Source organism: Castanea sativa, chromosome 10 (genome assembly GCF_040712315.1).
Source record: "Castanea sativa cultivar Marrone di Chiusa Pesio chromosome 10, ASM4071231v1".
NCBI classification, from domain to species: domain Eukaryota; kingdom Viridiplantae; phylum Streptophyta; class Magnoliopsida; order Fagales; family Fagaceae; genus Castanea; species Castanea sativa.
The window spans coordinates 32,990,537-33,061,587 of NC_134022.1; the positions used below are offsets into that span (position 1 = coordinate 32,990,537).

The window sequence follows — 71,051 nt, forward strand, 5'->3', positions numbered from 1 at the left end:
GTTCTAATAATGTTCAAACATCAAACGTAACAATAATTGATAATAAAAATTATAAAAAAGCCCATTTAAAATTTTCGCTTAAGGCCCCAAAAATAGTTCAACTGGCCCTGGGTGTGTACAGTGTTTTTCTCTTTCTTCTTCTATCCCCCCCTCCCATCGAATGCCTTTCTTTTCTTTTTTTATATCATCCTCCTTCTTCCCTCCATCTTCCACGTATAGATCAAATTACTGGTCCAGATACTTGTCTCATCCACCGCCCTCTTGAAGTCTTCAAACAATAGCTGTAAGGCTGATCACCACTATTCAAATGTCGTTTCTCCATTAATGTGGCCAAAGAGGTGGGTGCAGAGCCTTTAATGTGGTGGTAGCAGCTTTCTATAAGATATTTCTCATTCATTCTTCCTTTCTGTGCCATTGTGGAATACATCTTCATCTACCAGACCTTCTAGAATATCATTCTTATCACCATGCTGCATCATTTGACCTATACTTCATTTAGCCGAGGAGTTACCTCTCCTCGAACTATTTCCATCAGCCTCTTTCGCAGCAGTTTACTTATGGACTTTTAAGTTCGGTATTGTTATTTCCACTAAACCCTCCTCGGACAAGTCAATATCCTTGGATCAGGCCCAAGACCCAAGAACAAGTCCTGGACCTTTTGCCCTCACAGTAACTCATTCAATCCATTATATAAAAATAATCTATAATTTCATTTTTCTTTTTAAAAAAAGTACAAAAGATATTGTGGTCATGAATTCTCCTTAATGACCACTAACCACCTTGAAAACAATTCCTAAAACCATCACTACCATGTGAATCTATGATTTTACTATTCACAAGTCATCACGTAACAAAATTGTGAAAAAATTTGTGGCACTATACTTTTTCTTTATAGAAACCTAAAAAGGCTAAGAAATTATGTAGAAGAACAACGACTTCAAAGGAAGTAAAAATATTGTAAACTTCAAATAAGCACCATGCAGTCCAAGTATAGAAATGTTTATGAACCTAACATAACATAAAGCCCACAAACAAAACATAAAATTCAGGCATTAGATCGAACACAGATAGTTGAAATTGACCACCCACGAATGCTAGTGGCTTTTAATTCGCTCGCAGCCCCCATCGGGGAGATGGCTATCATGTTTTGTCATTAGTGGAGACAAGTAGATAACCCAGTTGCACTAGTTTAAAATAAAGGTTAAGATAAACCTCACGTGACAATTGCGCAAATTAAAAAAAGGAATTCTTGATTGAGAATGACTAGACAAATCTACTTATCATTCTACTATTCATATTGATTCATTGAAAGACCTTGAAAAAAAAAAACAGATGATTGTAATTGCCTATCCAAAAAATTGTCTTATTTGAATCTATTGGTTTAATCAAAACGAGGGGATTCCACTAGGAAGCAATACTAAAACCTCTTTGAATTTTGAATAGCCTTTGGAGATTGAAAGAGTCTTTTATTTTATTTATTTTTAAATAATAAATAAGATAAAGGATGACTAGTCCTTGAAAAACCTATATTAAGGCTGCGTTTAGTTGGGTGTAAAATATTTTTCGGGTGTAAAATATTTTCAGGTGAAAATATTTTCAAGAAAGGAAAATAATTTCTAGTGTTTGGTTGTAATTTTAAAATTATATTGGAAAATAATTTGAAGTGTTTGGTAACATTCAGAAAATGCAAATTTTCTATTAATTTCTCACATTTTCTCAGTCATTTTCTCAGCTTCCAAACTAGTTTTATATCAAAAAATTTACCAACACGCACACAACACCCACAGAAAAGTCCACCACCACCCACACACCAGCACCACACAACACAAAAGCCATCAAAAAACACCAAAACGCTACTACCCACGCCACCACAACAACAACTTTTAAAATTAGAGATCAAAGAGAGAAAGATTGAGAGATTGAGGGAAAGAGATCGGTAACGGCGGCCAGATTGGTAACGACGGTGGGTTTGGGCTTGGGACGATGGTCTCGCGGCTCAATCTCGCCGGCGCGAGCTCGTTGGCACCTCTCTCTCTCTCTCTCTCTCTTCGTTCTCTGTCTCCCTCTCTTCGTTCTCTCTCTCACTCTCTATTTTCAATCGAAAATGTGATTTGAAGGTAAAATAGGAACAAATTTGATTTTCCGTCGTATAAGGGCTATTTTACGGTCAAACAGTAAAATAATTTCAGTTGACCAAATTTTCTATGTCTACCAAACACACGCAAATGCGAAAAATAATTTTAGAAATTGATTTACCGTTGAACCAAACGCAGCCTAAGTTATTAGCACCTGCCATGTGAGGGCATCGAGAGTGAGTTCTTTGTTTGGCTAGAGCTTTAGCCCAACCTAATAGCTAGATCGGATTATTTTTTTAGATAGATAAACTGATAAAGTCTACAAACACAAGATAAGATAAAATAAAAATAGACAAAAAATTTGACACTATTACTGGTGGTAGGTAAAAAAAAAAAACAATAGTATAATCAGATAAGGCGAAAACCAGTAAAAGCGTGTAAACTCAATTGTTTTTTTTTTTTTTGCTAAACGTGTTAACTCAATTGTTATCAGACGTATTGTAAAAACTTTTATATATGTGGCATTGTTTGGAAAAACTTTCTCTTGACTTTACTTTTTGCCTCAAATTAACACTTTGAAGACCTTGGAAATATTTATGAGTTGAATACTCGTTTGACATAGAATCAAATGATGTACCGAAATCCTTTTTTCTTTTTTAATTTTTGGTCCCTTTGCCTCACAATTGACTTGGTGCAAACTGCAAAGGTCGTAGATTGGCAAAAAACTAAGACTGAACTAGAAGAGTTGAATAGCAGTCCACAATGACCTTATGACAATTGACTATAGGCAAGCATCTAGCAATCAATCACGCGAAGCATTTACAGATTTAAAGACTTATATTATTCGGTGATGAGCTGGTGCATGTGCTAGGCGGTGAATTAAGGGCCGGCTGAACTATTTTTAAACTAGTTGTCTAAGCAAAGAAGATCAATCAATATCAAATTAAAAATTGTTAACAAGTGGGGAAGAGAGATTTAATTATTTAAACCTAATTCTTTTGACCAAGAAGATCAATCAACGTCAATGAGTTACAAAGCTCACGAGTCTTGACCATGTTAGTCAATTTTCAAAGCTCATTTATGTTACATTTCACGCTTAGTCTGAGCAATATTTTAACTACAGCTAGAAGATCTGTGTTCATACCATCTTATTTATTTTTTAGGGTAAAATACTATTTTGATCCCTAAACTTTACTAAAAGATTGTTTTTCATTTTTAAACTTTAAGAAATTCATTTTTCGTCCCTAAACTATTGAAAAGTTCATCTTTCCTCTCTAAACTATTAAAAATATTTTATTTATGTCTTTAAACTTTACTAAAAGTTTGTTTTTCATCCCTAAACTATTTTAAAAAGTTCTTTTTTATTCCTATATTTGTCTCTAAACTATTAAAAAAAACTCTTAATTAACAAAGTTTAGAGATGAAAAAAAAATTTAAAGTTTAAGGACGAAAACTAAATTTTTATTAAAGTTTAGGGACCAAAATAATATTTTATCCTATTTTTTAATTATCCACATAGCATTATGGGCCTTGTGGTTGCTTTATCCTGATTGAATGGGGCAGGGAGCTGACGGGCTTGTGGTCAAGCTGGTCGTCAAGTCTATATTGTAAAAACCAATGGTTGGGGAGGGTCCAACTCTTGATTGGGCCAAGCTCCATTAAGGTAAACTCAGCAGTCAGCAGCCCATTGCACTAATTTGTTTTTAAAACCCCTAGGGGAGGTCGTACTGTTGTTAAGCTACACTCTTGCAATACTGGTTATATATAAGCGGTTTTCATACTTATTTTTGGGGTGGATAAGAAATATATTTTGTGGTTAATAAAGAATATTACTTTTTTAATAAAGAAGAAAAATTTTCTTTCATATATATATATATATGAAAGAAAAATTTCGGACCAACTGATACCGCCCGAACCGAGTTCAAATTTTTAGTTTTTTCGGTTCGGTTCGGTTTTAATTTAAATTTTAAAAAACCGAAATTGATTGGTTTGGTCTCGGTTTTAGTGAAAATAATACCGAACCAACCTAAACCAACTAATATATATTATTATAGGTAAAGCATGTTTAATACATATATATGTTGCCTTAGTGGTTAATACATGTGTTTTCCAAATTCCTGTCCCAAGTTCAAATCTACTAAATTCCTAACCCAACTTCAAATCTTTTGATCAGCTTTTTATCAATCTTTTTTACAGATACTCTCTTCTCTTCCCGACCACTCACTCTCACTCACACACACACTCTCTCTCTCTCTCATCCCTTACCTAGTTCGTTAGCCACCATCTTTTTCTCTTAGATGATAGGCCATTGGAGATCAGAAGACTCTCCATTGCTACCACTCTCTTGGCTTGAATTTAGTTTGTTTGGGTTTATATTTCGAGTTTGTTGTTTGTTTCTTTGATATGGTTTATTGGGTTTGTTGTTTGGTTCTTTTATCTGTTTTTTTTTTTTTTTAATCTTTCTTTGTTTACTTTCTTAGAAAATAAATGAGGTAAGGAAACCGAATGCACCAACCATTGTTTTCACAGTTCGGTGTCTTGCAGTTTTCTTTTTGTCTCGGTCAATATCGGTTTTGAAGTTGGCAAAACCAAGGGTATTGGTTTGGGGCAAAATGTGGCCTTCACACCAACCAATTAAAGCCCTATATGACAAGACCTCTCAACTTTCAAGGACATCCACTCATCACATAACTCTCTATTTTCAAGGACATTCACTATGGAAAAAGAAAACTCTCCTACACTTTTGAGAAAATTTTCAACATTACAAATAAGAGGTAAAGCCTTGAAAACAGTCAAACCCAATGACAAAGCCAGTTTTTAGATAAGAAAAACTTAGAGCTTTCTCCTATAAACTTGTATCTATCCTACTAAAACCCATCTCATAAAACAAGTATTTCAAGTGTAACCAGTCCACTACATTTGTAAGCACTTTCAGTTTTTTTTTTTTTTTTTTCAATAAAATCTTTTAGTTCGGTCAAGATATTTGCATTTTACTTTAAGTATACATATTTTTACAATTTACTTGAATATTTCATATTCTTATTTCACTATTTATATCCACGTTATACTTCGATTTCCCTTATAGTGTGTGTATATATATATATAATTCAAATAATTAACTAAGTTAAGAGTAGGAAATCTCAAAATTATTCCCCTTATACTGGCATTTGAAATCACACATGTAATTTAGTATATAATAATGTATATATATCATATAATGCCTAATGGATGAATTCGAAGATAGCTATTACCTTTTGCATGATATTTTTCTTATTTTGCTCCATTCAATTAATCAATAGAGCCAACATCTGTGTTAAAACCACCTTATTTATTTTTCCATATAGCATTATGGGCCTTGTGACTTGTGAGTGCTTATCTTATTTGAATGGAACAGGGAGCTAAAGGGCCTCTTTTTGGCTCGGGCTGGTCGTGAAGTTTATATTCTAAAACCCAATGCTTGGGTTTGGGTCCAACTCTTGATTGGGCTAAGCTCCCTTAAATAAACTCAGTAGCCATTGCACTTTTTTTTTTTTTTTTGAGGAAACCATTGCACTTTCAAAAGTATAATTGTAATTTTATTTCCCCCACATTTTTGTTGCTACATGGTTTTTTTTTTTGAGAAGGTGCTACATGGTATTTTGGTTGTTGCTACTTGGTAGGCGCTAGCAAGATGATCTAAACTTGTTTTTGAAACCAGCGGGGAGGTAGCATTGTTGTTAAATTTAGATATAGATAAGGAACTCAATAATGATAAAATCTAGTAAGGGAGGAAATGTATAATGACAGAATCTACTACTAATTAATAAAGGAAGTACAGTCCTCTTACCAAAAAAGAAAAATTTATATTTTATCCAATTACTAATTAATAATTTTCACATCATTAAAAACCTTAGTTAGTGTGCGTCTGGCATTAATGAAATTTACCAACTTATTTTTACTACTATTTATAGGCCTCATTACACTTTTTGATACTATTTATGAATTCACTGTATTATTTCAATTAACTTTACCTTTATTTATAGTATTTTTAGTAGAAAGTTTTCAGTTTCAGTAAAAAATTTTCAATTTCAGCAAAATAAAATAAACGAACCCCAAATAGACAGTTACTAAATAGACATTACTGCCTTAAACAGAAATTTGAATATGTTAATACTTATCAATTTATACTCAATAGACATTACTACCTTAAACAGAAATTTGAAAATACCAATACTTATCAATTTATACTCAATAGACATTACTACCTTAAACAGAAATTTGAAAATACCATTACTTATCAATTTAATGTTGCCGCGTAGCGTAGCCAATTTTTTGACGCGGCTAAAATCTAAATCATAAATTTAGGCAGTAATTGATACAGCTAATGATCACATTGCTTTATCTTGCGTAACAGACAATCGGTGTCTCCCATGTGACTACCGACGCTGCCAGCTGCATACTATCATGACCCGTGTTCTCTCCTCTACGCTCCACGTTCCATTACAACCGCCACGTGTCCTCACTCATCACATTTGATCATCACAATACCCCACATAAAATGACGTGGCACCTCGTGATGAAGATGTACATTTTTCCTTATCCTGCATGCGTACACAGAGGAACACCGCTCACGCGCTTTGATTGCCACCCAAAAAATTATCAGCGCTTTCCTTTACTTCACACTAGAGGCCTGTCCTCCTCTTTATCACTCATTACTCATTTCTTCTCTCAACGCACACTTCTCACTACTCACAAACCCACTTTCCCCTTTCATAAACTCTTTCTCTCTGTGAAATCTGAGAAAACCAAAAATGGCGAAAACAGCGTTGCTCTTTGTGCTGTGTGTGCTTCCAGCTTTGGCTCTCGGCAGCCGACCGATGAGCAACCCATTCAACGTGCAAGGGCGCGTGTACTGTGACACCTGCCGTGCCGGTTTCGAAACCTCCGCCACAACCTACATTCCCGGTACTTACGTTGTTTTCTCATCTTATGTTCTAGTTTTATATGTGTTGCGTTAGTTGTCGTTTTTAATTATGTGTTACTGATGTTGCTGATTTCAATTTTCAAGTGGGGTATAAAGGGATCTAGTAGTAACTGTTTCTAGGTCTGTGACTTTTATTTAGCGGATCTATGAAACTAACTAGCATTATGTGACTCTGACTCTGTGATGTTTTGTTTTGTCTTGTTTGGATCTAATTCTGAATGATGTTGATTTAAGGTATTGTTTGGATTAGGGGTAGAGGATTGGACACCGTATATTGTTTAAATTAGGCATAGAATGAAAATCCTGCCTAGTATTTTTAATTTTTTTTATTAAAAAAAAAAAATACTAGTTCAGTTGTCTAAAAACTAAAATTTGGTCAATATAATTACTTAATCAAAACCAATGAAAGTGATAAAAATAATAAATAAATTGTAACGCTGCGTCAAAGTAAACTTTGGTCCTCAAGAAATGATTGATCTTTGTCAACTAATTCATATGGAGGTAGCGGACCGACTCCGTAACATCTAGATTATGTTCCTTTTTTTTTAATTTTTAAATTAAGTTATTATATTTTCTTGAACAATGGATCATTCTTGATTGAAGAATAGAAATTCTCGTTTTCTCTAAAAGCTAGGAAGTACAGGAACGATTGAAAAATTATAACATGAAACGATTGAATTGGTCCATTCTTTTATTTATGTAGTAGTATAGCGCATTTAATTGTTGATCTGATCCATAGGTGCCAAGGTTAGAGTGGAATGCAAAAACAGGAGCACAATGGAACTCGTATACAGCAAGGAGGCAACAACCGACTCGACTGGAACCTACAATATCGAGGTTGATGAGGACCACCAGGACCAGCTTTGTGATGCTATGCTTGTTAGCAGCCCCCAGAGTGACTGTGCAACAGTTTCCCCAGGGCGTGACCGTGCCCGTGTCATTCTCACCGGTCTCAATGGGATTGCATCACAAAAACGTTTTGCTAATGCAATGGGCTTCATGAAGGAGAAGGCATTGTCTGGCTGTGCTCAGGTTCTCAAGCAGTACCAGGAGTACGACGAGTAGATATGATTTAGTGGTTTGAGTTCTCCTTTTATGTGTCTAGTTCTTAAGCTATTATATATGCTTGGTTTATTCTAGTATCAATTTACTTATGTCTTTATGGATTGTTACCTCCACATTTAGAGGAAGATGATTTCTTTGTGAATTGGACCTTACTAATTAAATTAAACTTGGGTCTTTTTCATCTCTAGAAACTGTAGTGTTTCGCTGCTGGTTTCAATAAACTAATATTCCTTATTATGGTTCTGTTTACATGCTACTGCATTGCATAGACAAGTAATTCGACCGCATTTTACTAGCAATGTTACTTCCTCCCACGTGATAGTGTAGGCTTCATCGACTAAGTTCATCCATCATTTATGTGAGAAGAATGCTATATCCTGTTTAGCCAAAAAAAGAAAAGAAAAGAATGCTCTTTTCCTTGAATAAACTCCTTTTCTGGAGGGAACCTCAATGAACTATATTTAAGAACCACCTTTTCTGGAAGGAACCTTGACGAACAATATTTAAGAACCGTGCTCCCTGGCGGTGGGGGATCCCTAAGTGATATTTGTGAGGCTGACAAACGTATCGGCCTGATGAGATCAAGCCACTACTGAGTATTTTTTGGGTTTGCTATGAATTAAGTTGGTCGTGATGTGTTCATCAGCTTCTTTTCTTTTTTGGTAATATGTTCTTTGGTATCAGCTTCAAACATCCAAATTAGTACAAAAAAATTTATAACTATTTGGAGTTGCAAACAAGTCGCCAAGCCTTATTATCTCTTTTATAATATTATCTAATATTGTACAAGTTGTCATTTTAAATATTTGCAATATTTAATTTTGCTAAAGAAATTAATCGATTTGAAATTAAGAGGAGGATTCTACGAAATCGAATAGTGAAACTCGTGCATGCATTAGGAATTTAGGTTCATGATTCAATGGAAGCAGCAAACAAACCAAGTTGATGATGCTCTGGGAGAGAACTTTCCGAATTCACGTAGCTAAATAGTTGCTCACTGCGGGCGGATTGCTCATCCGGATTTCATATTTCCCTTAATGACAGACACAGTGAATTGCAAATTGCAATGTGATGCAGCCTTTTCTGCTCCGTCTCCCCCCCAAGATGATTGCCACTAATAAGGAGAGTATAAAAATAGCAATGGACAGGGAAGGTTTATTTATTAATTTTTTGGGGTTTTGTGGGGGTGGCTGGGTTTATGGATCTGATGCTTCTAGGGTTCTCAAGTTTGTGAGGGACCGCTCCATGGAATGAGCGTATAAGGTAATTCTTGAAGGAGGGGTGTTAAAGTTGAGTAAATCCTTACAAATGCCATAGCAACAATGGAAGTATAGACCTCTCAATCTTTTGTGAAACATCAATCGTTCCCCCTAACCCTTACTACATCTCCTCTTCCAACCACTCATTCATATTCTTCTTTACTATTATAAGTCTATATGGATTATCATTTGGAGTGTCAGGCAGCTACTTCTTTTAGATAAACTTGTGTATGTGGTTCCAATAACACAAATAGAGAGAGAAGCACGCGGAGAGCAACTAACTGAAAAAAAAAAAAATAGTGCTTAAAGAAAATGTGAATTTTCCTTTGTTCAAGATAAATTGAGGGTTTTTCTTAAGAAGATTCTTGTTCCAGACACAAGATAAATTGTAGGCTTTTTATAAGAAGATTCTTTAGGTGTAGAACCACAAAAAGTTGAAGATTTTCTATCAGGCTATGTGGTGAGGTTGTATCTGTTCCTAGAGGTATTATTGTGTTTTTCTAATTTATTATGAACTCAAGTTTTGGGTATAATTTGAGTGTTGTAATTTTCATTTTTTATTATAGCGGATTAATCAATTTTTCCTCGTGATTTTTCCATCTCCACTTGAGGATTTTCCAAGTAATTCTTAGCGTGTTCTTGTTGGTTAATTTTATTGACACTTTCGTAGATTTCTAGTTTCTCTGTTGCTTAAGTTATATTAATTTAATTCACAGGAATTTATCCCAACTAGTGAATATGGATTATCATATATCTTTTGATTCGCATTGAGTTTATAAACATGGTTTGTTATATCTTGAAGTTGCAACAACATGTTTTTAAAACCTGGACCAGATCGTACGATTCAACCGGGTTAATCAGGAACTGCTCCTAGAAACGGTTCTTTAAACTCCAAAATCCGTTCTACACAACAAAAGCCAATGGACCGTGCAAACCGCGGTGGAACCGCCCGAATTTGAAAACTGTGGTCGGTTCTCACGATTCCAGTCAAAGCTGGGAAAAAAAAATTTTATCTACAGGCTTACAGAAGTAGATCTCCATAGTTGTAGCTTCAAAAACCGTAAGATGCTGTTAGACATTGAGACTTGAGATCACATCATAGTTTCTTCTCATTCTTTTTCTCTATACCGCTCTCTCTTGCTCTTTCTTTGTCTCAGTAATCTTCTCTTTCTCCTCTCTTGTTATTTCTGCGTTTTTGCCTTCTCTTTCTTCCTCTCTTCTCTTGTTATTTCTGTATTTTTGCCATCTCATTTACTCAACCTGACAGTCAGCCATAGCCTATATTCTTGGGCTTCAATTTTAAACCGGTGGACAAAACAATATTTTCCTTTCTCACTCTTCTAGGCTTCTAGCTTTATGGCCTGTTTGGGAGTTTAGAGAGAGAGAAGAGTAGAGGGGAGTAGAGGGGAGGGGAGTAGTGGAGAGGAGAGTAGAGGAGAATGATTACCCTCCACCTTGTTTGGATGTTTTTATAATTAATAAGGGGGAAGGGAGTAATTAGCCCTTCCCCTTGTTTTTAACATTGTAATTTTATAAATATAATAAGGGTAAATTATGTAATTTACTTTATCAATAATTTTATGTGCTCTACTCTCCCTCCAAATCTCTCCAATTTGGGGGAATTAAAAATGAGGGGGTTGGAGGTAGTTGAAACCCCTTCAAACCCCTCCAAACCCCTCCCCCTCCTTCCTTAAAAAACTCCCAAACAAGGTAATTGAATTACTCCCCTTCCCTCTACTCTACTCCCCCTCCTTTTTTAAACATCCAAACAAGCCATAGTTTATATTTTATTTTTAAAATTTCAAGGGGGGATGGGTAAAGTACCAGAGCCTTGGATCTCTCTCTCAACAAAAGTTTAGTGGGAGACAAACCAGTAACCACTGCTGCCACTGTTCTTTTTTTTTTTTTCTTTTTTTTTTTAGAGAAACCGGAAATGTCTATTTACTTTTTTTTTTCAATTAATTTCATGGGAAATGTCTATCAATTTTTATATTGGATTTCATAAAAATAAAATAAAAAATTGATTAGATTGAATAGTCAAATATTTGAAACTATTTTAGGTAATTTTTCAATTTTTATTAATTTAATATATTTATTTATATTTTAATTAACTATAATTTCATCATGGTTCTATCTTAATTCGACCTCGGTCTAATCTAAAAAATCTAGAACCTTTTTTCTTTTACGATTCATTAAAGGATCCAAGTCTAAAAACCATGTGCAGCAATAATGAGCCACAATTCCATCATAAGTCACTAAATGATGTACACTTATGAGCTCGAAAGCATGAGAGGTGCTACGTCCACAACATTTTTACAACATTTTTACAACAAATCATAAGTGGTTAGTTGTTATTGGTTCAAATTTGAACTTAACACTAAGATTACTTTTTTTACCCCAACAATAACAACCAGTAACATCCTGCCACTTAGGATTTGTTGTAAAAATGTTGTGAAAATGTTGTGGACATATCATTTCTCCGAAAGCATTGTTCCTCCAAAGACAGCTAAGGACGAGGAGTGAGCCATAAATGCCACCATTATTAGTCAAGCCGTTACGGGTTGGACGAAGTAAAGAGACAGCTAAGAGGCCTTTGTGTCCATGCATTAAGTGTCAGAGGATTCCATATCTCCACATTGAATGCCAAACTCTCTCTCTCTCTCTCTCTTTCTCATTGGAGGTTCGCCGACAAGTACCACACTGGTGACCTATTTGTTACCACCCCTCTTGCAGGTTAATACTGGAGCTATTTGGACGACTTCAACAACTGATGATCTTGGCAGCATCATACACTAAGGGTCTGTTTGGTTGGAAGATTGGAAAGTGGAAAGATAGAAAATATTTAATTTTCCCTCTTGTGTGTTTGGTTGGAGGGGTGGAAAAGTGGGAGGGTGGAAAACTCTTTTGTTTGGTTGGAGAGAAAAATGGAATGATGAAAAATGTAATTTATATAAATTAACTATTATACATTTGTTACATAATATGTGTGAGGAACCGAGGACCTAAGAACCCTAGGACCCGAAGAAAGGAGGGCCAACATTTAGTATGCAAGATGAGGTCTCTCCGGGTGTGCCCGAAGATGAAGTGGCGTGGACGATAACTACATAAAGGACGTGTTACAAATATCTAGATGTAGTAGGCTGAGTTGGAAGGTTGCATTAAATGCTCGGCAACAACCATTCTGGCCGCATTAATTAGCAAGCATCACCTCTATCCGTCGCATTAATGTGGACATGACTTGAACAGTGTGGAACGCAAAGTAGAATCTTGCGCCATTGCCGACGGACAAGTGTCATGGGGAAGGGACCGCAGATTGCAAGGTGTAAGGCTACGATGAAAGCAGAAAACAATATAAATAGGAATGAAGAAACTACGAAAAGGGGCTTTTTTGGTTGTTGAACCCTCTCTACCAAATTTATTGTATAAGGATCTTTGATCAATAAACGAAGAAGAGGAAGTTAAACAAGTTTGTGAATTCTCAGGTCCTTAAAATTGGCGCCGTCTGTGGGAACAACAACGTAGTATAGGAATAGATGGCTGAAACGTACCTAGAAGGGGAGGAATCAGTAAGTTCACGAAGCAGGGATGTAGCGGTAAGTCTTCAGCGCGACAAAGGGAAGGGACATACCTCAGAGGTAGTGAGAGCACATGATGGCGGTGGGCCGAGCGACAATCACTGACTGAGGAACACATGTCTCATGACGAGGTATTGCAACAGATGCAATCTGAAATAGCTTATCTACGCAAGTACATGGATAGTAGGAAGCGGATGCGTAAAAGTACTGCTAGCTCTTCCAGTGACAGTTCGGGAGTAGACCTCAGAGGAAGGGTTCCTCCAGTACTCGAACCTACTCGGAGTGGTACCCGTGGCGGTGTGTCTTCGGACGTTAGGGCAAAACAGCAGAAGGAGATTAGAATGCCTGATACAGATGGGATATATCGTGATGACGGGAGTGATGCAATGGGTAAAGCCCTGAGGCAAATTTCCAAATCCTCTTTTGCGGCAAGGATAAATAGGGCAAAGCTACCTCGTAGGTTTTCACAGCCCATCTTTACTATGTATAACGGGAGGACTGACCCTGTAGAGCATGTTAGTCATTTTAGTCAGAAGATGGCCGTTTATTCGAATAATGAGGCATTGATGTGCAGAGTTTTTCCCTCCAGTTTGGGGGCCGTGGCTATGAGGTGGTTTGATGCCTTAGCAGAAGGTTCTCTGAGATCTTTTAAGGAGTTGACTAGGGCATTTGGAGCAAGGTTCATAACTTGTACTAGGATTCCAAAACCCTTGGATGCTCTATTGTCTATGACTATGAGGGAAGGGAAAACACTTAAAACTTATTTTGACCGATATTGGGAAACGTATAATGAAATTGATGGGGATGTGGAAGATGTAGCCGTGAGGACTTTCAAGGTGGGTCTTCCCGCGGAGCATGGGTTAAGGAGGTCTTTAACAATGAAGGCCGCGATAGATATGCGTCAGCTCATGGACCGGATAGATAAGTATAAACGGGTGGAAGAAGATCAAATGCAGAGCAAAGCAAAAATGAAGGGGTACCTGGAGAAAAAGGATCTTCGGGTAGGAGGGTTTCAAGGTAGTCGGCCTAGACGAGACTTTCCAAGCTATCTGAGGACCGCCGAGTCTCCTCTAGTTAACTCATTATTTAAGGAACCCATGCATCACATACTGGAGAAAATTCGGCATGAGCCATATTTTAGGCCACCTAACAAGATGAATGGAGATGCATCTACGAGAAATCAAAACCTCCACTGCCATTACCACTAGGATAAGGGACACACTACGGAGGATTGCCGGACGTTGCGCGATCATCTGAATCACTTGATTAAGGCTGGAAAGATCAATCACTTATTGGTTAATCCAGATGAGAAAAGGGGCCAGCAAGGCACTCGGAAATATTGGGGTCAGGCCCCTCAACCATCTCTAGGTACTATTAACGTCATCTTGGCCCAGCCGAGAGGAGAATTGGGGCAACCTTCTCGGGTCATGACCGCTCAAAACAAGTGTGGGAATGAGGGCATAGAGGAGAGTCATCAAGCAAGTAAAAGAATGAGGTCCTCGGCGACGCCCACATTGGGATTTTCTGATAAGGATAAAGAAGGCACGTTTCAACCTCACGATGACGCCCTGGTCGTTACTGTGCGTATTGGGGGATACGATGTGAAACGGGTCTTGGTGGACGATGGAAGTGGTGCTGAGATTATGTATCCGGACCTATTCAATGGGTTAAAGTTGAAACAAGAAGATTTGGAAAAGTACGACCATCCGTTGGTCGGTTTTGATGGAAACCAGGTGATACCGCGGGGAATGATTAGGCTGCCTGTGCAGGTGGAGGGTTCTGAAGTGCAGGTAAACTTCATAGTTGTTATGGCATACTCTCCTTACACGGCCATTTTGGCTAGACCTTGGTTGCATGCAATGGAGGCGGTTTCATCTACTTTACATGTAATGGTGAAGTACCCTGTGCGAGGAAGCGTGGGAATATTACATGGCAGTCAAATGGTAGCCAGGCAATGTTTAACATCTGCCACTATCCGAATAGGCCGAGGATCGTTGGAAGGGGAATATCTTGAGACATCATAGCAATTAAAGGAGACTGTTCCGGAAGTCGGCCTAGATGAGGATGAAGGCTCTGCTGAGCAGCTAACCAAGATAGTTATTGGGGTAGATGAAGAAAAATATTTTCAGGTCGGATCTAAGCTGCCGGTACGGGAAAGAGAAGAATTGGTCCAATTCTTGCGGGATAATATTGACGTTTTTGCATGGACGACTTATGACGTACCAGGAGTTAATCCAGAAGTTATCTGCCATCATTTGAATATTAACCCCCATGCGACGCCTAGACAACAGCCTCATCGGCGAGCATCTCAAGAGCACGCCGAAGCAGTTAAGGAGGAAGTTAGTAAGCTAAAGCAAGCCGGGGCGATCAAGGAGATCTTCTATCCTGAGTGGCTGGCCAATACTGTCGTGGTAAAAAAGAAGAATGGAAAATGGAAAGTTTGTGTTGACTTTACAGATTTGAATAAGGCATGCCCCAAGAATCCTTTCCCTATACCCAGAATTGATCAACTGGTGGATGCAACTGTGGGGCACCCCCGAATGAGCTTCTTGGACGCACTCCAAGGGTATCATCAAATCCCTTTGTCATTGAATGATCAAGAGAAAACAGCTTTTCGTGCCCCTAATGGCAACTACCATTACCGAGTGATGCCATTTGGCTTAAAGAATGCAGGGTCCACTTATCAACGAATGGTGACCAGAATATTTGATGCGCAATTGGGGCGTAATATGGAAGCGTATATCGATGACATGGTTATTAAAAGTAAGAGAACAAAAGACCATTTGACAGATTTGCAGGAGACCTTCTCGGTGTTAAGGAAGTATAAATTACGCTTGAATGCATCAAAGTGTTCCTTTGGAGTGGGATCGGGAAAGTTTTTAGGGTACATGATTACTCATCGGGGAATTGAAGTTAATCCTGATCAAATTAAGGCTGTCTTAGGCTTGCATCCCCCTCAGGATCTGAAAGAGGTGCAGAAGTTAGCGGATATGATTGTAGCCTTGAATAGGTTTATATCCCGGTCCGCAGACAGGTGCCGCCCATTTTATCGCCTTTTGCACAAATGGAAAGATTTCCAGTGGACTAGTGAATGCGACTTGGCCTTTGAAGACTTAAAGCAATACCTGTCCAGACCACCGATATTATCAACGCCCGAGAAGGAAGAAGTGTTATATGCTTACCTAGCTGTCACGAATTACTTTGTAAGTCTTGTCTTAGTACGGAATGGTGATGGGGTCCAGAAACCGATATATTATGTCAGCAAGTCTTTACAGGAAGTAGAACAGCGGTATCTACTTTTGGAAAAGGCGCTTCTAGCCGTGGTGCATGCGACAAGGAAATTGCCACATTACTTCCGAGCTCACACCGTAGTAATACTCACACAACTGCCTTTGCAGGCTATCGTGAGGAAGTCGGATTACACGGGTCGGGTAGCAAAGTGGGGAACCAAACTGGGAGCTTATGACATCAAGTATATGCCTCGGACAGCTATCAAAGGGCAAATCCTTGCCGACTTCGTGGCCGAGTTCACGGAATGTCAGGGTAACCACGGAGGTACCATGATGACAATAATGTCCATTGGGCTGGAAAAAGTCACTCCCTAGGAAGTCTACACGGATGGGGCGTCAAATCGAAAAGGAGCCGGGATTGGAGTCGTGCTAATATCTCCTGAAAAGCTAGTCATTGAAAAGTCATTGAGGTTGGGATTCTCAGCCACTAATAATGAGGCCGAGTACGAGGCTCTCTTAGTGGGCGCCCAGATGGTTAAACACTTGGGAGGAAAGGTAGTGAGATTGTATTGTGATTCCCGATTGGTAGTAGGGCAAGTAAATGGGGAGTTTGAGGCAAAAGATGAGCGAATGAAAAGCTATCTCAGACGAGTTCAAGGGGTGTTGGGTTTGTTTGAAAGTTTCAAGGTACAACAAGTTCCAAGGGGACATAATTCTCATGCTGACTCATTAGCAATGCTAGCCACTTCACTGGGTTCAAAGTTACCACGTATGGTCATGGTAGAGGATTTGCTGTCCTCTAGCTTGACCAACATCTCGGCAGTATGGATTCACAGCGTTAATGTTGGTCCAAGTTGGATGGACCCAATTGTAACTTTCTTGCAGCACGGAACACTACCTGAAGATAGAACAGTGGCCAAGAAGGTACGAAGAAGCGCTCCCCATTACTGGCTATTAGAGGAGCAAAAACTCTATAGACGTTCCTACACAGGGCCGTACCTGCTTTGCGTACATCCTGAAGCCGTGGAACCGTTGCTGGAGGAATTGCATGAAGGTGTGTGTGGGAGTCATACTGGAGGAAGATCAGTAGCTCATAGAGCCATGACCCAAGGGTATTGGTGGCCGAGCATGCAGAGAACCTCTCAAGATTACGCCAAGAAATGTGATCAATGTCAAAGGTTTGCGCCTAGCATACATCAACCTGGAGGTAACTTAAACCCGTTATCCAGCCCATGGCCCTTCGCTAAGTGGGGTTTAGATATCGTCGGACCTTTTCCTAGGGCACCAGGTAATAGGAGATGGCTCATTGTCGGCACAGATTACTTCACGAAATGGGTGGAGGCCGAGCCATTAGCCAATATTAGGGATGTGGATGTGAAGAGGTTTATCTGGAAAAATATTATAATTCGCTTCGGAGTCCCTCATACTTTGATTTCTGATAATGGGCTTCAATTTGATAGTAAGGCTTTCCGGTGATACTGCGCAGAAATGGGAATAAGAAATGGATATTCAACACCGTCCTATCCTCAAGGGAATGGTCAGGCCGAAGCGACAAATAAAGTTATCTTGGCAGGATTGAAGAAACGGTTGGATGATGCTAAAGGAGGCTGGGTAGAAGAATTGCCTCATGTATTATGGGCTTATCGCACTACGCCCCGAAGATCAACAGGCGAGACTCCCTTTTCAATGACGTACGGAATGGAAGTTATAATACCATTAGAATCGGGCTTTCCCACCCTGAAGTCTGACCAGTACGATGAAGCTAGCAATCATGAGAGGATGTATGATTGTTTGAATACTATTGAGGAAAGGAGAGAGGTAGCCAACGTGAAAATGGGCAGTTATCAGCAAAAGCTCAAGCAGACGTACGACAAGGGAGTTAGATCCAGACCTCTAGTACCAGGTGATTTGGTGCTAAGAAAGGTGGTGGGGGTAACAAAAAATCCTGCTTGGGGAAAGTTGGGTCCTAATTGGGAGGGGCCGTATAAAATTACCTCATTAGCAGGAATAGGGGCTTATCGTCTAGAAGATTTGGATGGAAGGGTGATTCCTCGCCCTTGGAATGTAAATAACTTAAGACGTTATTATTATTAAGAAAAGAATTTCCTTTTGTGCGTGGTTTCCATTCGTCTCAATTCTGCATCATTTGCAAACATTCAAGTGTTAAACTGACCTTAGTTCTTGTTCGGCTCCTCGGGCCACAAGTCTAAGAGAAATTAGTCACTTGCAAACATTCAAGTGTTAAACTGACCTTAGTTCTTGTTCGGTTCCTCGAGCCACAAGTCTAAGAGAAATTAATCACTTGCAAACATTCAAGTGTTAAACTGACCTTAGTTCTTGTTCGGCTCCTCGGGCCACAAGTCTAAGAGAAATTAATCACTTGCAAACATTCAAGTGTTAAACTGACCTTAGTTCTTGTTCGGCTCCTCGGGCCACAAGTCTAAGAGAAATTAGTCACTTGCAAACATTCAAGTGTTAAACTGACCTTAGTTCTTGTTCGGCTCCTCGCGCCACAAGTCTAAAAGAAATTAATCACTTGCAAACATTCAAGAGAAATTAGTCACTTGCAAACATTCAAGTGTTAAACTGACCTTAGTTCTTGCTCGGCTCCTCGAGCCACAAGTCTAAGAGACATTCAAGTGTTAAAAGGACCTTAGTTCTTGTTAGGCTTCTCGGGCCACAAATCTAAGAGCAACTAATCACTAGCAAAAACACAATCATTAGGCTGACCCTAGTTCTTACTCGGCTCCATGGGCCACCAGTCTAGGAGAAGTTAACCACTGGCAAAATGTAAGTGCTAAACTGATTTCTGTTCTTCTTTGGTTCCTCGGACCATAACCCAAGAGTTGTAAATCTAACAAGATCATGGCTAAGGAATCTCAAATATCTAAAGCACTAACATAAAACAAATCATCAAGCCTTGTCGCTCAGTAGCATATTGAATCTCAAACCTTCCTTTTCAAACGTCAAAAAAGGTCAAGTGGTGAAATTATGGTGCTCAGGTTAAACTTTTTGTGTTTCTTAAAATCACAAGTATAATGAACAACTTTGTAGTGAGGTTATGATTGTTAGTCTAAGTGAGCTTCTATCTGGATAAGCCTTTTGTGTTTCTTAAGGACACAAGTATAACGAACCACTTCGTAGTAATATTGTGATTGTTAATTCAAGTAGGCTTTTATCTGGATGCATACAAAATGACAAATAAATGGCAGCGCATTGTAATAAGACTTGTATATGAAACATAAGAAAAGAGCTAAATATTAATTTTTTAACAAATATTTGTTACAAAACTGGGGCAATCATATGGCCCTTTACATCCGTAAAAAGAAAAAATAAGGCAAAAAACTACGAAAGGACTAAGCAACAGGTTGCTTGTCTTTTCTTTTCTCTGGGTCTTTTTCTTTTTTCTTCTTTTTTGGCTCTTCAGCCAATTCACCCTCCGTTACTTCGTCCACGGGCTTAGCTGGGGGAGAAGGGTCCTTTGTGACTGGGGCATCAGAAGGGACAGAAGCAGGGGTGGGCACTTCAGGATCATTTGTCGGCGTTGGAGGAGTAGGGGCTAAGCGCAACGCTGGGGGGTAATAAATGTTGTCGGGAATACGAAGTTCTGCGTCAGCATCTACTCCCGTAGCATCCAAAGCGTGGCCTCACACCTCCGAACGGAACGCTCTGGCGACCCCTCTAAGTTGGTCAGTTAAGCTGTCAGAGGCTTTTTTCATCCCAGCATCATATGCCGCCTATAACTCGCGCGGCGCACACTCGCTTCCCGCTCCTTCTTGTCCAGCAGTTCTTTCGTTTGTTTGAGCTCAACAACAGTGAGGGCGAGCCTGCTTTGAGCCTGTTTCTGGGCCTCAAGAGCAAGATTTGCTTGCGACTCATAGCTTTTCAAGGCCGACTCAGCATTCTTGTGAGCTTTTTCTACCTCAGACAAGCGAGTGAGGGTCTCTTTTAAGTTCAGTTCGGCTTCTTTTTGTGCCTTCATTGCCGCCTCAGCATTCTGATCAGCTTTTCAGGCAAGATCCAGTGAATGATCTACCCACTCCTCAGCCATGAATGAAGCCTGGACCGCCTATGATATATTTAAGTTAATAAGGTTAGTCATAATAGGTAGTTAAACTCATATATGGAATGCGCAAAAACTTCGAAAGTACCTTGGCTAAATCCTGCTTCAAAGACAAGAAAACTTTCCTCTTACGGAAGGACCGCAATTCTGCCATGTCTTCGGGAAGGCATAGAGCCTTCTCTAGACACTCGGCCACCAGGCTCGAGCTTCCCTTCTTCGGATCCCGCAGATTGGCGTCATCCAAAACAGGGTTGCCCGAGCTGAGGGTGAAGTTGGGCCGCCAGGTTGATGCTTTCCTTGTAGATTCACCACTGGGGTCTTTCAAAGAAGCAGTGGGAGCAATTTTCTTGGAAAGGGCCTTTGCAGCCCTGGTATCTTTAACAGAGGGGTCGAGGTTTTCCCCTTCTTCGATGTCTATAACATGTTTGCTACTCTGACCCCTCTTGCGTTTTTTATATGTCGCCTCCGAGGGAGGTGCCTGAGTAACAGCTGGAGTAACGGGACGAGGAGGAACCGGCACCGCTGGTGAAGAGCCGCCTGCATGTGCCTGTAATAGGGCCAGCAGGTCGGGCTCTTTTTCTTGAAAACCCATCTGGCTGCTTGACGGTTGGGAGCTGGAGGGAGCGTCTGGGCAGTAGAACACCTCAAAGTCTTTCTCTGTCACCTCGGGAGGAGGGAGCTCGGGCGTGGCAGCTCTTTCCTCAGCGACAGGAGCAGCAGCTTGCTCCAAAGGAGGATAGATCAGTTGGGCGGCAAGTGGGGCAGGAAGCTGTGCGTCCTGAATTCCTGCAGGGGGAGGTACGGCTAATAAGAATCCCAGAGCAGCAACGTCAATTTGAGCTAGCCTTAGATCTCTTGCTCTTATTACGTTCTTCGGACTTTGAAAACGTTTAGTAGAAGGAGTGTATCCGAGAATAATGTGGGCTGCTCGGAGCTGTCCGTCCCTATGTACGAATACCTCCGACTGAAGAATCCTGTTCAAATCGGCACGGTTCATGGCAGACAAATTCGGGGCGGTATGGTAATCGTCTGCAGTAATAAATGAAGGCATTAGAAAAAATATGTAGTGTGGTGTAAAACACAGAAAAGAATATGGTTAGTCCTAAGTGCTAGGTTAGTCCTCGGGAACCCTACCTGGTACCCCTTCTCGGGTAGGGCAATGCAATCCGTCATGCCAATTGCCCGAGATGACGAGATAATCTTCATCCATCCCTTTGCTTGAATCGGGTAAACAGGAAATCAGCCTAACAGAAGGGATCCTACACTTCATATAGTATTTAGTCCTATCCCCCTTTTGGCAGTTATATACCCAATTTACATCCTGCCAAGTCAGATTGGTTCCCAGTTTTCGATTAAGGGCATCCGTGCATCCTAAGATTCTAAGGACATTTGGGGAGCATTGCGAAGGGGTAAGCCTATAATTTATTAGAAAATCCCTAGTTACTCTACCCATAGGAATTTCCATACCCCCCTCGATAAATGCAATCATCGGAATCAAAATGGATTCAGGTGGCCGAGACACCAAGGGGATATCTTCTTCCTCACAATACGTAATATCTACGTCATTGGGGATCCGATATCGGTCCTTAAAAGCGGCCTTCGCCTCATCTGTATTCACTAACTTAGCGTATCTACCCATTAGCCCCCGCTACAAGAGGAGAAAAGCAAGCAAGAAGAGAAAAACGAAAGAAAAATGAACACACCTCTGAAGATCGCTTAAGGATGGTCCTCGGGAGCTCACTTTTCTTTCAATCCTTCGAAATGTCAAAATGAGCTTTATCCAGCGTAAGAAGTTGCTTTTATAGGGGTGGGGGAAGTGGAAGTAATGAGGTAAAAGAATAAGAGCGGTAACTTTCCCGCTCATAATTAAGAACAAAATCTGAGCCGTACATTTCTCATCCAACCGTAGAACGTGCGCGGGAAAAGAAGCGTTAGACGCCATAAATGCCTCATCGTGGGATACGAGGCGCCAGACGCGGATCATGGGGCAGTGAAGAGACGTCTATACGTGTGAAAACATAAGAAGGGTAAGAAGCGTGTATGAGAAGTTAAAACTTGGTTATTAATTCATGATTAATAACTCAAGTATTAAAGGGGCTGTTGTGAGGACCCGAGGACCTAAGAACCCTAGGACCCGAAGAAAGGAGGGCCAACATTTAGTATGCAAGATGAGGTCTCTCCGGGTGTGCCCGAAGATGAAGAGGCGTGGACAATAACTACATAAAGGATGTGTTACAAATATCTGGATGTAGTAGGCTGAGTTGAAAGGTTGCATTAAATGCTCGGCAACAACCATTCTGGCCGCATTAATTAGCAAGCATCACCTCTATCCGTCGCATTAATGTGGACATGACCTGAACAGTGTGGAACGCAAAGTAGAATCTTGCGCCATTGCCGACGGACAAGTGTCATGGGGAAGGGACCGCAGATTGCAAGGTGTAAGGCTACGATGAAAGCAGAAAACAATATAAATAGGAATGAAGAGACTACGAAAAGGGGCTTTTTTGGTTGTTGAACCCTCTCTACCAAATTTATTGTATAAGGATCTTTGATCAATAAACGAAGAAGAGGAAGTTAAACAAGTTTGTGAATTCTCAGGTCCTTACAATATGTAAGGGGTAGGTGAGAGGGTATTTGTGTAAAATAGATTTCTTATCACTTTTCCCTCCTCAATTTCCTCCCAATTTGGGAGGATAAAAAAGTGGGCCTAGGAGGGAAAACTTTCTCCCCTATTTTCTGTCTCTCCTATTTTTCTTCTTCAACCAAATAGTAGAAAACAACATTTTCCACCTTATTTTTCATTCTCCCTGTTTTTACCCTAACCAAACACACCCTAAACATTTACGTCACACAAACAATGCATTAGTAGCACTAGCGCCAAATTGCACCTAAGCAGCTGAGACTCTCAAGCATCCTCTTTGTCAATTTATGCAAATTACTTCCCTTATATTATTGCTCTTCCTATATTATTAATTTTCATATAACATTTAAACCTTATGAATTTGTCACTAGCAATTTACTATAAGTCATTTATGTAAATTTTCGTCTATTGTTTAGCTATGATTATCTTTTACTTATACAAGTTCTAATTTTACTAAGGGAAAAAATGTATCCTTCTTGGAGCACCATACAATGAAGGAAATCTAGACCTGAATCCCTTTGACGAACTCGGGTCCAAAAACTCCTTAATCAAAGCTCGACATGTGGCAAAACGACAAAAAAGGCCCAAAACATGCAACATTGTTAACAACAGAGTTATGGTCAATGTTGATGACGATAATTAAAGTAATCACAATAGCAATGATGCAATTTTCTATTGTGTAATTTTTTTCAATGGCCATTTCTCGTAGTCGTAGGTGCTCAGCAGCTCATGGATTTTTGAAATTTCATTTAATCTTAGCCTAAATAATGACAATTGATATTATGGATTTACATAATTTATTCACAAAACAAAATTCTTGTGTCAAATTACATAATTGATTATACTTTTTTTTATTCATAAAAAGTAAAAAAGAGTGGAGTAGATGAATTTTTTTTTTTGGCATAATTAATCCTCTATCTCACACTCCAAAGAGAAAATTTAAGTGATATTTTAACTTATAAGCTGGTGTATCATATACCAGGCGCATGAGATCATCCTCTCATAAGTAGATGGTCCCCACACGTGTGAGACCCACTTGCCTATGAGAGGCAGGTCTCATGCGCTTAGCGCATGATAAATTTTTTCTCTAACTTCTATATAACTTATTAACTTTCAAATGAAAAGGTAACTCCATTGATTTTTTTTTTTTTGGGAGGGGGGGGGGGGTATGCACGAGCAATGAGATAGAATGTACAAGACAACCCAATAGTCTTGTAATTCAATTGGTAGCACTTTTTATGGTGTTCATAATATTTTAGGTTCAAACCTCCCATCTCCCCAGGATCCCATCACATTATGAAATCTCTACCACTGATCTAAGTGGATTTTTTTCTTTAAAAAAAAATTATGAAGAAACCATGACTTTCTTTTAAGGTCATAACATGCGTGATTCTACTCATAAAAGTATGATTCATTGGTTCTTAAAACGTTTAAATTTAATTACATCAAGAGTCTTGTAATTGGACATCATTGCTTCATAAAGTAGTCACCTTTATAAAACTAATATTCAAATCTCTCTCTATTATTGTAACTATCGATTAAAAATTAAAACCCATATAATTATAGTTCATTCAACCATCATCTTTCATTCTCTCTCACTCTCACTCTCTATCACTCTCTCTCACTCTCTCTCTCTTTTAAAAAAAATCAGATCATCTTTCATTCTTATTTTTAACAAAATTCAAGTTAATGAATCATTCTCTAAAAATGCTGCGAAATTTTGGCATAACCCTCACGCCAATTTTGTATTAGCAAATGCAAACCCCATAGTTCTCAAGAAAGAACATTTTGAGAGGCTGAGAGCATATTCTAAACAAAAGAATCGGGCACAAAATGATACCATCTGTGCCACGTGATAATAGAAAGAATACATCTGTACTTAGATGTCACAGTGACATATAGTTCAAAGGCCTCATTTTTTTGAAGCAGAGGAGTTAGGTGGGCGTTGTGGGCGTTTGCTTTGGTCTAAGAATTTGTATGTCAAATTGTCATTACCACGTGTTATAACTCATATCAAACCCCACAAACAAAACAAAGGTTGGGTTAGGTGGTGTTTATTGGAGACTTTGAAGGGTTGCTTTGTTAGGTGTGTATACAGGGAAAAAAAAAAGAAAGTGTGTGTGGGTCGTATGGCAATGGCTTTGGAGGGTTTGGTTTGGTCCCTATAACTTCGTGAATGGTTAGTTAGATTTTTTTTTTTTTAAACTTACTGTAGCAAGTGCCATTAGTGAGTATTTAAAGTTTGACCAACCATGCCAGTGTTTCACAAGAATAATTGTGATTTGATTGTGACCCAGGACGCAAAAAATAGACTTCATCCTCAATAAAATAAACATTTAAAGTTATTAAGTCTTTTGAAATCATAAAAGAAAGAGCTCTAAATTTCACTAAATAAGAAGAAACTCAAAAGTGTTTTTTTTTTTTTTGAAAAGCAAAAGTGTTATTTTTTGAAATAAGAGTTGTTGTATGAATTATTTTTCCGTTTTATACATTGTATGTCTATTGGTTTTTTTTTTTTGTTCAGAGAGTATGTCTATTGGTATTGATATACTTCAAGAAACTCTTTACCATTTTTTTTAAAGAATCCTTTTTACTAAGTAAGAATATATTTTTCTAAAAAAAAAAATACTAAGTAAGAATATTCCAAAATATACCATAAGAATATACTATAAATAAGGACCCGATTCTGACTAATTTTTTGTTTAAGAACAATTAAAATAAGGAAATAAAATCCAAAAACATTGCATGCATATATATATGTGTGTGTTTTACAAAACCTTTTTACCTAGTAAGAATATTCCATGAGATCAAGGAAAATAAAGTAAGAATATTCCAAAATATATCCTAGGAATAAACTAAGGAAACAATTTTGACTAAGAAAACTAGAAGGTGCTCTTGTTTTGAAGAGATCTATAATCTATTCAATCCAATTATAACGCTTATTGAAGTAGTGATTTTTAACTAGTAGTGAAAAAACCACCGCACACGTTTGGTTTTGGTGTGATAATCACACTACAAATATAAATGTTTGTGGAGTATGGGGGGCGAGGAATGAGGTTCAAGTCTTTATAAGGAAATTTTACACACATATACACTTAGATTAGGTTAGAAAGAATTTTTATCTTGTATAAAAAAAAAATAAAGATATTAAACTCAGTGTAAAAAATAAGAACATTTTTTTATTAAACCATAAAATCTAAGTTTTCAAAAAGTAGAGGAAATCTCTAAAAATGACTAAGAATAGGAAAATAAAACTCCAAAATCTAAAATCTAGAATATTTATAATTTATAGTAATATATTATATAATTTAAGAAGTTTGACTTTTAGTTTAACTCATAATATTATACCACATGAGCTAGCTTATGAAATTTCACAATTTTATACGTCACTAAAGGAGGGTTTAAACTTTTCATGGGTTACCACTAGTTTGTGTCTATATATATATATATATATATATATATATATATATACTCCTATTTTGTTAGAGGAAAGTCAAGCCCACGTCAAAGGAGGTGCCAATGGGTCATATATAAACTCAACCCTTGAGGTGTATTAAGAGGCGCCACAAGGCCAAGAGACATTTGGCCATAAAATTTCAATAAATAATAAATAACAAAAACTAACTTTCATATTTTATCGCATCAATAATTATCTTATATATTGATTATATATGATTTCTTCCTTTTATAGTTTGTAAGTCTCATAGTTGTGTGAAACTCACACCCTAAAAATGCATGTATCCAATGTATGAGATACACGATCCGTACGTTAATTCATAATTCAAAAGAATATAATAGTACAAATAGGGCAAGTTGAACATAAAACAATGCCTTTAAAGATGCAAATGTCTAAGAATTAAGGTTTTGTGGATGGAAAGTTATGAGATTATGATTTTTACTATGTTTGACTTATTAACTTTTCTCATAATCTTACAAATTAGAATATCATTAATCACAAAAAAGCATTTTTAAGTTTTATTTATTAAGTTGCTAAAATGATGTGATAACGTTTCATTTATATTTGATTTTGCAACATTTTTACAAACTAATGATGTGACTAATTATTACTAGTTTTCATTTAAACTCACTACTAACATCATATTTTTAATTATCAATAATCACTCTGCATCAACAGTTTGAAAAATATATATATTTTTAAATATTTGTAATAGTTTATAACTCTTAACATTTTTCTAAAATTAAGAGTAGATTAAATATTTTCCAAATTAGGTATCATTTTTAAAACCTCACAAACTAACCTTATTTGTTAAAAATGGGCTCCATATTGACATCACTATTAAAAATAAGTCAATTTAAATTGTAAACCACACACACTAAACATACATTCAATCAAGATCAAGCAAAAAAAGTCTACATATATTCATTAAAAAAAAAAAGCAAATAAAAACAAAATTACCTTTAAAAATAAATAATAAATGTCAAAATCAGGCAACCTAGTACTGTAGTAAGCTCCATGAAACGCCTCCAAAAGTTGGTGACTGTTAACAACAAAGTGGTGTGGCGTGCGTGCGTGTGTGTTAGCCAACTTGTCATCATACTGTTCCTCCTATGCTATCATCTGACCAGAAGGACAACAAAAGAGCAACGATTTCTTCTATATAAATATAAATTGGTTAAAGCCACCACGTTTATAACTATCTTTCCCTCTCAATATTTTTTTTTGGTTTTGTTTTTACTTGCATAGCTGGTCGTCTTTTTCTTCTTCTCCATCAGTGTTTCTTTTCTTGTAATAAACTCTCAAACTCTCAACCCCTTATTTGCACTTATTCTCTTCCTCGGTTTCTTCGCTCACTCCTTTATATATATAATCAGGTAATACCCATTTTATAATCAAACTCTCTGATTTTCCATCTTCCATTTCTTTCTTGCTCCTTGGCATTTTTGGTTTCTGGGTCTGTTTTTTTCTACATACTTGTGGAAGGTGCGTTTCTGGGTCTCTGTGATGTTTTTGGCTTATGATGTGGGTCTGTGTTTCTGGAAGATTTTCAATGTTTGGTTGTTGGTTTTATTTAATTTAGGATTTTTTTTTGGAAATCCCGTGTGGGATATTGTTGATTCATGCTTGAGAGTATTTGGGTTTGCTTGTTGCTTCTGTTATTATGCAGAACTTTTAGTATAGATCCGTTGTTTTTCTTTTTCAAATAATATAGCATTGGATTGGATTTTATATGGGTTTTGATCCTCAATTGGTGAAACAAGTTTATTGAGCTTGTTGCCTCCTTTTATGAGTTCAAACATTATGGGCCCCTTTTCAAATCTTTGTTCTGTTATTCTATTAAGTTTAATCTGATTTAGGTCCATAAGGGCCATAACTAAATGATTTAGAATGCATAGAATCCCTTGATTATGTCATGTGATTGGGATCATGTTCAATGCATTTCTTTAACTTCCTTTTGGTTCTTTTTCCCCTTCTTTTTGACCATGGTAAAACATACATAACATTCTCTTTATTCCTTGAGCAAAATTAGATTTCTATTAATGCTATTCCCTTTGAGTTTTTGGTAGGGCTGAAGTATGTGCTGCCAACTTTATGTTTTATTATTTTCCAAAATGGACAGAACCCATATTTATAATTTGTATCCTTACATTGTTAATTCTGATATTTTGATTTTCAGAATGGCTGCTGCAGTATTTCACCAAGCTATTGGGACTCCTCACTCCAGTCTTCATCACGAGTTTAGGGAAAATTCATTGCGATTGAATTCGAACAGTTACTGGCTCGAAATTGGAGTGTCAAGAAGAGGATGTCATCGCTCCAACCAGAGGAATTTTTGTGTAGTTCAAGCCTCAACATCTCAAACTTCAATGTTTGATCCAGTTTCATCCCCCTCAACTAACACCAATAACTCCAAGAAGAAATCAAGTAAGCCTGTTATATTGAATCTAAATTGGACAAATAATCTGAAGAGCAGACAAGCATTGATAGATGTATTTTCTTGATCATAAGTCATATTTTCTCAATAAGCCTTACTCCTCTTTTTATGGGTTTAGTTACAGATATCATTTCTGCAAAAAAATGTCTGAGGCTAAACATTTACAACCGAGTTGTTTCCAATTATTGATATCTTATTTAATGCAATCTTGTAACTTAGAACCCAAAGTTGTCTCTATTGTGGAATTGTCTAACTGCTGTTCTGTTATTTTCATTCAGATGAAGCGGCTTTGATTCTGATGCGGCATGGTGAGTCATTATGGAATGAAAAGAACTTGTTCACAGGTTGTGTTGATGTGCCACTAACCAAGAAGGGTGTGGAAGAAGCAATTGAAGCTGGAAAGAGAATCAGCAATATACCTATCGACATGATCTATACATCTGCACTGATTCGTGCTCAGATGACTGCCATGCTTGCCATGACCCAGCACCGTCGCAGGAAGGTAAATTCAGGAAATATTTTTAGGTGTTCAAACTTTGAAGACAACCATTTTTTTCGTGGGTGCTAAATCTGAGAATTCAGTGACATTTCAGCTAGTGTTACTCAGCAGCCAATGTCCATGTAGAGTTGATTGGCAATTTGTTACTGGTCATCCAGCCAGCAATAAATTTTAGGTTGAGAAAATTTTGAATCTATTTCTAACAACCCCCCCCCCCCCCGGCGCCCTCTTTCCCCCCTTTTTTTTGGTCCAGGAAAAAATTCAAAAAAAGAAAAAGAAGAATGCATTACCAAGTTGTATCATGTTCCTTGCGCTTGATCCAGATATAAATATAATTAACTCCATTATGATTCACGGTTTTACATTTTCGTGGAAATATGTTCATCTTGATGCTGTAGAAGATTTGTGTTCAATCTCCTTTTATATGCCAACTTGTTAACTATCAGCCTGCTTACAGGTGCCAATAATCATTCATAATGAGAGTGAACAGGCAAGGACATGGAGTGAAATTTTCAGTGAAGATACCAAAAAGCAATCCATTCCAGTCATAGCAGCTTGGCAATTAAATGAAAGAATGTAATTTTTCTGTCTCTGCTTTAGTTATTGCTTTTCTTGCCTGTGATTTCTGCTTTAGACTTTCCTGCATCTAATGTGGTTCTTCCTTTCAGGTATGGAGAATTACAGGGCCTCAATAAGCAGGAGACGGCAGATAGATATGGGAAGGAACAAGTTCATGAGTGGCGTCGCAGTTACGATATTCCTCCTCCTAATGGCGAGAGTTTGGAAATGTGTGCTGAAAGAGCTGTTGCATATTTCAAAGATCTAGTATGGATGACTATGTGCTTGCCTATATATAGTTCTCTTTTCTGTTTCTTTTCCATATGATGTTTTGTGTCCAAAATCAAATAGATAAGCATCATAGGTTCAAGTGATCATATAATATTTCAGTAGTGCCTGACTACAGCAACGTTGTGCTGCAGATTGAACCCCAGCTTCTGTCGGGAAAAAATGTAATGATTGCCGCCCATGGGAATTCATTGAGGTCCATCATTATGTATCTTGACAAATTAACTTCGCAAGAGGTAATATACATTGTCTGCTATCGGGATTTCCTGCATTTCTGTGGCACTCTTGTTTTTTACAACAATAAAACAAATATCATGGTCACTGTTCCCCCCTAACCCCCCTTTTCTCTTTTTCCTGGCAGGTTATCAGTTTAGAACTATCAACTGGAATACCCATGCTTTACATTTTCAAAGGGGGAAAATTCATTAGGAGAGGAAGTCCTGTAGCACCTACTGAGGCAGGAGTTTATGCTTATACTAGGGTATGCAACTTCTGCTTCTTGTTCTTCTTTTTATTTTATTTTTAAAAAATCTTTTCTGCACCACTATATTTTTATTTTATATTTTAGCTCGTACTCATATATTCATTAGCATTGTGTAAATGGTGCCACTGAATGCGTCCATGAACCCAGCTTAGTAGCATCTCCTTACCTTGTAAGAGCAAGGTGGAGGATAAAGCATGTGGGTACAAAACTCTCTGGGCGGGTCTAAGTAGTAAATACCAATAAAAAAAATGGTTCCATTTAATGATATCACAGTACTTAGGGTAAAAAAAGGGGGAGGGGGGTGTGGAAGAAGGAAAGAATCCACTCAAACTATTTGTTATTGACAAGAAAGGGTGGATAGATGAGCCTTAAATTAGGCCAATCTTTCTTGAAATTTTTGGAGAATTCTAGATGTTCTTTGAAGAGTCATTACCTTGGAAATCTTTTCTTTTTCACTTGTTTCTCAACCTTCATTTTAGGCCATGATACTTGTTGCAGACATGGACCTGCTGCCATCTCCAATTTAACTGTCTTTTGTCTTCGATGTTGATGGAGAAATATCACTAAATAATTTATTTTTTTAAACTAGAAGTATAAATGGTGGTCAAATGGTACGATTCCATTCAGTGATGTCTGTGTTCTTCTCAGACAGGAAAATGGCATCATCTGGCCAATGATGCTTAGCACCCTTCACAGACTTGAAACTGCTTGTTGAATGTATCAACTGACTAAAACAGGCTTTGTGGTGGTTGTTGTTGTTGGTGGTGACTCTTTAATTATATTCTCTAGAATAATCAATCATTAGTAAAATACTGACATTTGAATTTTGTTGCAGGGTTTAGCTCAATACAGGCAGAAGTTAGATGAGATGTTTCATTAATTTGCCTTGAAGTATAGGTAACCTCAATTACACTGGCTTTCTTCGGCTTTTAACTTCTTCAGTATGCTGACATTTTGCTTAATGGCTTTGTGCGGTGGCTTTACCGGTTGTTTGTTGATGACATAATTAGAGTACAAAGGCAAGAATTGTTCTTGATACTGTTATACATGTAAGAGCCAGCTGCATTGCATGAAGTATGTATCCGTACAGTTTACAATTAATAAGAAAGCGGGCTGCTATTCCTGTGTACTTTTTGGATGTGTGATCTAACCTAGATTTACGTTCCTGTGGTAGATGTGTGGAGACATGTAGATCTTATATTTATTTTTTACTTCTTAAACCCAATGTTTAAATTGTAATTGGCAGACCTGAAATAAGAATATCATTTTGGCACTACTACTATTTTTTTGTTTTTTGTTTTTTTTTTTTTTTACTTCTAATGTTTGTGTTTTGTTCCTTGATCTCTCTCTCTTCCCCCCCCCCCCCCCCCATTTTAATTATTATTATTTACCATTAAGGAATAAAACAATAGAAACTTTATATATTTGTTAGACTGACCTTATCAAAGTAAGACACTTTTGACTGACCTTATACTAGAAATTTAGTATAAAAAATAAGAACTTATTTAGTGTTGATTATTTTATCCACAAAAAAAATAAAAAAAGGACATAATCTCTATTTATATAAAAAAAATTAAAAAAATTAGAAGAAAGACATATAAGCTCTAATTAGTTTAAACTAATGGTAAAATACAAAAACCACGTCTAACTCCGGTTTTTGACTAATGTTGTTTCCTCCGTTAATGATTTCTTCTGTAGTTTTATACAGTCAATGACATAGCCTTCTTTCTAAAAAGAATTAAGGGCACATTAACATTTTTCCCTTGCATTAAGTTTTGCCTCACACAAACCATATAATTATTACATGGAGGAATCTGCTGAGAGTAATCCTAAAATATTGGTTAAGAGTTTTGAACCTAAGATCTCGGGGATTTTATAAGGTTTCAAGAACCACTAGATTAACATCTTGGAGTTTTCTTGCCATTTCTACCTCATTGAAAATGGTCACATTAGATAAGATTACATTGTCTTCTAAAATTACATTGTATCAATGCGTGACTCATTATAAATGTATATATAATATATAAATATTTACATTACAGTCCTAGTGTAATTAAATAATATTTGTATATATCATATATAAACTATTTGCATTACACTCCCGGTGTAATTAAATAATATTCTTCTTATAATTTAAATGTCATGTTTGTTTGAAAGAAATCATGTTATATTATATGTCTAGTCAATTAAACTTATGGTCTATATAAAACTACAATAGCTTAGCAAAATTTTAGCTGAATATTACTTCTATTTAATTTTTTTGTCTATATAATTATGTATCTTTTACAAAATTCCTATAGTTGATTTTTAAGAATTATCACTGTTTTTATAGATTAAAAAAAAAATTATCATTGTTTAGAGATTAATCTTTATTGACTAGTTATTTAGTATTGTGCTTTCAACCCATGAATCCAACCCAATCCAATCAAATGCAACCCATGTTACAGATTGGATTTTGGTGGTTTAGTTAGATCGATTGATTTTTTCTTTTCTTTTTTGAAGTTTAAGTTGGGCTAGTAGGTAAAATTATATATATATATATATATATATATATATTGGGACTTGGGTTGGACGCGAGATGAAAATAAAGTGGCCCATAAGTTGGCTAGATATGCACAATATGTATCCAGTCCATTGTACTGATTGGAGGAAGATCCACCTTGTGTGAAAGCTCAACACCTCTCTGATGTATCAAAAAAAAAAAAAAAAGGTATCAAGTTAACTTTATTTAATGAATTCTACGTGATTTCCCTCCCGCCAAAAAAGAAAGAAGCTTAGGTTGGACCAGTTTACAAGAATCTTTTTCAACCCACTCCATATCAATTCGCAAAATCATCCAAGTCTTTTTATCCTCGTAAAAGACTTTAAATTGATCATGTAACTACTAAATACGAATTGTAATAGATGACATTTCAAGTTTTGTATAATGGGTTTGGGGATTTTTCCTCCACAACCGAAGTATTAAAAAAAAAAAAAAAAACTTCACTACATTTTTTTTATATATAAAAAAGGGCAACTTTATCAACGATTATATATATATATATTTTTTTTTAAACACAAAACTTAAAATAGTTATTATTAAAAATAGATAACAATACTTACAGCAATAGTAGTTACAAGATTTCAACAGTACAAAGCTTAAAATTAGTTCTAGTTACAAGATTTGTAGGGAAATAATATAGTAGTGAAATTCTAGAGAGAAAATTCTAAAGGAGAGAAGTAGGCATAAAGAACGTTTTGGCTCTAGAGAATTCTGTCTAACTTTAAGGGATATCTCCCCTTAAATAGGCAGAAAAGGCGTAATGAACAGTAATAGTGAACAGTAGTAGTAAACAGTAACCATAAATAGTAAAAAGTGAACAAACTTTTCACTTTTTTTACTCAAGTAAGCATGAGCAGGAGTAGAGTGGAACTTCACTTCAATATTCACCATTTGACATTTTATGCCGAAAGCAACCAAGTGACATTATGAGAAATCTATTTTATCAAAAGTAACATCATTTGTGGGGAGTAAGCAGTACAATAATTGAAACTTTTACCAGGGGTAAATATTGTAGCAGTTTTGGCCTTTGTGCAGTCTAGACAATCAGTAGAGCATCAATCAGAGCCTTTGTGCAAGCTAGATAAACAGTGGGATCATCATTTTGGCCAGTAATCAGTATCAGGGGCATCAGATGGATAGCCATCATAAGGATTCCATGGAGGCTCATCATTGCATTCATGTTCATGGTAAATGGCATACTAGTTGCAAAATCCATAGTATAGCAATGGTTCATATATAGGACTCTTTCCTGGTGTGAGAAACATTCTTGGGTCATCGTGGCTTGTTCTTTGCAATTGGCGGACAGCGGAAACATAAGGTTTCATCCCGAAAATATAGATTCTATTTGTGCATCCTATGAAATGGTAATCTTTCCATAAGTCTTGGAGGACATCTAGAATTTGATTATTGAAATAATTTCTCTAGCATTTTGCAAGAGCATAAGGATATTTTTATGATAGGTAAGTATCTCCTTCATACCATTGACCTTGGTGGGTAAAGCCATTAATGAGAACAAGATGTTTTGAAGGCTGGATATCCATCCAGTTATCTTTATCCCATTTTGGTAAAGTACTCCAGCATCTGATAGAAACAAAAGGATTACTGATTTGTGTAATAGCATTTTGGATAATCATTAGGAATTGGCTGACTTGGTCATAACTCGTCAGTTTTATGAGTCTGATGAAGCCAGATTCAAACATCTGGGAGAGCCAATAAGGATCTTTGTCCTCATCATCTGAACCATCTTCATAATTGATCAAAAGGCCAGGAAACAGGTGATTCTTTTCATACACTCTGAGACTACTCCCAAAGTGTTCTTCCCAAATCGACTGCATGTAGATGTCATTAATATCATCTGAATCAACAGGGTCAGGAATAATAGTTGTAACAAGTGTCTTAAAATGGTTGAACCGTAGATCAAGAGATCTGGACATAGTCTTGCTTTCTAGAATACATGATTGTATTTCTATCGACAAGTTGACAACGGCACTTCTTAACGAAGATTGGGTCTTAAGACTCAATCTAGCATAATCAGTACCCATTATAGTCTTTTTATCCTTTGAATGGATATACTCTTTGCCCAAGAGTTGACTAAGATAGGTTTCATTTGTAGCATTTGGGTTAACAAAATGAGCTTCATCTTTTGGAACTAGGTTAACAGAGTGGTATGTATAAGCCTCATTTTGGACAGTAAGGTTAACAAGGTGGATTTCAAGAGCTTGGAGGGTTTTGTGGAAAAGAGTGTGGTGGTTCATAGCAAAAGCAACTTGAAGGTTATTAAGAATGAATTTGATAGGGTTTGGTAATTCTGTGTAAACTCCGCTGTGGAATTGTAAAGTTTTAGACAAAACTTCCTGCAAAGCAATTACTATGTCACCACTAGAATATGTCACCTCTGCCGGGACAAATTCCTAAAGGGATATTGATCTACTGGGTTTTACCCCAAAATATGCACCTTTATGCATTACAAAAGGTTGTCCCGCTGGGAGCCTTTTGTCTTGAGAATAGCCCTGTGCAGGTGTTTTCCCCTTGTTCATCTTCTCTGCCGAAAAAGTCATAATATTCCACCTACTGGTGGTATAAATAACTTTAATCCATTTATTAGTGGAACTTATACCAGCAATATACTTTTCAACAATACGCTTCATGTCCTGCCAAGAGACATTGAAAATATTAGAACAAACGGTAATGATAAACATCTTAGTATTATTAGCATTACCTGTAAAAACATTTGTGAAATGTTTGAAAGAACCCATTAGTGGTTCTTGAAAAAGCACATTAGTATCAAATCATGTAACATAAGGCAGGGTAACAATATGTTTTTTCTTATGCCAAAAAGTATTAGGAGAATCAAAGTAAATATCATCAATCAATTTTTTTTGAAAATTATCAATTTTTGACTGCAACAATTTATCAGAAAGTTGTTCAGCAATTTTTTTGTATCTAACTTCTTGCTAAAGGAAGTTTAGATGTTTGGTTTTAGCATGAATCAGATTTAAAACATCAGTATCAATTTCAAACTTTGAAGCAAATTTAAATTTTACTTTCTGTCCAAAATGATCAGTAGTAATTCCATCATATTCAACAAGAAAGGGATACAAAGCATTTATAAATGGAAGTCCAAGAATCACTTTATCAATCATGTTTTTAACAAGAACAGAGAGAATCTTGAAGCAGACATTATCATGACAAACATGAGCATCATTCAGTTCATATTTAATCTTCATTTGAGTACCATTAGCAGAAACCAATCTTTCAATTGGTTTTTCAAAATATTCAGAAGGGATCAATCCTTCATGGATACAGTTCATATCCGCACCAGAATCAATCATAGCAATAACATTGAAATGATAATAATTGGAAATAACAATTTTAACTTTTGTAAACCATTTTGGGGGAAGCAATTTGTTAACAAGATTAAGTTGGGAATCAGTGAAAATATCAACAATACCTTTATCAGAAAGAAGAGCCTATTGACTGGATTCATTTCCATCTTTGTGCTCATCTTGGTCATTGTTAGATTGATTTTATCAAGGTTTTTATCAATTTTTAAAAATAACAACTCTTGTTTAAGATTATTGTTACCACTTTTAACAATTTTTAATTCAATTGTCTCTTGTTTGACAACATTGATTTCATGTTGGAGATCATTAACATATATATATATACACACACACACACACACACCATTGTTGTTGAAAGGCCTATTGAAATAACTACTCTCGGCTACTTTTGATGAATGTGAAATAAATAGTAAAAGTTTGACTCATACTTTTCTGATTTTTTTCTACAATAATGTCAAGATGCTCTTGTGCTTTCAACCACTTTTGCATGACAATTGAATAGTAAAAACCGATTCTTGCTATTACTTCTCCCTAAATGTTTATTGCTACTCCCCACGAGTTTTGATTCCAATTGCTTCCCACTATGCAAATAGTGCTTATTTTACCAATAAAAGGGCCAATCCCTTTCAAGTTGTATTCAGATATTATTTTTTTTACTAGCTTTAAAATTGCCCTTTAGTCTTTAAGCTACCTTCCGAAAGTCCTAAACTTGTTACCTTTCCCCAATTCCTGCTCAAGAAAATTTTGTATCAACTATTACTTCCTGTAATGTTTTACTTTGAAGCTTGTATTATAATCTTTTAATATATATATATATATATATATATAAAAGAGTCCACAATGGACTTCAACTTTATGAAATATGAAATTATGAATAACCCTTTCTGCTCAGTCCCAAGAACAAACAATGAGGCTGCTCATAGGCTTGCAACGACGGCTAGCTCTGAATTGGTTTGGCTCAAAGAGACTCCTCCTGGTTTAGGGAGTATTCTGGAGGCAGATGCATCTTCCTAGATTATTTCGATAAAATTTTAAACCTCTTATCTCACGCACACACAAAAATAGTTGGTGATAACAAAAGGCTAATTTCTTGAAAAACATGGGTCGCAATCTCAATTTATTGATGGTTCATTTGCACTGCATTCCCTCCTACAATTGCACGCATCTTACTCTTAAACTATAAATACAAGTGTTGGGCCGCCTACTATGAAATGCAATGGTAAAGAAAGGGACACAGCATGCAATAAGCATTCATTGCCAAATTGAAGGGGACACCAACTTCTTACATTTATAAATGGGGGAAGTAGTGGTTACAAGTGTTGTAACCTAATAAGCAGTTCTCCCTTTTAAGGAAGAAATCTGGGGTTTAACTACGTTGGAGACACAGGAAAGAATGCTGAAGACAGAAACATCAATACAATGCCTGTTGTAATCTCCATTGGCTTTAGTCCACAAGGGAAAATCACCCATGGAATCTTCACAATGCTAACAACATAGGTCTCACAGAAACTGTCTTCATGTCAAGTTTCTAATGAAAAAGTAAAACGGTCAGCAAGGTACATTTGTATGGTTGAGTCACCATACCTTAATCAAGATAGGGTTCAAGTTTTGTTATTCTTCATTCTAATATACATCTTAGACGGCATGTTTGCTTCCATTAGTCGCCACCATATTCTCGCCTGGGGAGACAGCTTCCGATTCCACCTGGAGAGAGGGTGAACAATCTGTTTTCTCATTGTCAGAAGCATCAGAAATAGAACCAGAACCAGAATTTATGTTGATTGAATCTAAAGCACATGACAGAGATGGTTGTAGTGCTGTTGAGGCAGGATGTTCTCTTGTCCAAAAAGCGGGTATCTTTTTGTCATCTTCTCTCATCCTTTCAGAATAAGTATTTATGTCAAACCCCATGCTATCATTTCCACCAAATGCAAACTCAAGGTGTTCCATATCAAATAAATCCTCCATTATTTTCTTGGAGTTGAGGTCATCAGAGTAAACAAACTTGACTTTATTTGCAGTTTTGGGCTCTAGAAAGGGCTTCACCACCTGCACTAACACGTTCTTCCGAAGTCAAAACCAGGTAGTATATAAAGCTATGCACAAACCTACTAACAACTAACAGATAAAATAGCAGATCAAAAATGTGCTAGATTGGTAATCTACCGTTCCCAAAAAAGAACCATCGATGAACAAAATACACCAGAATACGGCCCTAGCACAATGTTCGGTAATCACCTAGGAAATACCCCAAATGAGAAGCAAAAAACATTAAACTGATAGTAACAATTAACCTTTTTGGCTATACAGTAATTTTCTAAATCAAGTATTTAAAGTTGAATTTTGAATTTAGTTTTGTGAGGTTTAAATCAATATTCGAGACTAAAATTTTATCAGACCTATTAGAAATTTGGGTCCAATGGCTGAAAATATCCAGTATTTAATAGTGCTAAAACTTCATAGTAACTCAAAATCTGAAGGAGACATGAAAACCTAAATCCTGTCAAAGACAGAAAGGTGCTATTAATATATAGCTCTACCAACTTAGAGTCCAAATATAGGTCACTCAATATAAAGTCCACAATCAAACCCGTATACTCCCAGAAGGCATAGTAACAACTTTTTACGAATGATAATGAACAACATTGAAAAACAAATTTAATTTGGGTAATACCATCCAGAATGGCTCAAAAAACTTAGGAGGGTTGTATAATATTGCCACACCAAGGCGTTCAGGATAACGTTCTTGCAAAACATGGGCAGTTTCTCGTGTCACCTTCACGGAAATATTCGACAAATTGAAACCCTCAAAATCAATTAGCCAGACCATCTGTTCTCGGTCTGGTGCCAGGTTTAAAATAGCATTCTCCATGCAATACACCAAGTACTTGATTTGTCCTTTTATCGACTTTGAGTTCTGCAATCAAAATAAATATGCAAATGTCGTTAAGTAAACAAGCAACAGAAGGCAAAGTACTTTTATTCTATAACTTGAACTTCCAGGGCATTGTATGTCTGCTTTTAGTTTGACATATACCAATAGATCCTATACGCCTAATATTATTTTGAATAACCATATCATAATTGCACAATAAGGGGAACAACAATTAATTTCAGACTCACATAATGGGTTATATGCTCGGTTTCCAGATTATTAATGTATTAACCCTCCTTGCAATAAGAATCTTTTTAATTTAGTAAATATTTTGGCTCAAAATTGAAAAAGAAAGTTTACATTGTACACAAGAAAACATTGCTTTTCTCCATTTTATTGCTTAAAACATATAGGCACAAAAACAAATTTTCTTCCATTATTAGGTGATAACTGGTACATAAAAGCAGAGAGATAGGGAGGCATTGTCAGATGAAACCTGGCGACTAGGTCTCATGACAAGGACTGTTCTCCCATGCTTGTCAATAGAAGTTGATCTGTAGATTTTCCCTGTCTCTGCTTCATTCGCAATGTCCTCCTACATTACAGGCAAAATCAATGGCATTTAGAAAAACCAGTTCTCAAGAAATTATATTACAAAGCTAACAAAATTTGACCAAAGCCTACAACAATAGGCTAAAAGAGTTCAGGTTGATCTTGCTTATTAACTGTCCAAATAATTTAAATAATTTAATAAGCTTTAATCAAGCAGATCTTCCATGCCTAATTAACTAATTTCGAACTTTTCTATAAATTTTTAATTTATACGTAGCTGTAGGATTTAGATTTTTTTTTTTTTTTGGTAATTTACAAAACCCTCCAAGGATTTTGAATCCATGACCTCACCATCTACTAATTCTTGTGGGGGAAAGAGATGCAATTTGAGCCAGAGCTCATTGGCAGTTTGATTTGGAAAATTGGGTAGACTTCCAATCAGGTCTGGGTCTAACCAACATTGAGGCAACTGACCTTAGATTGAGAACTTTGAACCAGACCCAAGGAACAGAGCAAGGAAAAATATCAAAATATACAACTAAAAAGTTCAAGAAAATGAGAGAGGGAAATGAGAACTATTCAAACAAAAAGATGCACCAGTGGGACAAGATCATCAGGCCTCCTATTATCACTAACTATTTGCATAAACCTTCTAATAAAAAGACTCTACCAAAAAGTTTTTTTTTTTTTTTTTTAAGGTGTACTCAAGCACACTTTCTATCCATGGATTCTAACTTCAAATTGCAGATGAATATAATGGAGATTAATGGAAGCATACTGTTATGTGTCTAGCTTATTTAATTAATATTTGGTAAATAATGATAGGGATTTGTTGTGTTAATTCAAATAACTTAATTTGGATTAGGAATTAGGATGAGTTATGATCTGTTTTGTTAAAAAAATCTAAGAAGTTGAAGTTTATTTTTACCTAATTGAAAATTATAAATAAATTCAGATGTAAACAATAAATAAGATAGTCTTGACTTGCCAAGTTACAAATTGTTAGCTAGTCTAACTTGAAGATATAGGTTTCCTCGAAGCAAATCTTACTCTTTCATTTCTCATAACCAAAATAGAGAAGATTAAGAAAGAGACTAGTTAAGAAAATTAACCCACCACTAGCAAACCAATCCATTACTACTTATCAAAAAAAAAAAAAAAAAAACAAAAGCAACCCAATCCATTACTTTTTTATTTTTATTTTATAAGAGCGTTAGCAAACCAATCCATTACTCGATCTATTACGTAAGCTCATAACACTTACCCAGCGTATCTCTTCTGGTTTGTACTCTAATCTCCACTTTAAGGACTCTTTCAGCATTTTAGTTGCTTTCTTGACATGCCAGTTACGTGCTTGTAGATATCTTGCGATGCATGTATCAGAACAATAAATAGACAGCTTATCAGGCAATTGCCCTATCAACCTTCTCACCTCCTTAATCTGCAAACATAGAAAAAAAAAAAAACCTTAACAAGCTTTTCTTCCGACAATAACAGTAGCATTTTCAAGACCCAAATGAAAGAAGCATACAAGTGGTAGATACCTTAGTCTGCTCCTCTTCAGATGTCAGAGCCTTCTCAAAGCCATTTGAAGGGGATTTCTTTGACCCCGAACTCATATTTTTCAAAGAAAATGCCTGTAGTTCAAAAGTAAGAACTTCAGAACTTAAAGTCTATTAGGTTTGTCTCTATCTAAGCACAAACTCATCTTCATCTGCTTAGTGAGTAGAATGAATGTGCAAGCAAGTGTAACAAAAAGCAAACTCTTTGTCCCATCTAAACAATAAAGAAACTTATTAGATTAATAAGAAGACATGCCAAAAAGCTTTGTCTCTTCCTTTTTCCAAGGCAGTCAGAAAGGAAGTTCTTGCCATGCACCTTTTGGAAAAAAGTTTCAAAATTCTATCAAATATGCACAAAATTGAATTACAATAAAGTCATGTTTAGTTACTAAGAAAAATATAGAACAAAACAAAATTTGAGAATTAAATTTGCTTTATACTAATCAAGGGGGGTGGGGGGGTAATCAAATAAGAACTCCAATGACCACATGGTAATAAGCTCTAAATAGCATGAAAGTGAGATTAAAACTAAAGGAAATGGCATTTTGTCATTGTGAAAAATCTTGAGCATAAGCATAGCCATCCAGACAGGAACTCCTTGTATGTGACAAAACTAATTTAAACTACCTTTAAATTGCATCCTGTAGATGTATGACCAACATCATTTAGTTACTCCTTTCTAGAGAGGTAAGAAACTACCAAGCCTAGTACTAGGGGAAAAGGAAGACAAAATGAAGATTAAATGATTTTGGGAATATCTTCCAAATGTACATATATCTTAATTTTAAATTGGGAAAAAAAGAAACAGATATTTTAGCCTCTGACTAGCAGACAGAAATTTTGAGGATGTGATTTTTTAAAATAATTTTTGGCCCCAAGGGGAGGGGGAAAGGGAGATTCAAACTAGTGACCTCTGATGAATAAGGCGGAGAATGAGAATAGTTACAATAGACCCTTCAAAAGATCTGAATTGTTACAAGATCAAATTATTCTGCAAACAAAAAAATCAGATACTTTGGCCTACACCCAGTTTTAGAACAACTGAGACTTTACTATTGACAGGACCTGAAGACCCTTAAATTGCTTCCTTGATTCTCACAAGATGCTTCTTGAGATTCCCACATTTAAAAGATTTAACGGGATTCTTTTAGTGAGATTAAGACACGCTTCCCTTAAGTTCGGTAGCAATTTCATTCCACACATCAGTTAGAAAAATAATGACTTGCACCTAGATATCAAAAGCCCAGACATGCCAAGTGTAACACATACATAAGCATGATACAATCCAAATAGCCTCAAAACACATTATGACACCATCCATGATTTTTCCCACCAGGTACTCCGTAAAAAAGGACTCAAAACCATTTTGGCAGCCAACTTGAGTGTGTCCAAACCTATAAAACTGGGCTGAGATAACATGCATCGTAAAACTGTGATGAACACGAATTATGAGGATTGGATTGGAGATGACTATGTGTTGTGCAAGCATGTATCGGATGTTTACTAGGTCGATTGGGTTACACAAACGATTACAATGAGCAAATTTACTAGTACTTGTTTTGGTATAGTGCAGACATGGCTCGCTCGGGTCATGATAAATGGTATCATAACCAACATAATAATGCCCTGTGGCTCGGGTGTATTGTGGCGCAATGTGGAGCCTAATGAGGATGTTGGGAATTTTAGAGGGGGAGATTGCGATTCCTTGGATTATATGGATTGGATTGGATAAGTGTGTGCCACATTGGTAGATGTGACTAGTGATTTCCTTTAATTGTGACAAAAACCATATCCATAATTAGTCACAACTAGTGGAATGGTAGCAACATTATACGTTTTTTCTTTCTCATTGCCAGTTCAACACTAAAGCCAGTTTATTCGACCTCTTAGAGAGTGTTTGGTGGGAAGGGAACAAAATCACTCAAAATCAAACATTAATTACTCAAATTCCAACCCCAAGTTTTCATTAGTAAAATATATGGTCTTGCCAATCCAACAAAGCAAGATTGTTTATGTTAAAACATGGTACTTGAGTTGTTTGATCTACTGTTTGATCTACCCCCACAATAAATAAGAATTATAGTTACTTTCATCCTTTATACAACAATTCAAATAAGCTATTTAAGCTGGTAGCTTTTACATGTCAATGTGAAATTAACACAAAGTCACGTCAACTCTCTTTTCTTTTTCTTCTTCACTCCCCCAATAACACAACAAAAAAATAAAAGAGAAAAAGAAAACCAACCCACATCACATGTTAGGTTCCTCTCCATTTTCAGTCCATGGTTAAGATTTCGTTTATTGTATCTACAAGTGTACATGTTGATGTTCGTCTCGACATAGAAACCCACATTTTTTGTAACATAATCCGATTATCCCACAAAGGTATGAGCAACCAAAACATAAATTTAGCATTTGCCAACATAGCACCCACCAAATTATTAACATCAGAAACGGAGTTGTTGATAATCACGAATACAATAAAAGCATAATAATAATAAAGAAGACCCAGAAAACGAGTGCTAAAAATGAGCATACAAATTACCTGACCGATTCAAAAAAAAAGCCAAAGAAAGCGCAAATCTTCCGGAGCTCCTCCTCAGCTCAGCTGCCAGAGAGAGAGAGAGAGAGAGAGAGAAACAGAGCATTGAAACCGGGTCAACAGTGAAAAAAGCCAAAGGGTCCCTTAGGATTAGGATTGAAAATTTAAAAAGAAGCGAGGTATCTACTGCTATATCGGAAAGAATATTACTCCTTAGTCATGTGACAGATGAGACCATAAACACAATGCGACACATGCTAAGGTTGTTAAATATTATTAAGTTTATGCTATTAAAATTTTATTTTTTTTTCGACAAAGACTTTCTAGAACCCGACTTCAAAAAAAGACTTTCTAGAACCCATGTGGAGATTATGGTGTATCTCTATCATTCATTTTCCTTTTTCAACGTGTATATAGATATAGTATAAAATTTGATTTGAGATCCTAGCACTTTTGGCTTTTCAAAATTTGGGGCATTTATTGCTCTTTATTAAAAAAGTGTGCATGGATTTAATGGGTTTTTCCTTTTTCTCCGTTTTGTCAAAGGGTTGTTTTGACTTTTCAGTTTTCACAATTAGGAGAGTATTGTCCGTTGCCCAATCCTATATGACCAAGTTTCAACTTTGAAATCAACCTTTTGATTTGAAGCAATCATAGTCATAGATCACATTAGCCATTTCATACTATTTTTCTTTTTCTTTTCTTTTTTTCTTTTTTTGAGAAACCATCTGATCCCATCTTTTTTGATCCTATCTAAGTCATATGTTTGTTGTTGTTGTTGTTGTTTTTTTTTTTTTTTTTTTGTGAAAGTGCTAAATGTAGTTTTGGCATGATGCAGGAAGCTAGCTGTTGACAGTTGACACAGTCAAACTGTTCCCAATTTTTTGTAAAATCTATGTAATTCTAGTATTCTACTAACTTTTTCAATGAGTATAAAAAAAAAAAAATCTTTCAAATCAACCAGGAGGGAGAGATTAACTCGAGATTTCTATGGAAGAGAAGAAATTTGTATTTTAGACATGTATATTGGAAATCCAAAAAAATGTTTGTTGAGGTACAATACATTTAGTATGATCATTTTATTTTACAAATATTCACATCAATTTATTTTATTTCATTTTTTTATGACAAAGTGTTGACATCATGATATGTAAAAAAATTTGGAATCAATTTATGAAATTTTTGGTAGAAGCACACAGTGAAGCTAAGGAAGAACAGCAAGAAACAAAACCAGAAAGTAGCAAAGGGACACCAACCTCAAGAATCTTATTGATTGATCTTAACACCATGTCGACAAGCTCAATCAAAAAATGAGCATCTGTTCAACTTTGCCTTAAAAAGAAGCGTCGGCCATTTAAACATGATCATCTTTGCATTTATTACATCACAACTATTTCACATTACATTTAATGCGATGTGATCTATCCCTCTATCAAACTGAGATGCCCTTACAAAACAACGCTTCTGCCCCAAATATAAGATTGGCAGGACTGCCTAAGCAATAAAAGGAAAGAAGATTAATATTCGCCTATAAATAGTCCCTCCATTTCCATATAAAGTTTTTATTCTTTTTTTATCCCACCTCTATTGCAAAAATGTCAATGAAAATGAGTTGGTAGGCGCCTATAATATTGACGAGACATTTTTAAATTTCAAACAAACAGTTACTTTTGAGAATTTGTAAATTTAGAACTCATTCCCTCCCCCTTTCTTTGTGTGTGTTTGCTTCTCGAAAGTTTTTTATTTTTGGGTGAGAAATCATGGGTTTCCTCCCTATACTCGTTTTGAATAAGTTGAGCTACTGCTCTCTTCCAGCTATTAATAAAAGTCACCATAATAAAAACAAAACTGGACCAATTTTAAAAAGTCGTTTGAATTAAAACACATATCCATCGATTGATGATTGTTCCATCCACGGTCCACCTCATATATCCAAAGAGAGAGAGAGAGAGGCACATCTTCACCTGCCCATCAAGCTGTGGGACCGCGCACATACATCAATTCATAGCCGCTTGATTAGGAATGAAGCCACGTGCAACTCGTGTGCTGCCAAATATGCATTATCCATCGCATATTATATGTCAATGTTGGCATACGTGGATAAACGAATGATTATTATTGGTTAATAGTTGGGCCCCTTACATCACATGTGAAGTGTCCACCAAATTACATGGCGCTATGCTTAGCATTCTCCTCTCCCCTCACCTGTTCAATCGTCACACATGAAAGTGTATTATTATTATTATTATTATTATTATTTAATTTACTACAAGTGAATAGATCAAGTAATGCCATTGAGATATACATGCCAATGGGCCGCAAAGTTTGATTGGTGTTTGGAGTTTGTCTTAGTAGTATATAATTATTGATAATGGAGATCATATTCTTGCTAAACTTTGTATTAGCTCACATGTGCCTCAATTTTTTTTTTTTTTTGTGTGTAGTCTATTATACTTTCTTAGTTTTTTGTACTTGAGAGATGAGACTGCATATAATGGTTCCATTCCTTCTTCAAAGAGAACTCATTTCTTTCAAACAGATTTGCTTCTTTCAAGTTGGAAAATATATATTTTTCCCCATAATACAGGGTGATAGTGATATTGAGAAAATATTATTTACATGGTAAAAACCAGCCATTAAGCTTTAATTATTAAGGGAATAGATGATTTGCCATAAACCTAAAATCCGATTACTTATCGCTCAAACCAAAAGTACATCGACTATCATAAACCCATATGATCCAAAGACTTAAAAGACCTAAAATTCCTAATAATAAACCAAATTCTCCTACTCCATTAGAGACAAATGCTTGTCAAAAAAGCATTTGCAGCAACAGGTCGTAAGACCAAGAAGCATCATATTTAACAACAAAAAAAAAAGGCTATCATGTTAAAAAGTCACCTTACCTGATGTTAAAAATATAGGGGCCTGTACCAAACAGGCCTTAGATTACTGGTGCCGTGTCATTCAAGGAGCTGACTTCTGCAAACGGATACTTATATCTATAGAAGACAAAACTATCAATATTTATACTGCATGATAAGAAACAAAAAGGCAACACGTAATTGCTTTTTTGCTTTGGTATACAACTAAATAAATTCGAAATAGAGACATAAAAGAATTCTATGATTCTGACAAGTAATTAAAAAAACAAAAGTGTATGTACAGGGCATTGGACCCCCACAAATGCCTCCAAAATTTGGATAAAAATCCTGTGCTTTTTTTTTTTTTTTTTGTTCCTTCCATATCTGTACAGAATTTTTGAGTTGATCTCACCCGAGGCAGGTATGTCAATTTTTTACCTCCCCTTCGAAACAATTAGAAGATAGGAGATCCAAAAACGCTCCAAAATTCTACATACCACTTCATCAGATGTCATCCTAATGCATTTGCATGTCCAAAGAATGTACAACAGATAGCATCTTTTAAAATGTGAAGAACTACTTCCTAAATCAAGGCACTAATCTTTATCAGAGTACCAAAGAGCCAATGAGTGAGAACTGTACGTTTGAGAAGAGAGCTACAAAGTGACAAGGGCCATAACAAAGGAAGCCTTCCCCGCTCCTGCATCAGTTTAAATCCCCAATGTCAAAGGCAATGTGGGCTAGATTTTCCCCCACAAATAGATACAACTAAAAGATTTAGTAGGCTGAAGCTTTGCTGAGGCCACCCCTGGATTCTGGATGGATGGATTTACATGGTTCTGGATGGATTACATGTATCAGAGACATGCAGTAAATGCACATATACAAACTACATGTTAGCATACACAAGTTCTGTTACCTTTGCACCCTGTAAGCTGGTGGATTAAGGGTATGATTTCCCAAATTCTACCCAACAGCATCCAGCTCCTTGCAAGAAATCACAGTAATCATGCAAAGACCAACTCTTGCACAAAAGCAGCGAACTGCATGAATGGGTACCGCTGACTCTTTCCAAATCCCTTTTTATTCCCTGACCAAGTACCAGAGGAAAAAGTATCTAGCATTTCCACCGCATGCAGCGGAAACACTAGATACCACCTCGTATCAGAGACACAGTTCAGTCCAAACTTGATACAAATCAAACATGTCCGGCAAAGAAACTCAGCATAGAGAATTTTCTCCGAGGGCTTCGTGGCAATAGGAGCAAGCATCACAACATCAGGAAATTAATTAACACTGTGAAGCTCTCCCCTTGAGGAACCAAGAGAATTTGCAGACAACAATGAACAGCTAAATATCTCTCCTTCCCACAGACCCAGCAGGACTTTGCCTCTTCAGTATACCATATTGCCAGGCATCTCTAGATTTATCACCCAATTGATCAAAATCATCCAAAGAATTCTCCATCGGTGACTTTAAGGGCCGGTAAGTCCCATTTCTAGAAACTACTGATGCACCCGACTTCTCATCATCTTCTGATGGCGTTCCTGACCTGGACTCCGTGTGCATATCCAATGGTCTAGGTCTTTGTCCAGCTGATCTCAAACCTCTCATATTGGAGGAGACCTTGCCTGGCAAAAGTGTGTAAGAAGGTCCCTTAGGTATGAGGAAATCTTTAGGGAGAGAATCCATGTTCAAATAACAGTTCCTAGCCTTGGCATCAGTAATCAGTGCAGCCCAGTCTTCAGATTGCATCAAAGCATTAGCATTCCCCATAACCTGTCAAAGCATCAAGTTACATATCAGAAAATAAACCCAGAATTAAGCCGTTTGGTCTGGTGGGCATGTAAAAATATGCAGAAGCAACTTATGTGATAATCTTAATCTTAAATGACAGGAATAATAGAAAACCATACCCAAAGAGCCCTTCTTGCACGAGTAAGAGCAACATTCATTCGACGGATATCTGCAACAAAGCCAACTCCATGATTTGATGCACGCACACAAGACATGATAATGACATCGCGTTCTTGGCCTTGAAAAGCATCTACGGTATTGATATACAGATCCTTCCCTTCTTCTGAATTTAAGACATCATCGAATTCACGCTGAAGGCATTTTAGTTGGAGCTTGTACGGAGTGATTATGCCAATAGAGACTTTCCCCAAACCCAAAGATTTCAAAGTTTTCTGGAGATGCTCATACATGCGAAGACAAAACTGTGCTTCATGCATGTTCTGATAAGAGACAGATCCACCTCTGTGAGACTCCCGTCCATGTGTAATATCATAGAATACATAAGGTTTAAGTAAAGGGTCCTTGTAGTAAATCTCATCAGGTGAATTTGCCACACTTTCACTATCACTAAGGCGTCCTTGGTAAAAATACCTCGAAGGGAAATCCCGAATTTGAGGATGCATCCTATACTGCACAGATAACAACATTGTGGGGCACCCTGCTTGCTGGAACCTTTCAAAAAGGCTTCTACTGTATAACAGGGTTCCAGCTGCCTTGCTGATTACTGTTGCAGGAAGCTGTTGAGGATCCCCAACAAGAACACACCGTGCTGCGCCAAGAGAAAGGGGAGGAAGGATCGCAACTTCACTGGCTTGGGCTGCCTCATCAATGACTACCATATCAAAACCATGAGTGAGACGAGAGAATAACTTGCGACCACTGCTGGAGACAGTAGTGAAAACAATCTCGGCCTCATTTGCAAAACTTGCCTCGAGATTAGCACGGGCTTCTTCCAAATTAAAGTTGCTTCCAGCGCGAAACCTACCTTCTAAAATAAGAAAGCGAGACATCTCAACTAAAATTTTATCCCTGCCTTCAACCACTGCTGCAAGGTTCTGCAGCAAAGAATCCCGATTCTGGTCCCTAGCCACAAGAACGTCTGGATCAACACCAACAGATCCTTGGGAACGAACAGCAGCAGCAGCAGCATTTAGTTCTCGTTGAAGAGAAGCTATCTGCTGAGACAACTGAGCTTCACGGCCTCTTAACTGGTGCATCCATCCTAAAACTTCCTCACGACTCTTGACCAAAAGCTGTTCAGTTCTGCGCTCAACAGAAACTGCCTGGGCAGCACGGGTTTGTGAATCAACCCCGACTCGAGCCACATCAGGCCGATAAACTTTCATCTCACCATCAATGAATCCACGATCAAGAACTCGAGCAAGAAGCTCATCAGTTGCTGCATTTGAAGGAGCACAAACTAACATTCTAGGCTTTGGACAGAGTTTTGGAAGAGTACGGAAGAGATTCTGGTCCATGTTTTGAAGAACCTCATCAATTGATCCCATAGGAATATTATCAGAATTGCTCTCATTTTGTTTATAGCTTTCAGGTGCTAGTTTCTTAAGCAAAGAAGTGTAGTAGTGCTGGTACTGAACCAGATGGATGACATTTAGCATTCCCCACACCGTATGTGTCTTACCTGTTCCTGGAGGTCCTTGAACAAGAGTAAAAGGCCATGTCTTTGTCATACCACTACTTGTACCAGCAGCTGTATGCATCGCAGCCCATTGAATTGCTGCTAGCTGGGGATCATTGAATGTCCTATGCAGATGATCAACAAAGTTCTGCGTGAAGCATTCGGGCATGGCAGGCGACTCCTGCTCATATTTTGGGAAGTGCTCTGGACTAGGCTGAAGGATTGCATTTTGCATCTACACAAATGAGACATCTGTAAGTTGTTATTCCATAAAAGCAATATGAACTAGAAACAACCACTAAAATCATATAAACGAATTCAATTGTCACCTGCAAATTGAGACGACGAAATGCATGCAACGCAACGTACTCCCGCTGTGTTGTTGCAAGAGAACCAAGCACAGTAAGATACCAGATGCCTTTGGGTTGAAGCTTTCTCAGAATATGTTCATCATCAACCATGCTGGAAAAAACAATAAATAAATAAAATTGTCAACATATTGGCCAGGATACAAAACACTTATGATTAATAGAACAAAGTCCAGGATAAGTGATAACCATCAAGCATGCACCCAACTTTAGGAAAGAAAATAGAGGATTTTGACATAACCTGTTAGATTCATACGAGTCCCCAACATAAAAATGGAGGATTGCCCCGTGAGGATCACGTGTATCAATAGGTATGTGTCGCCTCACAGTACCAGCCACACGCCCACTGATCTCAGGCTCCCCATCATCATCATTTAATGAGGTGTTGCTACGCTTAGCCCTAACTGCTTGACACAATGACAGTTAACATTAGTGGACCTGAGCTAAAATATAATCAATATTCATACTGTAAGTTCAAAAGGCAAAAATCCTATTCTTGTATCAAACCTGCTCCAGGCCTGGGGGATGAAAGAATGGCAACATCACCCTCCTTAAATGTCCACTTGCACTCATTTACTGGAAGGGCAATCACATCATACCATCCTAAGCCAATAAGAGACATTCAGCTAATTAACATAACCAGAACAATAACAATACCTTCATTATCTCAGCAGAGTACTTAAACAAAGAATTGATAATATATATATATATATATATATATATAGACAGGGAGAGGGAGAGAGAGAGAGACAAAAAATGAGCATGTAAACCCACTGAGAAAGTGAAAAGTATAGTAAAAGTTTTGTCCTAAAACACAGCTCCACTTAACTTATAAGAAAATTGCCTAGGATGGAGCAGTTGAGAAAAAAAAAAAGCGTTGTGAGAATAAAGGAATGCAAAAGGGACAATTCATACTGAGCTGATGATGACATTGACTAACCCTATATGAATGTTTCAGCCTGTTCAAGGTAGTAAGCATGCTTTGAAGCTATATATAAATATATAAGACTACTACAGTTCTACAAATTTTTCACATTAAATTATATTCTAAATAATCCAAGACAATAGCACAGTGAGAAAGCATCATTAGATTTATTTTCCATTTTCCAAATAAATTTGCAACAAAAAAAAAAATGAAGTGAATGACAAGATCAGGCTTGCTACCTCTTTCTCGCCTTTCAATGTTTTTTACACGGACCATCACATGAGAATCCCTTGAAACCGTTTCAGCTACCTCCTCCCACGTGCTATAAAGCTGTGCCCGGCATTCCTCAAAAAGCAAAGGCTCAAATACTCTGACATACTCTTCTACAGATTCAAAACGACCGGGAACACACTGGAGCTCCGTGTCCTCTGATGCAGAATAGTTTTAATTAGTTACACATACAACAAAGTGGCCCAAAACAAAATTCTCTCCAAGAGACAGAAAGGAACAACCATACAAAAAGAAAATGAACACAATAGAATTGACAAACCAGACAATGAAATACTCAAACTAACAACATTTGCCATGGGCACATGCAATATAGGATGCAGTGAAATAAAATTAGTGAATCTAATTAATAATCATAGAATAAGCCATTACAGAAAAGATGAACATTGGTTGTTATTTGTTGGAAGAAGTAAAAGTACAGGGAAGTAGTGGGGTAGGTGGAAAAAATAAAAATATTTTTTTATATAAATTGTAAAATTATTATAATTAATAGTTTTCTATAGACAATAAAGTGGCGGAAGGCATTGTTGAAAACTAATCAAGACATCTCTTTGTTACTAGCACAGATATTATTAGCAACAATACTGCTTCTTACAAACTAACAATGCATATATAGGAACCTCCCACCAAGAGAAAAAATAAATAAAAATAACAAGTTAATCAGGAACTTTCCATAGTCTACAGACGTACTTTCATTTACACACATGATGAGACCAGAACTGAGAATATTAACTAAAATTCACCAATTTAAATAAACAAGAAATCTGAAAGCTCTAAAGTATTGGTGCCAAAAATGCTAGAAAAGCAATAAAAACAACAAAGTATAACAATATCCTTGATATTTTACATTAGCTACATAATCCCTAAAACAATATAGAACTATGGCTCAATTACTCTAAACTTCAGTATGAAAGATATATTCTTCCATCCAACAGGATCTCCTGACGGTTGGACGCCCACCACATGTAGCTGTAGGAATCCTCTCCACTATGCGTGGGCCTGACCAATACAAACATCAGCTTTTACTTATTCAAAAACTTATGCAAGGAATCCTATTTCATCCAAAATTCCAAATTTTAATAGGAATAGGATACGCACAGATAAAGTAGCAAGGTCTGCAGATCTCATAACCAGTTAACCAAATGAAATACATAGAGGCAAATAACCTTCATCTCTCTCACACACAAACAAGCACAGCATAAGAACCATAACAAATAAAAGGGGGGGGGGGGGGGGGAAGGGGAAATGGTGATAACAATTATATGGTGAAATTGAGTAAATCAACAGCAGTGTCAATTTTAAAGCTGACAACACACGAACACAATTATTGGAGAAACAGGGCATTGACACAAGACAATAGGGAATGCCATTAAGCAATTCCAATTTCAAAGAGAAGGATAATAGATCACCAATAACTAATAATAAACATAGTCAAAACATATGATTAGTTTATACCTGGACGATGCCAAAACTTTTCATTGGTCACCTCCCGTATAAGGCGTTCCACTGACGTGTCCTGATATGGGGTACTAATAGCAGTTTGCTTCTTGGGTGGAAGAGCTTTCTTGTTTCCCAATTTAGGATCCATTGAGTTTTGACTTATTAGGGCTGGCTTCCTGTTGGACACCTGAAAACTCTTCGGTTGCCTCAAATCAGTGGGCTGCTTCCATGAACTCTGCCTTGGAATGGGCGGCAGGGATCCCTCTGCAGAAATATCAGTGTCACTATTTAGCCTCCTAGGCCTACCTAGTAGTCCAGAATTCATATCACCATTACATTCAGATTTAGGTTCAGTAGATTCCAGAGAAGTGGCTCCTTCATTAAATGATATGTCAACTTGTTTCTGGTCCCTCGTCATTGGCTGAGTCTGCTTTTCTCCAATACGTTCAGAAGCTGGAGGAGCATTACGGACCTCTTTTATTGTTCGAGTGGTAATGGGTGGCGGAAAGTTTTGCCTTCTTGGTGTTGAAGTTTTGATAGGACCAGCTTGTTTGACATCTTCCAAATTAAGAAACATGGTCTGCCTATTACGTTTCTTGCCTAGCATTTCTTCCCTTTTCTGGTCTATCTTCCTCTTTCCAAGATTATTTGCAAACTTGCGTGCATGGGTTGCTTCAATACCTTTAACTTCTCTTTGTTTTGGGACCAAGCTAGATTCTTCCTGCCCATCAAAGGATGCCTCACCTTTGGCATTGCCATCTGGATTTCGGCCATTAATGACTTTCTGATCATTGTGATCTGGATCCAATCCTAAAGAGGCATGACTACTGTTTTCATCCTTAATACTCTGAGACATTTTGACACCAGAAGATCTATTGTCAGCAGGTCCACTAGAAGCAAAAAGATCCCTCACTTCAGATGTCCCTTGCTCTTGTGAAGCTTTAGTCACTGCACTCAAACTATTGTTTCCAAATGCATCAGCAGAGCCCTCAGCATCAGACCATTCTCCTTCTTCTCTTTCAACAGATGGAGCTTCTGCTGAACCCTGAACTAATGATGATGAGGCTCTCATCTCCTCATCATTACTTGACTTTGACAATGAGGTACTCTTGGGATTTTGATCCCCAACCCTTTTCTGTTCAGCTCCCATTTCAGGGCCATCAATGGATTTGGGCCGAATGAAAGGCTGAAAGCCAGATACAGATGATGCATGTGAAAAGGCATGATTATTTTGTATTCTTTGGGTAGAAGTTGATGCAGCAACCAAGTCGGCGGTGTTGGGATTCACTGATGGAAGTGTCTTTTGTGGCTGGAAGCAGAATACACCATCACTCTCATTATCCTCGGCAGGGGGTTCATTGAGATCAAATAAAAGCCTTCCTCGAGAACCCATCTCATATGTAATCGCATACAATCCAATCTTTTAATCCAATCAAATTCTCCAAGTGCTCTTCTAGTTTTATTTCTAACAAAAAATGAACATGACATGCCAACAAAAAAGCAAGGCAAAAGGAACCACAGAGAACAGGTAAAAGGCGTTCTAAATGGACAGTGTATTCTGCAAATCAAGCACAGCAAACCAATCCATAAATATAGGGCAGGAAGAAAGCCAACATTTAGATACCAGGTAATTTAACAAACACACACACACAACAAATAAGAGCCCCAACCAAAAAAAAAAAAGATCAAATTAAACCTAGATCTCAATGAGTCCACATATATAGCAATAAAGTTCAGAAAAACAATTCATAATTCATAACTTTAAATGCACAGAGTGCACCAACCCCAAGACCAGTTCTAAAATTTGTCATGTACATCTATTTTTCCAACACCAAACAGTTTCATAGTACTCAAAACAAAGCATATAGTTTGCACACACAACACAAAAACACAACAAATAACACATACCCATCAAACAGAGACATGATTTAACCTACAAATTAGGTATTATTCAATGTTTCCCAACTAAAACCCATCAATGACACCAAACAGTAGAACCAGTTTGCATATAACTACCCAAAAACAAACCAAAAAAAAAACCCTAATCATGACAAACCAATTCAAACCCAAACCCTATTCCACAAATACATGTAAAAAACAGTGTACCAATCACTAATCAAGCAACAAAAAACCAACACCCAGATCATCAAATTATCCCAAAATCCTCACCACTCACCAACTAACCCTAAGCATTAGTTTTTTTTTAGGGTTTCCAAAGAAAATCAAGCACTTAGAGCAACTAAAAGCTCAAATCCCCAACACCACACACTCAATCCACACCTCGAAACCAAGCATTCCAATCCATTGCAATCGCGCACACACACACACACACAAAAATTCCCCCTCACAGATCGAAGCTTTAAAGTCCTATCAAAAAAATAAACATCTCCACCACTCTCGAAATTGAATGCTTTTACTAATTCCCAATAGTCAAACCTCATAGATTCACTCACTGATACAACAAATTCCCATATATCTTCAAGTTCATTCCATCAAATTCAAAAAAAGATTAAATTAAATTAAAAATTAAAAAAATTAAATTAAATTTTGGACAGAGAATTTTACCTCTTAAGAGAGTACTTTTGAATCTAAAAGAAGAGGAAATTTTAGATGTAATAGATTGGGGCTCTCTATTTTGTGTGTGTAAGTTTAGAGCTAGAGAGAGAAAGAGAGGCAGAGAGAGAGAGAGAGAGAAAGAAAGAGAGAATGCAAATATGTGGGGAACAAAGGGTATGGTTACGGGGTTTATATAGGAAATATCGAACCCTTTTCACCGGCCGGTTTTTTTACCGGCCACCGTTTAAGTTTTTCCGGCGAGTTTTTTTTTTTTAATTTTAAAATTTTTTTGTCATTCCGAGGTTCTGAAATTACACAAATCGCCCTCATTAGAGTGGGAAAAGGGGGTGGTTGGGGGCGTAATAAGAGGAAGCGGAGTAAGGGTTTTTTGGTAGTTTGGTTTTTGGGGGAAGGTGGACTTACGTGTATAATGCTCACAAGTAAGAATCTTGTGCCCCAGCGAGTAATGGACGCTTGATTTGGGTTACAAGTGGGGTCCATCACTGAGTGCCACGTGAATGGAAAGCTTGAGGGCAAGATGGTAATTTTACTTGGGGGAGAGTAGTAGTAGAAGTAAACAAAAGGAAGTGAGTGAATATTGTCCCCACGTGCGGTTGTGGCGTAGGAAACACACTGACCAATAGTATTGGAAGAGTTTTTTTTTTTTTTTAATTAATTTCGTGTGCGCCGATCTGAGAATTGAATTACGAGACTGCCACTTTGAAATTTTGGAGGGTGATTGCACGCTCCACGAAAGTGCGTGGAAAAGAACAAGCTTTTGTACTAATTAGAAGGAGCACCTATGTAGGGACCTAAAAACGGTACTGCCTTCTATTCTCTTTCTGTTGCTAAAATTCACATGAAAATTTCATACCCAATAATTTTTTTTTTTAAGTTCACATGAGACCATGTATATTGCCACTTTGCCATCTGCATCCGTTTCATAATTTGCTTATTTTCAGTAATTTATTTATATAATACTAGTCAAAGTGTCTGTTTCGAAGTAATTTATCTAAAAGATGCTTCATATAAAACTCATAAAATAGTCCAAAAAAAAAACAGAGGGTAAATCTCATATTAAAAAATAAGTGTGAGTTAGGCCATTTTGGATATACACCACTGTAAATTTTTTTTAAAATCATCTCCCCCTTCTCCCGTGTGTTTAAAATATTTAGTATTTAAAAAAAAAAAAAAAAACTCATAAAATAGTATTAAAAAAAACAATAACCTTTTTTTTAGATTGAAATAAACAATAACCTGACTTATAAGCAATAGGCATAAAAAGTTAAAAGTCAATTTAAAAAAAAGATGTTAGATGATTTGAAAAAAAAAAAGTGAGTCAAAATGTAGTAAGGAATTCACAAAAAATATATAAAAAACAATAATCTTTTTTTTTTTTTGAGAGTCATAAAAAACAATAAGCTAACTTATAATTACTCCCCGAATTTATACCAAATCGTCATTGGTGACCACATTTATCCGGTGACCACATTTATCCTTAAAAGTCAACTTTAAAAAAAATGTTAGATAATTTGAAAAAAAAAATCTAAGTCAAAATGTAGTGTGAAATTCACAAAAAATATATAAATAAACAAAAAGATAGCTTATAATTACTTCAAAAACTCACACCAAATCGTCATTGGCGGCCACCTTTATCCAAATAAAAAAATTATAATCAGAATAGGATTGTGTTTTTTTAAAGAATAAATAAATTAGTTATTTTCATCCTCAAATTATTTATAATTTTTAAATATTCAGTTTTTAATTGCATTGTTATAACATTTATTATGTAAATAAAATGTATTAATGAAATAAGTTTATTGAACCATATTTTTATAATTGAAATGAATTGACTTTTAAGATATAAATTATGATTTATAAGAAGAAGAAACAAAGGAGTTATTATCAATGGTCTTGTACTACAAAGATAGATTTGATGAATTAGAGATATTTGACCAGTGAGGGGGATAAACCATAAAACCAATGTCCTATAGGTGGAGAATTCGAGCCTAAAATTAATAACTCTAATGGGGAAAGTAGTTAGGAAACTATTGATTTTCTCACCAGAACTAAGCCCCAAACGTCCAAATTTTGCCGATTAGTTGATATTGGGTCTGATCCCAAGAAAGTGTCTAATAATTATGAGGCAATTGTTATACTGTTTTCTAATTTTTTGCACTTGTGTGTGTCAAACTGTAAATGTGTGAAACATGTACAGCACAAATTGGCTATCAATGAAAGCAATTATAAGCCCAAAATAATTGATTTTTGCATTGAATTTAGTAGGTTGACTATACCCTCCAATCGAATAATTCAATCCTGCTTTTTTATAAGCACTACCAGTGTACATGGTAGCCTTAATGTCTTTGCACTAATGGTTATTGGTTACCAGTTACCACTTTGAAGTGGCAAGAAAAAAATATATATCATTGGATGAAGATCGAAGGCATGAAATGAAACTATTCAAAAAAACTTCTAAATAAGAAATTAATATGCTCACAAAATTTTATTTTTTTATTTTTACCACTAATGATAACTAGTTTTTTTTTTTTTTTTGAGAAGATAATGATAACTAGTTAGTCCAATGAAATATAGAGAGTGAGAGTAAGAGTGGTGTTAAACCAATTCATAATTTACTTCTTCTTCTTCTTTTTAATCATAATTTTTTATCAAATATAAAACTCACTTAAAAGTGAAATAAAATAAAATTTCACATCAACCATCTAAAGAATAATATTTATAACCATAGTTGTTTCCTCTCTGTTTTTTTTTTTTTTTTTATCCTTAAAAGTGAAGGCATTTTGATAACTTAATGAACAATATTCGTATCTTCATATCTCAATTAAATTGTGTCCATATGAACATTTCATTATGAGAACAGACAAGAAAAATTATTCCATTGTTTTTTCATGTGTTTGCTAAAGAAAGCATATCAGTGTAAAGTGCATTGGTGCGTGACCAAACTACCATACAGTTTGGTGGCATGCTTGGCTGGTGGCATTATTTAATACTCAAAAACCTAAGCACGCTCAAAGTATAAAATAAGTTGGATAATCTCTACCAAAAATAAATAAAAGACGGATAAAAATAAAAATAAAATAAAACAACAAAGAGGAGCTTGGAAATTTATAACACAAATTAAATATGGATAAAAATAAAATAAAATAAAACAACAAGGAGGAGCTTGGAATTTTTTTTTTTTTTTTTTTTTAACAAAGAGTTTGGAATTTGGATTTGAGAATATTAATAAATTCTCCTCGTGACTCGGGGCAAAATGACTCGGTCAGCATTTCTTGCTTTCACATAGGAGCCCATAAAATGAACAGAAAAATAGGGGCCCATGTTATTTCCAGATACTGGGCCCATAAACTCCTTAATCCTTATCTTGAAACTGTCTGGTAGAAAAGAGGTAATATTGGATTTGAAGCCACAATTAGATAGGACAGGACAGCAGGAATTTTTATTTTTTTTTCCCGGGTCTTTCGACTCCGTTTTGAAACAGCTTATTTAACTAAAATTTAATAAAAAAATTACTAAAAGTACTATAAATAAAACTAAAAAGTAGCTGAAATAGTATAGGAAAACTCATAAACAATGGCAGATCTATGATTTCAGTTGAGAGAGGGCAAAATTTATATATGATACACTCATTTACACACATTATGTGAATATATAATATTTGAGACCAATTTGAAAAATTAAAAGCTATTTATTTAAATAGTTAGTGATATTTAATGAAATCATACCAAAAAAAAAAAAAACTCTACAAAAAAAATGCCTACTCATAATATTGCATTTATCTATTGAGATATTTCTCACATAAATGATCTTTTTTTTTTTTTTTTTAGAGCCAAAACTCAAGTTATGAATGAAACTATTAGTAGTTAGATAAATACTGTGTGTAATATATGTGGATTTCTATTATTTTGGCTAATAAGGACCCATAAAAGGTTCAAATTATAATATGATAGGGACAAACTAAAAAATTCAATGTAAGGCATGCTAGTGAAGGATTTAAGGTTCCTAAATAATTCGTTTAGAAGTAGTGTTCTGTTTCAAGACCAAAGAAACAGTATGTCATTTAATAAACCCAAAAACAAAAAGTAGGCAGGGTTATTTAATAAGTATTAGCTATAATATCTAAGGGTATTTTTTGAGCGGGCCAGGGGGGCAACTGTTTCCCTAGACCCTCCCTAGCTCCACCCCTGCTCATGAATAGTACTAAAAAGTGCAGTGAGAGTATGAGACCATGAGACATATAAATAGTAGCAAAAATAAATTAAATGCTAAAAAAAATTGAATTTTTAAGCCAACGCCAAACCAATCTTCATTTTGCATTTTTTTACTTTATTGTTTTATGTACATATTTTTAAATCTTCATTGTTCTATTAGGAACAATTCTTACATTTTCATTAAGTTTTAAGTTTTAACAGATACAAGTACTGAAAATTTGGAAGGTTTAAAAAGCAATTTCCATATTCCAAGACAATTTATCATTAAAAAAAATAAACTAATAATTTTTTAAACTACTAATGTTTTTTTTTTTTTTGATAACCTTTTAAACTACTAATAAATTACTATTAGTTAAAGGAGAAACATCATTGTATGTTCATAGTTTTAAACATTGGATTGAAAAAATATCCGGCGTATGTTTGAACTTGTCAGACCAATTAGTGTGGTCCAATTTTTAAAATTCTGATTTTTTTTTTTAAATGAAAAGGTTATATATATTTTAAACTCTTGTTAATATTTTATATTTAAATTCTTTATTAAATGTTTGTGCATCATCCTTTCTTAAAATAGTAAAATATTTAATTCCATCTACTAACACACTCAAAATAATGTATATTAATAATCATCACATATACATTATTATGGTGAGATGGGTTCAAGTAGTTATATCTTTTGTGAACCATTGATTACTATTAGATTTAAGGGTCAAAAAACGCTCATAGTAGTATCATTATTACTCTCTAGAAATTAGTAATTTAGGCATTAACTCTTCTTATTAAAGGTCAAAAAAAAAAAAAAATCACAGCATGAACTTTTTTTTTCCCGGCCATACCATCATATTCTTCTTCTTGTCTTTCTTTTTGCACTATACTTTCAGGCCACCATCATGAATGGTGGTTGGAATAATTCTAAAAATAACATCAAGTCTTTTCTTCTTCTTAGACTCGTTGTTGGAAAAAATTCTGAAAATGACTCTTAAGTCTTTTTCTTCTTGCTAAGCTCACTATTGAACGAATTCTAAATATAACGTCTCTATATAGAAACAAAATATTTTAGTCAATATTTTCTCTTAAAGTTAATGTGAAAGTTCTTCTCATGGTTCCTCCATAAAGAAATTTCTTCAACAGAAAACGCGTCATCCGATTAAAAACTCCTTTATAGATACAAGACTATTATTAATGGTGGTAATGAAAATATAAATTTAAGAAATATCTTTTCACTGCAATAGTTTTAGAGCACATGTGATCTCCTTTACGTCAACTATGAAATTACCTAGTAACACCAGACGAATAAACAAAAGAGAAGGTCTGTAGCTGCTTTCCGACTCAACTATGAGAATTTTATGAATGGTGGAAGCCTGAAAGTATAGTGCAAAAAGAAAGACAAGAGGAAGAAGATGATGATATGGACGGAAAAAAAAAAAGAAAAAGAAAAAAAGAAAGAGTTAATGCTGTGGTTTTTTTTCCCTTTAATAAGAAGAGTTAATGCCTAAATCACTAATTTATAGAGAGTAATAATGATACTACTATGGGTGTTTTTTGACTCTTAGATCTAATAATAATCAATGGTTCACAAAAGGTGTGACTCTTGTGAAGTTACACCAGGTGTAACTTAATCTTATCTCTAATATAGTAGTTATTTTTTTTATACGAGATAGAATTTATATTTTAGCCTAATCTAAGGTTCCGTTTGGGAGTTCATAAGGGAATGGAATGGAATAGAATAGAATGATCATAAGGGAATGGACAAGAATGGAATGAAATGTATTTAAGTAAGAGAAAATAATGGAATTGAATGAAATTAAGGCCTCATTTGGGAGGAGGAAAGGGAATGGAATGGAAATGAATGAAAAGAATAATTTTAAAATATTCTTCCAATCTTGACTGGATGTTTTAAAATAAATGAATGGAAAGGAATGAAAATGAATGGAATGTAAGTAATCTTATTTGGGAGCAACATGGAGGAAATTGAATGGAATCATTTTATGACAATATTACTATTAGACCCCTATTTTAAAATAAAGGGTTGAATTTATAAGGGTATTTTGAAAATTTTAGTAAAAAATCATTAAATCTAATTTCATTCCCTCCTATTCCTCCCAATTTTGGGAGGAATGAAAATTTGAGGTTTGAAGAGAATAGAGAAGAATGAGTGCTCCCTCCTATCCATTCTATTCCCTCCAACTTAAACTCCCAAACAAAAGAATGAACTTTACATTCCCTTCCTTAAAACTCCCAAATAAGGGAAGGGAATAATATTCTAAAATTATTATTTTCATTCCTTTCCATTTCATTACATTTCCTCCTCCCAAACTAGGCCTAAATGTATATGTATGTGAAGCTCCCTTCTGGAGACTCTTATCTTGACCCTTACCCCCCACACCCCATAAGTATTTATACTTGTAGAATAACCGTCACACCAAGGAAGAGCGGTAGTTACTATTTTTATGAGTGTGTTAGTAAATGGAATTAAATGTTCTACTATTTTAAGAAGGGCGTGGCTTACTTCCAGTACTTTTTTTAACCAGACATGTCTTTTTGTTTAAAATATACAATGACAATCGGTAGTAGGTTTTAATCTCCACATTTTATTTAATTAGTGGATGATGTAACAGTCTCTCATTAAAACAAAATTAGCTTGTAACCCCACGCATGTGCATGGAAACAATTAAAAATATACAATAAGATGCATAATATAATTTATATATATATATAATTTAAATACTATTTGTAAGGGCAAGTTTTATGTCCTAAGCCCAAGAATAACTGGATTATGGCCCAAAAAGCCCAACACAATGAATTCGTAGAAAGTGGGCTTAAAAATAGGCTTCAATGGATTGAGCTTAAAAACTAGGCTTCAATGGATGAGCAACGCGCACAGTGAACTAAAGATAGTAAGAAAGCAAATAAAATTAAGATGTGTGCAAAGAAAATATCTCATTAGCAAAGTTAGAGAAAAGTAGCTCTTGAATATATTTCTTCGGACTTGGTTACAATTTCAGTTCTTGGTTGCTATAGTGTCTTCTTCCACCATTTTTTGACGATCCCCTTTCCCTAAAGGATTTCTTACATTATATAGCCTCTTTCAACTAATCTTGGCCTTCCACTTGTTGATCGTGCAGGACGCTACTCAAGTGCTTATCCCATCAGACACCTTACCCAGATCTTTTGTGAGTTATGGCAACTAAGACAGCACTGTTCAAGGGTCTTCTCCACATAAATGCACCCATTACGTTGCCGACGCTCTGGAGTGGCCTTTCCTGCTGCCGAAGGACAAGGTTGCTTTGAAGAACGAGAGGTAGCAGGATCTCATGTGACTTGGCCTTGGTAAGTTTCTCAACATGCCTTACGGATTTCATGCTAGGTTGTCTTTTTCTTATTTGATAAAGCATCCCTTCGTCATTTTTGTGCAAGCCATCCAGGAGATGTTTACGGCTGAGGATTGGGTTGAAGATGCCTAAAACGAGGTTAGACTCGCGAACAATCTTTGCGTCAAGACCAGAAAAGCTTTAGGCACTGCCAAACAGAAGAGCGCTGAGGCTGGCCTTAAGATCGTCGAGGTGCAGGCTAAGAAGCAACGTAAAAAGCTCCACTACGCTGAGATAAGCTGGCCAGGGCCAAACAGGAGGTGGTGGCTCTAAAGACAGGCCTGGAGAAGGCCAAGGAGGCTGCTCGGGCGGCTAAGGCAGCTGCTGATGCTTCGAAGCAAAAGTTCTATGAACTTGGGGTGCAAGAGACCGAAACCCGCCTGATAGAGGAGTTAGCTAAGGTCTGCAGGGACTACTGCCAAAAATCGATTTGTTGAACCTGGCTAAAGTACCTGCTGCCTCGAAGTGGAAGAGGGCTGAAAATGTTAATTACCCATCAGACCTCTGACAGGCTCCTACAGCACTTTTGGGCTCCAAAGTAGATGTGACCGCTGCAATAACAGCCCCTGAGCAACTTCCAAGTACCCAGGCCTCTCTTCCCCCTCCTGAGACCTTCGAAGGGCCTGGCAAGGCAGGTGACCAAAGCCAGGGGGTAGAAGGAGCCAAGGACAAGGAGGCTAAAGCTCTACCAAATGCCAAGGGCCTAGAGGTTGACATAGACAAGGAAACTGCTCCCAAGAAAAAGGAGTCCAACCCAGTCAAGCCTTAAGCCGTGGCTTAGGAGAAGAATACTAGCTCGGGCAAGACTGCTAATCCTCCTATCTCTCAGCCAGCTTGCAAAAAAGAAGACCCTCCTCCAGCCAAGGCTTAGCTTAGGGTTTTTTGTACTTTTCTTTTGTTATGGCAATCTGCCACTGTTTATGATGTATCTTTTCTTTTGTTCAACGAAAAGATATTAACTTTTACTTTATGAACCTTTATTTTTCCTGCAATATTTGTCTCTGATTGGCTGCAGTTACTGTTTTGTCCTTTGCTGAAAGGTTAGATTGATGATACTTCTAAGAGTGAACCCCCATACTTTAACAAAAGCTAATAGTAGTGAATTGTTGTTAATTCAAATAAATTAAGCCTATGTAAACAGTGAAAAAAATAACTATGTGTTGGTACTAAAAACTACATAATCAACAGGAATGTCAAGTCCTTAGAGACAAGCAAAACACTTAGTAGAAAAAAGGGGTGTTTGAGGTATCTCATTTTAAGAGTACCTTATGAATGTACCTTCAAAGTCTTTTGATCAAAACCCAGGGTGAGTTCTCATTTTTTCCTGATGATGCATATGCCAAGGTCCCATTCTTGGTGAAATTGCGCAGTGTTATTTTACTCAAGGCATGTGGTCCGAGGGACCAGGCAATTCTTGCTTGATATTCTCATGATTAAATAAATGTTAATTTACCCAAGGCATGTGGTCCAAGAAATCGGACATAACCAAGGTTCTGTTTAACACTTGAATAAATAATGAAGAATATTAATATTCTTAAGGTATATGGTTCGAGGAGCTAGGCATGATCAATGTTTTGTTTAATATTCAAGCCAGTAATGGAGAATATTAATTTACCCAAGGCATGTAGTTTGAGGAACCGAACATAACCAAGGTTCTGTTTAACATTTAAGTAAATAACTAAGAATATTACTTTACTCAAGGTATGTGGTTCGAAGAGCCAGGCATGACCAATGTTCTGTTTAATATTCAAACAAGTAATGGAGAGTATTAATTTACCCAAGGCATGTGGCCCGAGAAACCAAACATAACCAATGTTTTGTTTAACACTTAGGCAAATAACCAAAAATATTAATTTACCCAAGTTATGTGGTCTGAGGAGCCAGGCATAACCAATGTTCTGTTTAATATTCAAACAAGTAACTAAGACGACACATAACTCCAACAAAAACATGGTTGAATTGCCCTTTATTAATAATAATACATTCGTAGGCTATTTACATTCTAGGGGCATGGTACAACATTGTTGTCAAGATTTTCTAGGAAGTATGCACCTATTCCAACTACTGAGGTGATACGATATGACCATTCTCAATTGGGCCTTAACTTTCCTCATGCTGAGTTTTTTGCAGTACCCACAATCTTTTTCAATACCAGGTCCGTAAGGGCTAATGGTCTTAACTTCACACTGGAGTCATACCCCTGTTTGAGCTTCTACTAATAGTATGCCAATTGAACCATGACATTTTCTCTCCATTTTTCAACTAAATCCAGGCTCTTTCCTAGTAGGTTGTCATTGCTGTCTAGAGTGAATAAGCTTGTCCTCAGTGTTGGGAATTTAATCTCAAGAGAAATCACAGCCTCAACCCCATATGTCATTGAAAATGGTGTTTCTCACGTGGACTTACGATGGGTAGTTCGATATGTCCAAAGAACATTTGGCAGCTCTTCTACCCATTTATCCTTTGCATCATCCAACCTCTTCTTGAGTCCATTCAGTATGACTTTATTAGCGGCCTCAGTCTGTCCATTTCCTTGTGGATAAGCCGGAGTTGAGTACCTATTCTTGATCCCCAATTCGCAACAGTACCTTCTAAAAGCTTTGCTATCAAACCAAAGTCCATTATCTGAGATGAGAATGTCGGGAATCCCGAATTAAGTAAAAATATTCTTCCACACAAACTTCTTGGCATCCACGTCACTCATATTCGCTAGTAGCTCATCTTCAACCTATTTGGTGAAGTAGTTAGTGCCGACCAAAAGTCATCTCCTATTCCCTACTGCTTTAAGGAAGGGCCTCACAATATCCAAACCCTATTGAGTAAAAGGCGAGGGACTAGACAGAGGGTTCAGCACACCCCCTGGTTGATTAATGTTTAGAGCAAATCTCTAGCATTGGTTACACTTCTTCAAGCACTCTTATGCTTCCCTTTGCATATTTGGCCACTAATATCCTTGAGTGAGGGCCCTGTGAGACAATGACCTGTCTCCTGTATGGCTCCCACAAATCCCCTCATATAGCTCTTCCAAGAGTGGTTCCACTGCGTCAGAGTGGATACCTAGCAAATATGGTCTAGAGAAAGAGCGTTTGCACAACTTCTGATCCTCGGACAACCAGAACTGAGGAGCTTTTATCTGCACTTTATCGGCCTTCGCCTTCTCCTCGAGTAGGACGTCGTCTTTAAGGAACATCACAATAGGATCCATCCAACTAAGCCATGCCCTAACCTGATGAATCTGAGCCTTCTCCATCTTCAAATTACAAATCCTCGACCAAGATAACCCGAGGTAAACTTTGCACCAAGGAGGTTACAAGAGTGGCAAGAGAGTTTGCATGCGTGTTTCTGTTTCTAGGGATCTGCTGTAAGGCGAAAGACTTGAACCCTGATTGTAGGTGCCTAACTTGACTCAAATATCCTTGCATCCATAAATCCCTGGCTTTCAATTCTTTATTTACCTAGCCAACAACCAACCTTGAATCTGAAAACAATTCTACTATTCTTCCTCCCATTTTTTGGACCATGTCCATCCCAAGCAGCAGAGCCTCATACTCAGCCTCATTGTTTGTGGCCGAGAAACCTAACCTTAAGGATTTCTCAATAGTGATCCTCTTAGGAGATACTACAACTAGCCCTACTCCAAATCCCCTTTGATTAGCTGCACCATCAACATATACCTTCCAAGTTAGAGGATCTTGTAAGGACACCATCCTAACTGATTTTCCATCCATATTATGCTTTTCCCCTTCCTCTTCCAGTGGAGATTCACCAAACTCAGTTACAAAATCTGTGAGGACTTGGCCTTTAACAAAGGTATGAGGCATATACTTGATATTAAAGGCCCCTAGGATTATCCCCCATTTAGCAATCCTTCCCGTGTAATTTTCCGAATTAGGGATTGAAGAGGAAGTTGGGTTAGAACCACAATTGTGTGAACTTGGAAGTAATGAGGGAGCTTACGTGTAGCATGCACCATTGGCAAATAGCCTTCTCTAACGGTAGATAGCGAACCTCTACTTCATGCAATGACTTGCTCACATAATAAACTGGTCTCTGCACTCCGTTGTCAACTCGTATCAGCAATAAGCTCACTGCATAGGAGGCTACAGCAACGTAAGCAAACAAAACCTCATCTTCCTTGGGCCTGGACATAATAGGTGGCTAAGAAAGGTATTCCTTCAGCTGCTGGAAGGCCAGGGCACACTCCTCGGTTCATACAAATCCCTTCCATTTATGCAACAACCGAAAGAAAGGCCTACACATGTCCGCTGACCGAGAGATGAATCGGTTTAGAGTAGCAGTCATCTTTGTCAACTTCTGGACTTCTTTAAGATTCCAAGGAGGTTGCAAATTGTTAATTGCCTTAATCTGATTAAGGTTGACTTCAATTCCATAATGAGTGACCATCTAATCCAAAAATTTACCTGAGCCAATGCCAAAAGAACACTTGGAAGCATTGAGGCGTAGTTTGTGCCTCCTTAGTATTTCAAAAATATCTTCGAGGTCACCCACGTGCTCGGATACTACCTTACTTTTTACCAACATATCATCTATATAAACCTTAAGATTTTTGCCTAGTCATGGCTCGATCATCCTGGTCATCATTCTCTGATAGGTAGACCGTGCATTCTTTAATCCAAAGGGTATCACCTTGTAGTGGTCATTGCCGGTAGGAGTAACAGAAGCTGTCTTTACTAGATCATCCAAAGCTAATGGTATTTGGTGGTACCCTTGAAATACATCTAAAAAGCTCATCCGAGGATGGCTCACAGTTACATCTACTAACTAGTCTATCCAATGCATGGGGAAAAAGGTCCTTTGGGCAAGCCTTATCCATGAAGTCCACACATACTCATCACTTCCCACTTTTCTTCTTCACCACCATTGTATTGGCCAACCATTCAGGGTAAAATACCTCTTTGATAGCCCCTACTTATTTGAGCTTGGTCACTTCTCCTCTGACGACATCAGAATGCTTCTTAGATAAGCGCCGAGGTGGTTGCTTTTTGGGGATGGCATTTGGATTGATGTTTAAGTGATGGAAAATGAAGCGTGGGTCCATCCCAGGGGCTTCATAAGCGCCCTATACAAACATATCAATGTTTTTCTTAAGAAATACCACCACTCCTCCTTCTCTTGAAGGGGTAATTAGACTCCAACTTAGAAGAACTTACCTTCATCATCACCAATAACAACTTTTTCTAGCTCCTTACATCTTACCTCTCCTACCCTCACGTCTGCGGTCCACACCAGCACCTTTGATTGCTATAAACCCTGATCAGCAGCAGTCGAGGACTCCTCACCGGCCTGATACCTGATTATAGCTACTAAGCACAGTCTGGCCATAAACTAGCTTCCAACCAGCTCTTCGATCCCATCCCCTGATGGATACTTCACCTTCAAGTGCAGGGTGGAAGGCACAACCTCTATGGCATAGAGCCAAGGTATCGCCACAATAGCCGTATAGGGGGAGTATGTGTCTACCATGATAAAGTTCACTTCCACGACTTCTGACCTTGTCTGAACAGGTAGCCTGATTTGCCCTTTCGGAAAGACAATCCTCCTATCAAACCCTATCAGAGAGGAGTCATAGCAGGCCAGGTCCTCGGGCCTCAACTTCAGCCTTTTATATAGGTCGGGGTACATGATCTCTACATCGCTACCTTGATCTACCAGCACCCTCTTCACGTCATACCTTCAAATCCTGAGAGTAACTACTAGGGCATCATCATGTGGCTACAAGGTTCTAACTTTATCCTCATCGAAAAAGCTCAAAGCTGGTTGAGGCCTCCAATCTACTCCTTTTTGAATTAGGGGGGGAGTCCTTTGTAGATGGCCGAGCTATAGACATTACCCTAATGGCTGAGAGCCAGTCCTCCCTGGAGCAGCAAGAATGACACTAATCGTACCCAAATGCGGTCTTGTAGAAGCATCTCTTTGAGCTCTCGACCCTGCCTAACTACTCTGTCTGCTCGGTTGGTACAAGAATTGCTTTAACTTTCCACTTCGGACTAGTTGCTCTAGATGGCTCCACAAAGTCCTGCAATCTTCTGTGTCGTGTCCTCTCTCTTGGTGGTATTGGCAACGAAGGCTTTGGTTACGCTTCGTGGAATCTACTCCCATCTTATTTGGCCATCTAAAGTATGGCTCATTCTTAATTTTTTCCAAGATTGGATGTACTAGCTCTCGGAACACCATGTTAATCACTTGAGTCGCAGTAGATCCAGATTGCCCAGCAAAATCTCTCTGATGACAGTTATTGTTGTATTTGTCCGACCTAAATCCCCCATATCCTGAGGGATCACCTTAATCTTCTCTTTCCCTTGCTGTTAATCCTCCTTGATCCGCTTGTACTTATCAATACGGTCCATGAGCTAATGTACACTCTTAACAAGTTTCTCAGTCAAAGATTTCCTTAGACCGTACTCAGCAGGTAGGCCGACCGACCTTGAATGTCCTTATAGCCACATCATCCAAATTCCCATTTATCTCGTTAAACATCTCCTAATATATGTTGGAATACGTCTTTAGGGTTCCCCTTTTTGCATAATCATAGACAACAGGGAGTTCAAAGGCCAAGAAACTTTGCTGCAAGTTACAAACCAAGAACCAAAGGCTCTTGTGAGCTCCTTAAAGGAGTTAATAGAACCCTCATTCAGACCATCGAACCATCTAATCGCCACAGGCCCCAAACTGGATGGGAACGCCTTGCACATTAAGGTCTCATTCTTTGAGTGAATAGTCATTCTCTGGTTGAATTGGCTAATGTGCTTTACAGGGTCCATTCTACCATTATACATGGTGAATGTTGGCTGAGTAAACTGCCAAGGAAGTTTTCCTCCCTCAATCCTAGGGGTGAAAGGTGGCTTGGAAATTTGATTTAGAGCCTTACCTATAGTATTGTTGCCCAGGCCTTTGCAAGACAGACTCTTCCCTCTCTGCCTATCATGGCACTCCTCATCATAGGAAAAAGACTAACTGGGGGGAGTCCTTGACCTAGACCAGTAGCTATTATCACTATCATCACCAGAAGAATGGTCAGAACTCGAAGGAGTTCCACTACGTCAATCTCCTTCGTAAACAGTCTATCTGCAGCTACAGGCTTTTAGTGTTTTCCTTATAAGAGATGTGACTTCCACCTCGAAATGGGCTCCTACCGGTGTGTGTAGTGTGCACACTAACCTCTCGGTCCCTTCTTCGTTCAAGATTGAGAAAATGATCTCGACATTGGGAACCAACAGACTCTTCTCGGTTAGGCCCTGAACCTACCATAATTGAACGTTGATCTTACTAAAGTTCAAGCTTCCCCACATACGACGCTAATTATAAGGGCGAGTTTTGTATCCTAAGCCCAAGAAGTGACTGCATTAGGACCCAAATAGCCCAACACAATGAATTTATAGAGAGTGGACTTAAAAACTAGGCTTAAATGGATTGAGCAATGCGCACAGTGGATTAAAGATAATAAGAAAGCAAAGAAAATTAAGTTGCGTGCAAAGAAAATCCCTCCTTGGCAAAGTCCAAAGAGAGTAGTTCTTGAATATATTTCTTCGAACTTGGTTACAA

General features: G+C 36.9%; 5 protein-coding genes and 1 long non-coding RNA gene across 13 annotated transcripts; 3 read left to right on the top strand and 3 right to left on the bottom strand.

Annotated features, from left to right (window-relative positions):
* The first annotated feature begins 6,718 nt into the window (after positions 1-6,718).
* On the top strand, positions 6,719-8,294 carry LOC142612643 (protein DOWNSTREAM OF FLC-like). The gene is made up of 2 exons (XM_075784761.1): positions 6,719-7,019; positions 7,778-8,294. Exons 1-2 carry the CDS (start codon positions 6,866-6,868, stop codon positions 8,101-8,103), a joined length of 480 nt encoding a protein of 159 aa, XP_075640876.1. The 5' UTR covers positions 6,719-6,865; the 3' UTR covers positions 8,104-8,294.
* Positions 8,295-17,655: 9,361 nt separating this feature from the next.
* On the top strand, positions 17,656-19,749 carry LOC142612412 (uncharacterized). The gene is made up of 2 exons (XM_075784510.1): positions 17,656-18,070; positions 19,595-19,749. The coding sequence occupies exons 1-2, from the start codon at positions 17,656-17,658 to the stop codon at positions 19,747-19,749; spliced, it is 570 nt and encodes a 189-aa protein (XP_075640625.1).
* Positions 19,750-27,523: 7,774 nt separating this feature from the next.
* Positions 27,524-31,870, top strand: LOC142611783 (2,3-bisphosphoglycerate-dependent phosphoglycerate mutase 1-like). 3 transcript variants are annotated; one of them, XM_075783920.1, is made up of 9 exons: positions 27,524-27,813; positions 28,508-28,755; positions 29,044-29,267; positions 29,722-29,840; positions 29,933-30,089; positions 30,245-30,346; positions 30,472-30,591; positions 31,430-31,490; positions 31,569-31,870. In XM_075783920.1, exons 2-8 carry the CDS (start codon positions 28,509-28,511, stop codon positions 31,472-31,474), a joined length of 1,014 nt encoding a protein of 337 aa, XP_075640035.1. In that variant the 5' UTR covers positions 27,524-27,813; position 28,508; the 3' UTR covers positions 31,475-31,490; positions 31,569-31,870. The 3 variants fall into 3 exon arrangements, with proteins under 3 accessions (XP_075640035.1, XP_075640036.1, XP_075640034.1); XM_075783921.1 differs by having other exon boundaries at positions 27,525-27,704; positions 31,430-31,491; positions 31,605-31,870; XM_075783919.1 differs by having other exon boundaries at positions 27,525-27,704.
* Positions 31,871-37,701: 5,831 nt separating this feature from the next.
* Positions 37,702-45,699, bottom strand: LOC142612645 (uncharacterized). Of its 4 annotated transcripts, XM_075784764.1 has the most exons (8): positions 45,268-45,699; positions 44,015-44,077; positions 41,722-41,785; positions 41,452-41,544; positions 41,172-41,348; positions 39,852-39,950; positions 39,155-39,397; positions 37,702-38,529 (listed from the first exon to the last, which is right to left on the bottom strand). In XM_075784764.1, exons 3-8 carry the CDS (start codon positions 41,779-41,781, stop codon positions 38,116-38,118), a joined length of 1,086 nt encoding a protein of 361 aa, XP_075640879.1. In that variant the 5' UTR covers positions 41,782-41,785; positions 44,015-44,077; positions 45,268-45,699; the 3' UTR covers positions 37,702-38,115. The 4 variants fall into 4 exon arrangements, with proteins under 4 accessions (XP_075640879.1, XP_075640881.1, XP_075640880.1 ...); XM_075784766.1 differs by lacking the exon at positions 41,722-41,785; XM_075784765.1 differs by lacking the exon at positions 45,268-45,699 and having other exon boundaries at positions 44,015-44,212.
* Positions 45,700-47,051: 1,352 nt separating this feature from the next.
* On the bottom strand, positions 47,052-56,050 carry LOC142612644 (putative ATP-dependent helicase C29A10.10c). Of its 3 annotated transcripts, none has more exons than XR_012840158.1 (9): positions 55,898-56,050; positions 53,348-54,890; positions 51,844-52,032; positions 51,187-51,282; positions 50,921-51,083; positions 50,641-50,773; positions 48,792-50,546; positions 47,795-48,654; positions 47,052-47,575 (listed from the first exon to the last, which is right to left on the bottom strand). XR_012840158.1 is itself a non-coding variant. In XM_075784762.1 (8 exons), exons 2-8 carry the CDS (start codon positions 54,723-54,725, stop codon positions 48,226-48,228), a joined length of 4,143 nt encoding a protein of 1,380 aa, XP_075640877.1. In that variant the 5' UTR covers positions 54,726-54,890; positions 55,898-56,050; the 3' UTR covers positions 47,052-48,225. The 3 variants fall into 3 exon arrangements, 1 of the variants encoding a protein (XP_075640877.1); XR_012840157.1 differs by having other exon boundaries at positions 47,052-47,714; XM_075784762.1 differs by having other exon boundaries at positions 47,052-48,654.
* LOC142612646 (uncharacterized) lies at positions 52,534-53,340 on the bottom strand. The gene is made up of 2 exons (XR_012840159.1): positions 52,991-53,340; positions 52,534-52,891 (listed from the first exon to the last, which is right to left on the bottom strand). It is a non-coding gene; the product is annotated as an uncharacterized LOC142612646 (long non-coding RNA).
* Positions 56,051-71,051: the final 15,001 nt, after the last annotated feature.

Bases quoted from the DNA above. Each gene is read 5' to 3' on its own strand.
- LOC142612643 (XM_075784761.1), top strand. From the start codon at position 6,866: ATGGCGAAAACAGCGTTGCTCTTTGTGCTGTGTGTGCTTCCAGCTTTG. The intron at 7,020-7,777 runs GTACTTACGTTG...TCTGATCCATAG, and splicing joins CGCCACAACCTACATTCCCG to GTGCCAAGGTTAGAGTGGAA.
- LOC142612412 (XM_075784510.1), top strand. From the start codon at position 17,656: ATGGGAATAAGAAATGGATATTCAACACCGTCCTATCCTCAAGGGAAT. The intron at 18,071-19,594 runs GTGATTTGGTGC...TTGGCTCTTCAG, and splicing joins ATCCAGACCTCTAGTACCAG to CCAATTCACCCTCCGTTACT.
- LOC142611783 (XM_075783920.1), top strand. From the start codon at position 28,509: ATGGCTGCTGCAGTATTTCACCAAGCTATTGGGACTCCTCACTCCAGT. The intron at 29,841-29,932 runs GTAATTTTTCTG...TCTTCCTTTCAG, and splicing joins TGGCAATTAAATGAAAGAAT to GTATGGAGAATTACAGGGCC. The intron at 30,090-30,244 runs GTATGGATGACT...GTTGTGCTGCAG, and splicing joins TTGCATATTTCAAAGATCTA to ATTGAACCCCAGCTTCTGTC.
- LOC142612645 (XM_075784764.1), bottom strand. From the start codon at position 41,781: ATGGCAAGAACTTCCTTTCTGACTGCCTTGGAAAAAGGAAGAGACAAA. The intron at 41,545-41,721 runs GTCTTCTTATTA...TTTGAACTACAG, and splicing joins GAGACAAAGCTTTTTGGCAT to GCATTTTCTTTGAAAAATAT. The intron at 41,349-41,451 runs GTATCTACCACT...CTATGTTTGCAG, and splicing joins CTGAAGAGGAGCAGACTAAG to ATTAAGGAGGTGAGAAGGTT.
- LOC142612644 (XM_075784762.1), bottom strand. From the start codon at position 54,725: ATGGGTTCTCGAGGAAGGCTTTTATTTGATCTCAATGAACCCCCTGCC. The intron at 52,033-53,347 runs GTATAAACTAAT...ATTCTGCATCAG, and splicing joins AAAGTTTTGGCATCGTCCAG to AGGACACGGAGCTCCAGTGT. The intron at 51,283-51,843 runs GTAGCAAGCCTG...TTATTGGCTTAG, and splicing joins CATTGAAAGGCGAGAAAGAG to GATGGTATGATGTGATTGCC.